Source organism: Armigeres subalbatus, chromosome 1 (assembly GCF_024139115.2).
Source record: "Armigeres subalbatus isolate Guangzhou_Male chromosome 1, GZ_Asu_2, whole genome shotgun sequence".
Taxonomy (NCBI): domain Eukaryota; kingdom Metazoa; phylum Arthropoda; class Insecta; order Diptera; family Culicidae; genus Armigeres; species Armigeres subalbatus.
This window is the reverse complement of record NC_085139.1, coordinates 120,706,273-120,777,959: the sequence shown is the minus strand read 5'-3', so window position 1 is coordinate 120,777,959 and position 71,687 is coordinate 120,706,273. Positions and strand designations below refer to the sequence as shown.

Here is a 71,687-nt window from a genome sequence, read left to right as displayed (position 1 = left end):
AACAAATTGCCGCAAAGCTCGAGAGCCAAAGCATTTTTTGCTGTGTAGTCAACTCAATTTTGACCAAAATGCCATGATAATGTTTTTTTTGACAATGCGGAAGTCAAATTATGCTACATCTGCTATAGTTCGAGCAGAAGATGATTTTTCTGAATACTCATTTCATTTCATTTCATTTATTTAGTTAACATCTAAACAGATAACACTGAATCAACAATTTGACGCCACAATGCACGGTACGAGGCCGCATCTCTCCATCCTCGGATACGCCCCACGCTCGCCAAGTCGTTTTGCACCTGGTCTGCCCATCTCGCTCGCTGCGCTCCACGCCGTCTCGTACCTGCCGGATCGGAAGCGAACACCATCTTTGCAGGGTTGCTGTCCGGCATTCTTGCAACATGTCCTGCCCATCGTACCCTTCGGGCTTTAGCTACCTTCTGGATACTGGGTTCGCCGTAGAGTTGGGCGAGCTCATGGTTCATTCTTCGCCGCCACACACCGTCAAAGATGGTTCTAAGCACCCGTCTCTCGAATACTCCGAGTGCTTGCAAGTCCTCCTCGAGCATTGTCCATGTTTCATGTCCGTAGAGGACAACCGGTCTTATAAGCGTCTTGTACATACACATTTGGTGCGGTGGCGAATCTTTTTCGACCGCAGTTTCTTCTGGAGCCCGTAGTAGGCCCGACTTCCACAGATGATGCGCCTTCGTATTTCACGACTAACGTTGTTGTCAGCCGTTAGCAAAGATCCGAGGTAGACGAATTCCTCGACCACCTCGAAGGTATCCCCGTCTATCGTAACACTGCTTCCCAGGCGGGCCCTGTCGCGCTCGGTTCCGCCCACAAGCATGTACTTTGTCTTATACGCATTCACCACCAGTCCAACTTTTGTTGCTTCACGTTTCAGGCGGGTGTACAGTTCTGCCACCTTTGCAAATGTTCGGCCGACAATGTCCATGTCATCCGCGAAGCAAATAAATTGACTGGATCTGTTGAAAATCGTACCCCGGCTGTTACACCCGACTCTCCGCATGACACCTTCTAGCGCAATGTTGAACAACAGGCACGAAAGTCCATCACCTTGTCTTAGTCCCCGGCGCGATTCGAACGAACTGGTGTGTTCGCCAGAAATCTTCACACAGTTTTGCACACCATCCACCGTTGCTTTGATCAGTCTGGTAAGCTTCCCAGGGAAGCTGTTTCTGAATACTACAACATGCCAATTATCAATTTTGATCAGTCTTTCAAAGCGTTTAAACAAAATATAGCTGACCCTGATTTTTCCCGATTTTTTCTGCTATTTGAATTCAGTTTATAGCTTGATTGGAAAACACGGAAGTAGACCTTTGTTTCGGACGATGATTCGAAAAGGTTGATCAAATCCTAAGCAGCGAGGGAAATACAGAAGCCGCATTCGGAAATAATGGAGATGAGACTACCGAGAGTGATGAATGAATGCAATAGAACGTTTCCGTTTTGAAGATATTGTATTTTACATGTATCGAAACAAATACTTAAAAAGATGTTACATAGATATAACTATATATAACTATATTACAATTTGTGTTATTTCATTCAGTGCCTGTACCGTAGCGAAACAAAAAGTCAATGCTTATCAAAATCCATCGATTGATACCAAAATACTTTTCGTGGTGGTCTCGCTCTTGAATATGCAGAATGACCTCCCCCCATTTTCCCGAAGGACGTAAGCCTACATCACGATGTTGGACGATGAAGAACTGCCTATCAGCTGGTTGGATGGCCTCATATGCCCAATCTATAAGAAAGGGCACAAACTAGATAGTGTACAAAGGGATCATCCTTCTGAACTTGGCGTACTCGTATTCTCTTTAATAGACTAAGACTTCGTCGATGAATACCAGGTACTAGGTTTTCGTGAGGACCGATCACCAACAAATAAGATGTATAGCCTGTTGGTCCTTGGTAAATTCAGGGAGTACAACTTGCAGGCAGACCTCGTCACTAGTACAATATTGTAAAGATAAAATAACGAAAATATGAAAAATCGTGTTATATGGGACATTGGGGCAAAACAAGCCCAACGACTACATACAGAAGTGTCTCACGACCATGAGACAACTAACTAGACCAACATTTGAAAAGTGCGTACCAGCCAAAATTTGATCCTTCTGATTCTTCGTCCACATACAGAGCTATACATTTAGACGAAAATTCAGAAGGAACAAATTTTGGCTGTCACGTCCTTTTCAAATGTCTGTTTAGAACTGAATTCTTTGAAAAAATCCCTTTTGAATGAGCTTTTGTTTTCCTCTGTGAAATGTTCGTTTGGCAATGTATTTCAATTAATGCTTCTCCATCATTTCCTAACTCAGAATAATTTACTTTACTTTCCTTTACTAATAACTTTAATTGGGTTGAATTTTTTTTTTCTCGAATTCAATTTGTGTTCAATTTCTTTTTCTTCCGATAGTGAGTTGACCTATCTTCAAATTTCTTTCCAAAGTACCCTGCACCTACTCTTACCCTTACCCATTTATTAACAAAAAAACAGCCCTCTCTAAACCGCAATCCAGCGTATCACGTAAAGTCCGGCCCTAAAAAGGGTCATTAAACGGTCGCTTGAATACCAGCCGGACCGTGTGACTTCAAGCGAGAAAACAAGCTCAATTCTCTCTGCCTAGTGGTCGTTAAATTTGCAGAAATCCTTGTCCCATGATGGAACGTAATTCCCGGTCCGGTTTTTCTTCTCTTCTCGAAAATGTCTTGCAAAATACTAAAACCTCATAATTAACCCCTCTCTATGGCACGGCAACGGCTGGCTGCTGCCGCACAACGGCACCGGTTGGAAAATGGGGCTCTGCTTCCCTGCGATTCAAGTTTGGCTCTCGAGTGGGCGCCGGCGGAAAAGTCGTTTCCCTTCACGTTAATTGCCAGAGTGGCCAGCACAAATTTGCACCCGCGAGATGTTTACCGGGCAAGTGGTTCTTGTTTGATGTCTTTCTGCGCTGAGAGTGTTTGGAAAGATGGACGAAGAAAGTGGGCAGCTCGGATAATCCATTTGTGCACCGAAATGTTCGCGAAAATTTGAATGATATCGTCAAGTGTAATTTGCGAAATTAAACACCCACCGGCGGACCAGTCGACTCAGCCGTCTTCGTAGCAATTAGAATTCCCATTTCATAATTTACAAGTTCTTCAACCTCGGTGACGAAAGGCGAAGCGTTCACTATGGATTCCATTACGTATAGATGGACAAAATTATGTTTATGCCATGTTTGTTAAACGATTAGTTTTATTTTAACTCGTTTAACAGCTCAATAGGACTGAGATAATTTAATCATCTGCTCCCAGAGTAAAACTGAAATGGCATTATTTGTTAATAGAAATCGTATAAAATAGGTTGGGCTCTATCGAAAACTTTATTCTATATCAGAATGTTTTCTTCCGCACAGTTGATGTTTGGTGATTGGAGATGTACAGACGATTTTTTTTGTACGGCAGAATAAAGGATCTGATTGAATAAATACATTGACCTCCTCCAATCCAAATCCAATCAAAATCCAATCTAAATCCATTCCAAATCCAATCCAAATCCAATCAAAATTCAATCCGAATCAAATTCAAATCCAATCCAATTCCAATCAAAATCCAATCAAAATCCAATCCAAGTCCAATCGAAATCCAATCCAAATCCAATCCAAATCCAATCCAAATCCAATCCAAATCCAATCCAAATCCAATCCAAATCCAATCCAAATCCAATCCAAATCCAATCCAAATCCAATCCAAATGAAATCCAAATCAAATCAAATCCAATCCAAATCCAATACAAATCCAATCCAAACCAAATCCAACACAATACAAACTAATCCAAATCCAATCAAAATCCAATCCAAATCCAATCCAAATCAATCCAAATCAATCCAAATCAATCCAAATCCAATCAAATCAATCCAAAGACAGTCCAAATCCAATCCAAATCCAGTCCAGATCAATCCAGGTCAGTCCAGATCAATCCAAGTCAGTCCAGATCCAGTCCAGATCCAGTCCAGTCAGTCCAGATCCAGTCCAGGTCAGTCCAGGTCAGTCCAGGTCAGTCAGGTCAGTCCAGATCAGTCCAGATCAGTCCAGGTCCAGTCCAGGTCAGTCAGATCAGTCCAGATCCAGTCAGATCCAGTCCAGGTCAGTCCAGATCAGTCCAGATCCAGTCCAGATCCAGTCAGGTCAGTCCAGATCCAGTCCAGATCCAGTCAGATCCAGTCCAGGTCAGTCCAGGTCAGTCCAGATCCAGTCCAGGTCAGTCCAGGTCAGTCCAGATCCAGTCAGAGTCAGTCCAGATCCAGTCAGGTCAGTCCAGGTCAGTCCAGATCCAGTCAGGTTCAGTCCAGGTCAGTCCAGGTTCAGTCCAGGTCAGTCCAAGTCAGTCAGTTCCAGTCCAGATCCAGTCCAGGTCAGTCCAGATCCAGTCCAGATCCAGTCAGGTCCAGTCAGATCAGTCCAGATCAGTCCAGGTCAGTCAGAATGATCAGTCCAGATCCAGTCCAGATCCGGTCAGGTCAGTCAGATCCAGTCCAGATCGATCCAGGTCAGTCCAGTCAGTCCAGTCAAGTCAAGTCAGTCAAATCCAGTCCAGGTCAGTCCAGGTCAGTCCAGATCCGGTCAGTCCAGTCAGTCCAGTCCAGGTCAGTCAGATCCAGTCAGGTCAGTCCAGGTCAGTCCAGGTCAGTCCAGGTCAGTCAAGATCCAGTCCAGGTCCAGTCCAGGTCGGTCAGGTCAGTCCAGATCCAGTCCAGGTCAGTCCAGATCCAGTCAGGTCAGTCCAGATCCAGATCAGTCCAGTCAGTCAGTCAGGTCAGTCCAGTCAGTCCAGGTCAGTCCAGGTCAGTCCAGGTCCAGTCCAGGTCAGTCCAGATCCAGTCAGGTCAGTCCAGAGTCAGTCCAGGTCAGTCCAGATCCAGTCCAGGTCAGTCCAGATCAGTCCAGATCCAGTCCAGGTCCAGTCCAGGTCAGTCCAGATCCAGTCCAGATCCAGTCCAGATCGGTCCAGATCCAGTCCAGATCCAGTCAGGTCAGTCCAGATCCAGTCCAGGTCAGTCCAGATCGGTCAGGTCAGTCCAGGTCAGTCCAGGTCAGTCCAGATCCAGTCAAGATCAGTCCAGGATCGGTCCAGGTCAGTCAGGTCAGTCCAGATCCAGTCCAGGTCCAGTCCAGATCAGTCAAGTCAGTCAGATCCAGTCCAGGTCAGTCCAGATCCAGTCCAGGTCAGTCCAGATCCAGTCCAGGTCAGTCCAGGTCAGTCAGGTTCAGTCCAGGATCCAGTCCAAGGTCAGTCAAGTCAGTCCAGATCCAGTCAGTCCAGATCCGGTCAGATCCAGTCAGGTCAGTCCAGGTCAGTCAGGTCCAGTCCAGATCCAGTCAAGATCCAGTCAAGTCAGTCCAAAGGATCAGTCAGATCCAAGTCCAGGTCAGTCCAGGTCAGTCCAGATCCAGTCCAGGTCAGTCAGATCCAGTCAGGTCAGTCCAGTCAGTCCAGATCAGTCCAGGTCAGTCCAGGTCAGTCCAGATCGGTCAGATCCAGTCAGGTCAGTCCAGATCCAGTCCAGGTCAGTCCAGATCCAGTCCAGGTCCAGTCAGGTCAGTCCAGATCCAGTCCAGATCAGTCAGGTCCAGTCCAGATCGGTCAGATCCAGTCAGGTCAGTCCAGGTCAGTCAGTCCAGTCAGGTCAGTCCAGATCCAGTCCAGGTCAGTCCAGGTCAGTCCAGATCCGGTCAGGTCAGTCCAGGTCCAGTCCAGGTCCAGTCAGGTCGGTCCAGGTCGGTCCAGATCAGTCAGATCCAGTCCAGGTCAGTCCAGTCCAGTCAGGTCAGTCCAGGTCGGTCCAGTCAGATCGGTCCAGTCCAGGTCAGTCAGTCGATTCCAGTCCGATCCAGTCCAGATCAGTCCAGGTCAGTCCAGATCCAGTCAAAGTCCAGGTCCAGTCCAGATCAGGTCAGTCCAGTCAGGTCAGTCCAGATCAGTCCAGATCCAGTCAGGTCAGTCCAGTCCAGTCAGGTCAGTCCAGGTCAGTCCAGGTCAGTCCAGATCCAGTCCAGATCCAGTCCAGTCAGTCAGTCCAGATCCAGTCAGATCCAGTCCAGATCAGTCCAGGTCAGTCCAGGTCAGTCCAGGTCCAGTCAGATCCAGTCCAGGTCAGTCCAGATCCAGTCCAGGTCAGTCCAGATCCAGTCCAGGTCAGTCAGGTCAGTCCAGTCAGTCAGATCCAGTCCAGGTCAGTCAGATCCAGTCCAGATCCAGTCCAGATCCAGTCAGGTCAGTCCAGATCCAGTCCAGATCAGTCCAGATCCGATCCAGTCCAGGTCAGTCCAGGTCGGTCCAGATCAGTCCAGGTCAGTCCAGGTCAGTCAGGTCAATTCCAGGTCCAGGTCAGAGTCCAGTCCAAGTCAGTCCAGGTCGGTCCAGGTCGGTCAGTCAGTCCAGATCCAGGTCCAGGTCAGTCCAGGTCGGTCCAGATCCAGTCCAGGTCAGTCCAAGTCGGTCGATCCAGTCCAGGTCAGTCCAGTCAGTCCAGTCGGTCGATCCAGTCCAGATCCAGTCCAGATCGGTCCAAGATCAGTCCAGGTCAGTCAGTCCAGTCCAGATCGGTCAAGTCGATCCAGTCAGATCAGTCCAGATCCAGTCCAGATCCAGTCCAGGTCAGTCCAGGTCAGTCCAGATCCAGTCCAGGTCGGTCAGATCCAGTCAGTCAGTCCAGTCCAGGTCAGTCCAAGGAGTCAGATCCAGTCAGATCCAGTCCAGAGTCCAGTCCAGGTCAGTCAGGTCAGTCCAGATCCAGTCCAGATCCAGTCCAGGTCAGTCCAGGTCAGTCCAGATCCAGTCCAGAGGTCAGTCCAGGTCAGTCCAGATCAGTCAGGTCAGTCCAGATCCAGTCCAGATCCAGTCAGATCCAGTCAGTCCAGGTCAGTCAGGTCAGTCCAGATCCAGTCCAGATCCAGTCCAGGTCAGTCCAGGTCAGTCAGATCCAGTCCAGGTCAGTCCAGGTCAGTCCAGGTCCAGTCCAGGTCAGTCCAGATCCAGTCCAGGTCAGTCCAAGGTCGGTCCAGATCCAGTCCAGGTCAGTCAGATCGGTCCAGGTCAGTCAGGTCAGTCCAGGTCCAGTCCAGATCGGTCAGGTCAGTCCAGATCCAGTCCAAGTCAGTCCAGGTCGAGTCAGGTCCAGTCAGGTCAGTCCAAGATCGGTCCAGTCCAGTCCAGATCCAGTCCAGGTCCAGTCCAGGTCAGTCAGATCGGTCAGGTCCAGTCAGGTCAGTCCAAGATCGGTCAGGTCGAGTCCAGGTCCAGTCCAGGTCCAGTCCAAGGTCAGTCCAGTCGGTCCAGTCGGTCAGTCAGTCCAGGTCAGTCCAGATCGGTCCAGGTCGGTCCAAGTCCAGTCCATCCAGTCAGGTCGAGTCCAGATCCAGTCAGATCGATCCAGATCGGTCAGTCCAGTCAGTCAGGTCGGTCCAGATCAGTCAGGTCAGTCCAGGTCAGTCAGATCGGTCCAGGTCAGTCCAGGTCAGTCCAGATCCAGTCCAGATCCAGTCCAGTCAGTCCAGGATCAGTCAGGTCAGTCCAGATCGGTCAGATCCAGTCCAGTCAGTCCAGATCGAGTCAGTCCAGGTCAGTCCAGTCCAGTCCAGGTCAGGTCAGTCCAGATCAGTCAGATCAGTCAGTCCAGTCAGATCAGTCCAGGTCAGTCCAGATCCAGTCAAGATCCAGTCCAGGTCAGTCAGTCCAGTCAGTCAGATCCAGTCAGATCAGTCAGTCAGATCCAGTCAAGATCAGTCAGGTCAGTCCAGGTCCAGTCCAGATCAGTCCAGGTCAGTCCAGTCAGTCCAGGTCAGTCAGGTCCAGTCAGATCAGTCCAGATCCAGTCCAGGTCAGTCCAGTCCAGTCCAGATCCAGTCCAGTCCAGTCAGTCCAGGTCGATCAGTCCAAGGTCAGTCCAGATCCAGTCCAGGTCCAGTCCAGGTCAGTCCAGATCCGGTCAGGTCAGTCCAGGTCCAGTCCAGATCCAGTCCAGATCAGTCCAGGTCAGTCCAGGTCAGGTCAGTCCAGGTCAGTCCAGATCCAGTCCAGATCCAGTCCAGATCCAGTCAGGTCAGTCAGATCCAGTCCAGGTCAGTCCAGATCCAGTCCAGGTCCAGTCCAGGTCAGTCCAGTCAGTCAGGTCCAGATCCAGTCCAGGTCCAGTCCAGATCCAGTCCAGGTCAGATCAGTCCAGGTCAGGTCAGTCCAGTCAGTCGGTCCAGGTCCAGTCCAGGTCAGTCCAGATCAGTCCAGGTCAGTCCAGATCCAGTCCAGGTCAGTCCAGGTCCAGTCCAGGTCAGTCCAGATCAGTCCAGATCCAGTCAGATCCAGTCAGGTCAGTCGGATCCAGTCCAGGTCGGTCAGGTCAGTCCAGGTCCAGTCCAGGTCAGTCCAGGTCAGTCCAGGTCAGTCAGGTCAGGTCCAGTCGGTCCAGTCAGTCCAGATCCAGTCAGATCAGTCAAGTCCAGTCAGGTCAGTCCAGGTCAGTCAGATCCAGTCCAGATCAGTCCAGGTCCAGTCCAGATCAGTCCAGGTCAGTCCAGATCCAGTCCAGATCCAGTCCAAGGTCAGTCCAGATCCAGTCCAGATCGGTCCAGGTCAGTCAGGTCCAGTCCAGATCCAGTCCAGATCAGTCAGTCCAGTCCAGGTCGGTCAGATCAGTCCAGGTCAGTCCAGATCCAGTCAGGTCAGTCCAGGTCCAGTCCAGGTCAGTCCAGATCCAGTCCAGATCCAGTCCAGGTCAGTCCAGATCCAGTCAGGTCAGTCAGGTCAGTCCAGATCCGGTCAGGTCAGTCAGGTCAGTCCAGATCCAGTCAGGTCAGTCAGGTCCAGTCCAGGTCAGTCCAGGTCAGTCCAGGTCAGTCCAGATCCAGTCCAGGTCAGGTCCGGTCCAGATCCAGTCCAGGTCAGTCCAGGTCAGTCCAGGTCGGTCCAGATCCAGTCCAGATCCAGTCCAGGTCAGTCCAGATCCAGTCCAGGTCAGTCCAGTCGGTCCAGGTCAGTCAGGTCCGGTCAGATCCGGTCCAGGTCAGTCAGGTCAGATCCAGTCAGGTCAGTCCAGGTCAGTCCAGATCCAGTCCAGGTCAGTCCAGATCCAGTCCAGGTCAGTCCAGGTCCAGTCCAGATCAGTCAGGTCAGTCCAGATCCAGTCCAGGTCCAGTCCAGATCCAGTCCAGGTCCAGTCGGTCAGTCCAGGTCAGTCCAGGTCAGTCCAGATCCAGTCCAGGTCGGTCCAGATCCAGTCCAGGTCAGTCAGATCAGTCCAGGTCAGTCCAGGTCAGTCCAGATCCAGTCCAGGTCAGTCAGGTCGATCAGGTCGGTCAAGGTCAGTCAGTCAGGTCGGTCCAGTCAGTCCAGGTCGGTCAGGTCGGTCCAGTCAGGTCAGTCCAGATCCAGTCCAGGTCAGTCCAGATCCGGTCCAGGTCCAGTCCAGGTCAGTCCAGGTCGGTCCAGGTCCAGTCAGGTCAGTCCAGGTCAGATCCAGTCCAGTCCAGGTCAGTCAGTCCAGGTCAGTCAGGTCAGTCCAGATCGGTCAGATCAGTCCAGGTCAGTCCAGATCCAGGTCAGTCAGGTCAGTCCAGGTCAGTCCAGGTCAGTCCAGATCCAGTCAGATCCAGTCCAGGTCAGTCCAGGTCAGATCCAGTCCAGGTCAGTCCAAGGTCGGTCCAGATCCAGTCCAGGTCAGTCAGGTCAGTCAGGTCCAGTCCAGATCCAGTCCAGATCGGTCAGGTCAGTCCAGGTCAGTCCAGATCCAGTCCAGGTCAGTCCAGTCAGTCCAGTCAGATCCAGTCCAGGTCAGTCAGGTCAGTCCAGGTCGGTCCAGATCCAGTCCAGGTCGGTCCAGATCCAGTCCAGGTCAGTCCAGATCCAGTCCAGGTCCAGTCCAGGTCAGTCCAGGTCAGTCCAGGTCAGTCCAGGTCAGTCCAGGTCAGTCCAGATCCAGTCCAGTCCAGTCCAGGTCAGTCCAGATCCAGTCCAGGTCGGTCCAGGTCAGTCCAGGTCCAGTCAGGTCAGTCCAGGTCAGTCCAGGTCAGTCCAGGTCGGTCAGGTCGGTCAGGTCAGTCCAGGTCGGTCCAGATCCAGTCCAGGTCAGTCCAGGTCGGTCAGGTCAGTCCAGATCCAGTCAGGTCAGTCCAGTCCAGGTCCAGTCCAGGTCAGTCAGGTCAGTCCAGGTCAGTCCAGGTCAGTCCAGATCCAGTCAGGTCAGTCCAGGTCAGTCCAGATCCAGTCCAAGGTCGGTCCAGGTCAGTCCAGGTCAGTCCAGGTCGAGTCCAGGTCAGTCAAGATCCAGTCCAAGTCAGTCAGGTCAGTCAGATCCAGTCAGGTCAGTCCAGGTCAGTCCAGATCGGTCCAGATCCGTCCAGTCCAGGTCGGTCCAGGTCAGTCCAGGTCAGTCCAGGTCAGATCAGTCAGATCCAGTCAGTCCAGGTCAGTCCAGTCAGTCCAGTCAGTCGGTCAGGTCAGTCCAGGTCGGTCCAGGTCAGTCCAGATCCAGTCCAGGTCCAGTCCAGATCCAGTCCAGGTCAGTCCAGGTCAGTCCAGATCCAGTCAGATCCAGTCCAGAGTCAGTCCAGGTCAGTCAGGTCCAGTCAGGTCAGTCCAGATCCAGTCCAGGTCAGTCCAGGTCAGTCCAGGTCGGTCAGTCCAGGTCAGTCGGTCGGTCCAGGTCGGTCAGGTCCAGTCAGGTCGGTCCAGTCAGTCAGATCCAGAGTCAGTCAGGTCAGTCCAGGTCGGTCCAGATCCAGTCCAGGTCAGTCAGGTCAGTCCAGGTCAGTCCAGGTCAGTCCAGATCCAGTCCAGGTCAGTCCAGATCCAGTCCAGGTCCAGTCCAGGTCAGTCCAGGTCAGTCCAGATCAGTCAGGTCAGTCCAGTCGGTCAGATCCAGTCCAGATCCAGTCAGGTCAGTCAGGTCAGTCAGATCCAGTCCAGGTCAGTCCAGGTCCAGTCCAGGTCAGTCCAGGTCAGTCCAGGTCAGTCCAGATCCAGTCCAGATCAGTCCAGGTCAGTCCAGGTCCAGTCAGGTCAGTCCAGGTCGGTCAGGTCAGTCCAGATCCAGTCCAGGTCAGTCCAGGTCAGTCCAGGTCAGTCAGGTCAGTCCAGGTCGGTCAGGTCAGTCCAGTCGGTCGATCAGTCCAGATCCAGTCCAGATCGGTCAGTCAGTCAGTCCAGATCGGTCAGGTCAGTCCAGGTCGGTCAGATCCAGTCCAGTCAGTCAGGTCAGTCCAGGTCGGTCCAGGTCAGTCCAGGTCAGTCAGGTCCAGTCCAGATCCAGTCAGGTCAGTCCAGGTCAGTCCAGATCAGTCCAGGTCAGTCCAGATCCAGTCCAGTCCAGTCCAGGTCAGTCAGGTCCAGGTCAGTCCAGGTCGGAGTCAGTCAGGTCAGTCCAGGTCAGATCCAGTCCAGGTCAGTCCAGGTCAGTCCAGGTCAGATCCAGGTCGGTCAGAGTCAGTCCAGGTCAGTCCAGATCAGGTCCAGGTCAGTCCAGATCAGTCGATCAGTCAGAGTCAGTCCAGGTCAGTCCAGATCCAGTCCAGGTCAGTCCAGGTCAGTCCAGATCCAGTCCAGGTCAGTCCAGATCCAGTCCAGGTCAGTCAGGTCAGTCCAGGTCGGTCAGGTCAGTCCAGGTCAGTCAGGTCAGTCCAGAGTCCAGTCCAGGTCAGTCAGGTCGGTCCAGGTCGGTCAGATCGGTCCAGTCCAGTCAGTCAGTCAGGTCAGTCCAGATCCAGTCCAAGTCAGTCCGGTCCAGGTCAGTCGGTCCAGATCGGTCCAGGTCAGTCCAGATCGGTCAGAGTCCAGTCGGTCCAGGTCGGTCCAGATCCAGTCAGTCAGTCAGGTCGGTCCAGATCAGTCAGTCGGTCCAGGTCCAGTCAGGTCCGGTCAGTCAGTCAGGTCAGTCCAGGTCCAGTCCAGATCCAGTCCAGGTCAGTCCAGATCCAGTCCAGGTCAGTCCAGGTCAGTCCAGGTCAGTCAGTCGGTCAGATCCAGTCCAGATCCAGTCCAGGTCAGTCCAGATCCAGTCAGATCCAGTCCAGGTCAGTCCAGATCCAGTCAGATCCAGTCCAGATCAGTCCAGGTCCAGTCCAGGTCAGTCCAGATCCAGTCAGGTCAGTCCAGATCCAGTCAGTCCAGGTCAGGTCAGTCCAGTCCAGGTCAGTCCAGATCCAGTCGGTCCAGGTCAGGTCAGTCCAGTCCAGGTCAGTCCAGGTCAGTCCAGGTCAGTCCAGATCCAGTCCAGGTCAGTCCAGGTCAGTCCAGGTCAGTCCAGATCCAGTCCAGGTCAGTCAGGTCAGTCCAGATCCAGTCCAGGTCAGTCAGGTCAGTCCAGGTCCAGTCCAAGTCAGTCCAAGTCAGTCCAGATCCAGTCCAGGTCGGTCAGGTCAGTCCAGGTCGGTCCAGGTCAGTCCAGGTCAGTCAGGTCAGTCCAGGTCAGTCAGGTCAGATCCAGTCCAGGTCAGTCCAGGTCCAGTCAGGTCAGTCCAGAGTCAGTCCAGGTCGATCAGTCCAGGTCCAGTCCAGGTCGGTCCAGATCCAGTCCAGGTCAGTCCAGGTCAGTCCAGGTCGGTCCAGATCCAGTCAGGTCAGTCCAGGTCAGTCCAGGTCAGTCAGGTCAGTCCAGATCCAGTCCAGATCCAGTCCAGGTCAGTCCAGATCCAGTCAGGTCAGTCAGATCAGTCAGGTCAGTCCAGGTCCAGTCAGGTCAGTCCAGATCCAGTCCAGGTCAGTCCAGGTCAGTCAGGTCAGTCCAGGTCAGTCCAGATCAGTCAGTCCAGGTCCAGTCCAGGTCAGTCCAGATCCAGTCCAGGTCAGTCCAGATCCAGTCCAGGTCAGTCCAGGTCAGTCCAGATCCAGTCCAGGTCAGTCCAGGTCAGTCCAGATCCAGTCAAGTCCAGGGTCCAGTCCAGGTCAGGTCAGTCCAGATCCAGTCCAGATCCAGTCAGGTCAGTCAGTCGGTCAGTCGGTCCAGGTCAGTCCAGATCCAGTCGGTCAGGTCAGTCCAGGTCAGTCCAGTCCAGATCCAGTCCAGGTCAGTCAGATCGGTCAGTCAGGTCAGTCCAGATCCAGTCCAGGTCAGTCCAGGTCAGTCCAGTCAGTCCAGGTCAGTCCAGGTCGGTCCAGTCCAGTCAGTCCAGTCAGGTCAGTCCAGATCCAGTCCAGGTCAGTCCAGATCCAGTCCAGATCCAGTCAGGTCAGTCCAGATCAGTCCAGGTCGGTCAGATCCGGTCCAGGTCAGTCCAGGTCGGTCAGGTCAGTCCAGGTCGGTCAGTCAGTCAGGTCAGTCCAGTCCAGTCAGGTCGGTCAGAGTCCAGTCCAGGTCGGTCAGGTCCAGTCAGGTCAGTCCAGGTCCAGTCCAGGTCAGTCCAGGTCAGTCCAGATCCAGTCCAGGTCAGTCCAGGTCAGTCAGGTCAGTCCAGATCCAGTCCAGGTCAGTCCAGATCCAGGTCAGGTCCAGATCCGGTCCAGGTCCAGTCCAGAGTCAGTCCAGATCCAGTCCAGGTCAGTCCAGGTCGGTCCAGATCCAGTCCAGGTCAGTCCAGGTCAGTCCAGATCAGTCAGTCAGTCAGATCCAGTCCAGGTCGGTCCAGGTCAGTCCAGGTCAGTCCAGATCCAGTCCAGGTCAGTCAGATCCAGTCCAGATCAGTCCAGGTCAGTCCAGGTCAGTCCAGATCCAGTCCAGGTCAGTCCAGGTCGGTCAGTCCAGTCCAGATCCAGTCAGGTCGGTCCAGTCGGTCAAGTCAGTCCAGGTCAGTCCAGTCGATCGGTCAGTCCAAGGTCAGTCAGATCAGGTCCAGTCAGATCCAGTCAGGTCAGTCCAGGTCAGTCCAGATCCAGTCAGGTCCAGTCCAGATCAGTCCAGGTCAGTCCAGATCCAGTCCAGGTCAGTCCAGGTCAGTCAGTCCAGTCAGATCCAGTCAGGTCAGTCCAGATCCGGTCCAGGTCAGTCCAGGTCAGTCCAGGTCCGGTCCAATTAGGTCAGTCCAGTCGGTCCAGATCAGTCCAGGTCAGTCCAGGTCAGTCCAGGTCAGTCAGGTCAGTCAGGTCAGTCCAGATCCAGTCCAGGTCAGTCCAGGTCAGTCCAGGTCAGTCCAGATCAGTCCAGGTCAGTCCAGATCCAGTCCAGGTCAGTCAGATCCAGTCCAGGTCAGTCAGGTCAGTCCAGATCCAGTCAGTCAGTCCAGATCCGGTCCAAGGTCAGTCAGATCCAGTCCAGGTCAGTCCAGTCGGTCGGTCCAAGTCAGTCCAGGTCAGTCAGGTCAGTCCAGATCCAGTCCAGTCAGGTCAGTCCAGATCCAGTCAGGTCAGTCCAGGTCAGTCCAGGTCAGTCAGATCCGGTCCAGGTCAGTCCAGGTCAGTCAGGTCAGTCCAGGTCAGGTCAGTCCAGATCCAGTCCAGATCGGTCCAGATCCAGTCCAGGTCCAGTCCAGGTCAGTCCAGATCCAGTCCAGGTCAGTCAGGTCAGATCCAGTCTGAGTCCAGTCAGATCCGGTCAGTCCGTCCAGATCCAGTCCAGAGTCAGTCCAGGTCCAGTCCAGGTCAGTCCAGATCAGTCCAGGTCCAGTCCAGATCCAGTCCAGGTCGGTCAGGTCAGTCCAGGTCAGTCAGATCCGGTCAAGTCAGTCCAGATCCAGTCCAGATCCAGTCCAGGTCGGTCCAGATCCAGTCCAGGTCAGTCCAGGTCAGTCCAGGTCAGTCAGTCCAGTCAGGTCAGTCAGGTCGGTCAGGTCCAGTCCAGATCAGTCCAGGTCCAGTCCAGGTCAGTCCAGGTCAGTCAGGTCCAGTCCAGGTCAGTCCAGATCCAGTCCAGGTCCAGTCCAGTCGGTCCAGTCGGTCCAGATCCAGTCCAGGTCAGTCCAGATCAGTCCAGGTCAGTCCAGATCCAGTCCAGGTCAGTCCAGGTCCAGTCCAGATCCAGTCCAGGTCAGTCCAGATCAGTCCAGATCCAGTCCAGGTCCAGTCCAGGTCAGTCCAGGTCAGTCCAGATCCAGTCAGGTCAGTCCAGGTCAGTCCAGATCCAGGTCAGGTCAGTCCAAGATCCAGTCAGTCCAGGTCAGTCCAGGTCAGGTCAGATCCAGTCCAGGTCCAGTCAGGTCAGTCCAGGTCAGTCCAGGTCAGTCCAGGTCCAGTCCAGGTCAGTCAGGTCAGTCCAGATCCAGTCCAGGTCCAGTCCAGGTCCAGTCCAGGTCAGTCCAGATCCAGTCCAGGTCAGTCCAGATCCAGTCCAGGTCAGTCAGGTCAGTCCAGATCGATCAGTCCAGGTCAGTCCAGGTCAGTCCAGATCCCAGTCCAGATCCAGTCCAGGTCAGTCAGATCCAGTCCAGATCAGTCCAGGTCAGTCCAGTCAGTCCAGTCAGATCCAGTCAGGTCAGTCCAGGTCGGTCAGTCCAGGTCCAGGTCAGATCCAGGTCAGTCAAGTCAGTCCAGGTCAGTCCAGGTCAGTCCAGGTCGGTCCAGGTCAGTCCAGATCCAGTCAGTCCAGTCCCAGGTCAGGTCCAGATCAGTCCAGTCGTCCAGTCAGGTCAGTCCAAGGTCGGTCAGTCCAGAGTCCAGGTCAGTCCAGGTCGGTCAAGTCTGATCAAGTCAGTCCAGGTCCAGTCCAGGTCAGTCCAGATCCAGTCCAGATCAGTCCAGGTCAGTCCAGGTCAGTCAGATCAGTCAGTCAGCAGTCCAGTCCAGGTCAGTCCAGGTCAGTCCAGATCCAGTCCAGGTCCAGTCCAGATCAGTCAGGTCCAGTCAGGTCCAGTCCAGATCAGTCCAGATCCAGTCAGGTCAGTCCAGATCCAGTCAGGTCAGTCCAGGTCGGTCGAGTCGGTCAGGTCCAGTCCAGGTCAGTCCAGGTCAGTCAGATCCAGGTCGATCCAGTCCAGATCAGTCCAGATCCAGGTCAGTCCAGGTCAGTCAGGTCAGTCCAGGTCGGTCCAAGATCCGGTCGGGTCAGATCCAGTCGGTCAGGTCAGTCCAGGTCCAGTCCAGGTCGGTCCAGATCCAGTCCAGGTCAGTCAAGTCCAGTCCAGATCGGTCAGTCCAGTCCAGTCAGTCAGTCCAGTCAGTCCAGTCCAGATCAGTCAGTCAGGTCAGTCCAGGTCAGTCCAGGTCAGTCCAGGTCAGTCCAGTCAGTCCAGGTCGGTCCAGGTCAGTCAGGTCAGTCAGGTCGGTCCAGGTCAGTCCAGATCCAGTCCAGGTCAGTCCAGATCAGTCCAGATCCAGTCCAGGTCGGTCAGGTCGGTCCAGATCCAGTCCAGATCCAGTCCAGGTCAGTCCAGGTCAGTCCGATCCAGTCAGATCCAGTCAGTCAGTCCAGTCCAGGTCAGTCCAGGTCAGTCAGGTCAGTCCAGATCCAGTCAGGTCAGTCCAGTCCAGTCAAGTCGGTCCAGATCCAGTCCAGGTCAGTCCAGGTCAGTCCAGGTCAGTCCAGGTCAGTCCAGATCCAGTCAGGTCAGTCCAGATCCAGTCCAGGTCCAGTCCAGGTCAGTCCAGGTCAGTCCAGGTCAGTCCAGATCCAGTCCAGATCCAGTCCAGGTCAGTCCAGGTCCAGTCAGGTCGGTCAGGTCAGTCCAGATCCAGTCCAGGTCAGTCCAGGTCCAAGTCAGTCAGTCAGGTCGATCCAGTCCAGTCAGTCGATCCAGATCCAGGTCGGTCCAGATCAGTCCAGATCAGTCCGTCAGTCCAGATCAGTCCAGGTCAGTCCAGATCCAGTCCAGTCCGGTCAGATCCAGTCCAGGTCAGTCAGATCCAGTCAGTCAGGTCAGTCAGTCAGTCGGTCAGGTCAGTCCAGATCCAGTCCAGGTCAGTCCAGATCAGTCAGGTCAGTCCAGGTCAGGTCAGTCCAGGTCAGTCCAGGTCAGTCCAGGTCGGTCCAGTCAGTCAGGTCGGTCAGGTCAGTCAGATCCAGTCAGTCCAGTCAGGTCAGTCAGGTCGGTCCAGTCAGATCAGTCCAGGTCGGTCAGGTCAGTCCAGATCCAGTCCAGATCCAGTCAGGTCCAGTCTGAGTCAGATCGGTCAGGTCAGTCAGATCAGTCCAGATCAGTCAGGTCAGTCCAGTCAGTCAGTCCAGGTCAGTCCAGATCGGTCAGGTCAGTCCAGGTCAGTCCAGGTCAGTCCAGGTCAGTCAGGTCAGTCCAGGTCCAGTCCAGATCAGTCCAGATCCAGTCAGATCCAGTCCAGGTCAGTCCAGGTCAGTCAGGTCAGTCCAGTCGGTCCAGTCGATCAGGTCGGTCAGGTCAGTCCAGGTCAGTCAGATCCAGTCGGTCCAGTCCAGTCAGATCCAGTCCAGTCAGTCAGGTCAGTCAGTCAGTCGATCCAGTCCAGGTCAGTCAGATCCAGTCCAGATCCAGTCCAGGTCAGTCCAGGTCAGTCCAGGTCAGTCCAGATCCGGTCCAGGTCAGTCCAGATCAGTCCAGGTCCAGTCAAGTCCAGTCCAGGTCCAGTCAGATCAGTCCAGATCGAGTCCAGGTCAGTCAGGTCAGTCCAGATCCAGTCCAGGTCAGTCAGGTCAGTCCAGGTCAGTCAGGTCAGTCCAGGTCCAGTCCAGGTCAGTCCAGGTCGGTCCAGTCAGTCGGTCAGATCGGTCAGGTCCAGTCCAGGTCCAGTCCAGGTCAGTCCAGATCAGTCAGGTCAGTCCAGTCAGTCAGGTCTGGATCCAGATCAGTCCAGGTCGGTCCAGGTCAGTCAGGTCCAGTCCAGATCAGTCAGGATCAGTCAGGTCAGTCCAGTCAGGTCAGGTCAGTCCAGTCCAGTCCAGGTCAGTCCAGTCCAATCCCGAGATCCAGTCCAGGTCAGGTCAGGTCGAGTCCAGATCCAGTCAGGTCGAAGTCAGGTCAGTCCAAGTCAGTCCAGGTCGGTCCAGATCAGTCCAGGTCAGTCCAGATCCAGTCCAGGTCAGTCCAGATCCAGTCCAGATCCAGTCCAGGTCAGTCCAGATCCAGTCCAGGTCCAGTCCAGGTCAGTCCAAGTCGGTCAGATCCAGTCAGTCGGTCCAGGTCAGTCAGGTCAGTCCAGATCCAGTCCAGGTCAGTCCAGGTCGGTCAGGTCAGTCCAGTCCAGATCAGTCCAGGTCAGTCCAGGTCCAGTCCAGATCCAGTCCAGGTCAGTCAGATCAGTCCAGATCCAGTCCAGGTCCAGTCCAGATCCAGTCCAGGTCAGTCCAGGTCCAGTCCTCCAGGTCAGGTCCAGAGTCAGTCCAGATCCAGTCCAGATCCAGTCCAGGTCAGTCAGGTCAGTCCAGGTCAGTCCAGATCCAGTCCAGGTCAGTCCAGGTCAGTCCAGATCCAGTCCAGGTCAGTCCAGATCCAGTCAGGTCCAGTCCAGGTCCAGTCCAGGTCGGTCAGTCAGATCCAGTCCAGGTCAGTCCAGGTCCAGTCCAGTCAGTCCAGTCCAGATCCAGTCCAGGTCGGTCCAGGTCAGTCAGTCCAGTCAGTCCAGTCCGGTCCAGTCCAGTCCAGGTCCAGTCCAGGTCAGTCAGGTCAGTCCAGGTCAGTCAGGTCCAGTCCAGGTCAGTCAGTCAGTCCAGATCCAGTCCAGGTCAGTCCAGGTCAGTCAGGTCAGTCCAGGTCAGTCCAGGTCAGTCAGTCCAGTCAGGTCCAGTCCAGATCCAGTCAGGTCAGTCAGTCGGTCCAGATCCAGGTCCAGTCCGGTCAGTCCGGTCAGTCCAGTCAGTCCAGGTCAGTCCAGTCCAGTCCAGGTCAGTCAGGTCAGTCCAGATCCAGTCAAGGTCAGGTCCAGTCCAGTCAGTCCAGTCCAGTCGGTCAGTCATCCAGTCCAGTCCAGTCAGTCGGTCAGATCCAGTCCAGGTCAGTCAGATCGGTCCAGTCAGTCAGGTCAGTCCAGGTCAGTCCAGATTCGGATCCAGGTCAAGGTCCAGTCAGTCAGGTCAGTCCAGGTCGTCAGTCCAGGTCAGTCCAGGTCAGTCCAGGTCAGTCAGATCAGTCCAGGTCAGTCAAGTCAGTCAGATCCAGTCAAGATCAGTCAGGTCAGTCCAGGTCAGTCAGGTCAGTCCAGGTCCAGTCAGATCCAGTCCAAGTCCAGTCAAGTCCAGTCCAGGTCAGTCCAGTCAGTCAGGTCCAGATCAGTCCAGGTCAGTCCAGTCCAGTCAGGTCAGTCCAGGTCAGTCCAGATCCAGTCCAGATCCAGTCCAGGTCAGTCAGATCCAGTCCAGGTCAGTCAGGTCCAGGTCAGTCCAGATCCAGTCCAGGTCAGTCCAGATCCGGTCAGGTCAGTCCAGGTCCAGTCCAGATCCAGTCCAGGTCAGTCAAGTCGGTCCAGGTCAGTCAGGTCAGTCCAGGTCAGTCCAGGTCAGTCCAGATCCAGTCCAGGTCGGTCAGGTCAGTCCAGGTCAGTCCAGGTCGGTCAGGTCAGTCCAGATCCAGTCAGGTCCAGTCCAGGTCAGTCCAGATCCAGTCCAGGTCAGTCCAGGTCCAGTCCAGGTCAGTCCAGTCGGTCCAGATCCAGGTCAGGATCAGTCAGGTCAGTCAGGTCGGTCAGGTCAGTCCAAGATCCGGTCAAGGTCAGTCCAGATCCAGGTCAGATCCAGTCAGGTCAGTCCAGGTCGGTCCAGGTCAGTCCAGGTCAGTCCAGTCCGAGTCCAGGTCCAGTCAGGTCAGTCCAGGTCCAGTCCAGGTCAGGTCAGGTCAGTCCAGATCCAGGTCCAGGTCAGTCCAGATCAGTCCAGGTCGGAGTCAGGTCCAGTCCAGATCCAGTCAGGTCCAGTCCAGGTCAGTCCAGGTCAGTCCAGATCCAGTCAAGATCCAGTCAGATCAGTCCAGGTCAGTCCAGGTCGGTCCAAAGGTCAGTCCAGATCCAGTCAGGTCAGTCAGATCCAGTCCAGGTCAGTCCAGGTCGGTCCAAGGTCAGTCAGGTCAGTCCAGGTCCAGTCCAGATCCAGTCCAGATCCGGTCCAGGTCGGTCAGGTCAGTCCAGTCAGTCCAGGTCAGTCGGTCAGATTCCAGATCCAGTCGGTCAGTCAGTCAGGTCCAGTCCAGGTCAGTCCAGAGGTCAGTCAAGGTCAGTCCAGTCCAGGTCAGATCGGTCCAGGTCGGTCCAGTCAGTCCAGGTCCAGTCAGGTCCAGTCAAGTCAGTCCAGGTCAGTCCAAGTCGGTCCAGGTCGGTCAGGTCAGTCCAGGTCAGTCAGGTCAGTCCAGATCCAGTCAGATCCAGTCAGGTCAGTCAGGTCAGTCAGGTCCGGTCCAGGTCAGTCCAGGTCAGTCCAGGTCAGTCCAGGTCAGTCCAGATCCAGTCCAGGTCAGTCAGATCCAGTCCAGGTCAGTCCAGGTCAGTCCAGGTCGGTCCAGATCCAGTCCAGGTCAGTCCAGGTCGGTCAGGTCGGTCCAGGTCAGTCCAGATCCAGTCAGTCAGGTCGGTCCAGGTCAGTCAGGTCAGTCCAGGTCAGTCCAGATCAGTCAGGTCCAGTCCAGGTCAGTCCAGATCCAGTCCAGATCCAGTCAGGTCAGTCCAGATCCAGTCAGGTCGGTCAGGTCAGTCCAGGTCAGTCAGATCCAGTCCAGTCAGTCAGTCCAGGTCAGTCCAGATCCAGTCCAGATCCAGTCCAGGTCAGTCCAGGTCAGTCCAGGTCAGTCAGATCCAGTCCAGATCCAGTCCAGGTCAGTCCAGGTCCAGTCCAGATCCAGTCAGGTCAGTCCAGGTCAGTCCAGGTCAGTCCAGATCCAGTCAGATCCAGTCAGTCCAGTCCAGGTCAGTCCAGATCAGTCAGTCCAGTCAGGTCAGTCCAGATCCAGTCCAGATCGGTCAGATCCAGTCCAGGTCAGTCAGTCAGTCAGGTCAGTCCAGGTCAGTCCAGATCAGTCAGGTCAGTCCAGGTCAGTCCAGATCCAGTCAGGTCAGTCCAGATCGGTCAGGTCGATCCAGTCCAGGTCAGTCAGTCCAGGTCAGTCCAGGTCAGTCCAGATCCAGTCAGGTCAGTCCAGGTCAGTCAGGTCAGTCAGATCCAGTCCAGATCCAGTCAGGTCAGTCAGTCGGTCAGGTCAGTCCAGGTCAGTCCAGGTCAGTCCAGGTCCAGTCCAGATCCAGTCCAGATCCAGTCCAGGTCAGTCCAGGTCCAGTCAGGTCAGTCCAGATCCAGTCCAGATCGGTCAGGTCAGTCCAGTCCAGGTCAGTCAGGTCGGTCCAGTCAGTCCAGATCGGTCAGGTCAGTCCAGGTCAGTCAGTCAGTCCAGTCAGGTCAGTCCAGATCCAGTCCAGGTCAGAGTCAGTCCAGAGGTCGGTCAGGTCCAGTCCAGGTCAGTCCAGGTCAGTCCAGATCCAGGTCGGTCAGTCCAGTCAGGTCAGTCCAGGTCAGTCAGTCCGGTCCAGTCCAGGTCAGTCCCGAGTCCAGTCCAGATCCAGTCAGGTCGGTCCAGATCCAGTCCAGGTCAGTCCAGATCCAGTCCAGAGTCCAGTCAGTCCAGGTCGGTCAGGTCAGTCCAGATCCCGGTCAGGTCAGGTCAGTCAAGTCAGTCAGATCCAGTCCAGGTCAGTCAGGTCAGTCCAGATCAGTCCAGTCAGATCCAGTCCAGATCCAGTCAGTCCAGGTCCAGTCCAGGTCAGTCAGGTCAGTCAGATCCAGTCCAGGTCAGTCAGGTCAGTCAGATCCAGTCCAGGTCAGTCCAGATCCAGTCAGATCCAGTCAGGTCAGTCCAGGTCAGTCAGGTCAGTCAGTCCAGTCAGATCCAGTCCAGGTCAGTCCAGATCCAGTCCAGGTCAGTCCAGTCAGATCCAGTCAGTCAGGTCCAGTCCAGATCCAGTCCAGGTCCAGTCAGGTCAGTCCAGGTCAGTCCAGGTCGGTCCAGGTCCAGTCCAGGTCCGGTCAGATCCAGTCCAGATCCAGTCCAGGTCGGTCCAGGTCAGTCCAGTCAGTCAGATCCAGTCAGTCAGTCTCAGTCCAGGTCGTCAGATCCAGTCAGGTCAGTCCAGGTCAGTCAGGTCAGTCCAGATCCAGTCAGATCCAGTCAGTCCAGGTCGGTCCAGATCCAGTCAGGTCAGTCAGGTCAGTCCAGGTCAGTCAGGTCGGTCAGATCCAGTCCAGGTCGGTCAGGTCAGTCCAGGTCAGTCGGTCAGTCAAGGTCAGTCAGGTCCAGTCGGTCAAGTCAGTCCAGGTCAGTCAGGTCCAGTCCAGATCCAGTCCAGGTCAGTCCAGATCAGTCCAGGTCAGTCCAGATCCAGTCCAGGTCAGTCAGGTCAGTCCAGGTCAGATCCAGTCAGGTCAGTCAGATCCAGTCGATCCAGTCAGTCAAGTCAGTCCAGATCGGTCAGATCAGTCCGATCCAGTCAGTCGGTCCAGTCCTGGTCAGTCCAGGTCAGTCCAGATCCAGTCAGGTCAGTCCAGATCCAGTCCAGGTCAGTCAGATCCAGTCCAGGTCAGTCCAGGTCGGTCAGGTCGTTGGTCGAGTCCAGGTCAGTCAGTCCAGATCCAGTCCAGGTCAGTCCGATCCAGTCCAGATCAGTCCAGGTCAGTCAGTCCAGGTCAGTCCAGTCAGTCAGGTCCAGTCCAGGTCAGTCGGTCAGATCCAGTCCAGTCAGTCAGTCCAGTCCAGATCCAGTCCAGGTCAGTCCAGGTCAGTCCAGGTCCAGTCCAGGTCAGTCAGGTCGGTCAGGTCAGTCCAGGTCAGTCCAGTCCAGTCCAGTCCAGGTCAGGTCAGTCCAGGTCGGTCAGGTCCAGTCCAGGTCAGTCCAGGTCAGTCCAGGTCAGTCAGATCCAGTCCAGGTCAGTCAGGTCAGTCCAGGTCAGTCCAGGTCAGTCCAGGTCGGTCAGGTCAGTCCAGATCCAGTCCAGATCCAGTCCAGTCCAGGTCAGTCCAGGTCAGTCCCAGGTCAGTCCAGGTCAGTCCAGGTCAGTCCAGTCAGGTCCAGGTCAGTCCAGGTCCAGGTCAGTCCAGGTCAGTCAAGTCAGTCAGTCAGGTCAGTCAGTCAGTCCAAGGTCAGTCCAGATCCAGTCAGATCAGTCAGGTCAGTCCAGGTCAGTCCAGGTCAGTCAGTCCAGAGTCAGGTCCAGTCCAGAGTCGGTCCAGATCCAGTCCAGATCCAGTCAGTCAGATCCAGTCCAGTCCAGATCCAGTCCAGATCCAATCCAGGTCAGTCAAGATCCAGTCCAGTCAGTCCAGGTCAGTCCAGGTCAGTCCAGGTCAGTCAGGTCAGTCCAGGTCCAGTCCAGATCCAGTCCAGGTCAGTCCAGGTCCAGTCCAGATCAGTCAGTCCAGGTCGGTCAGGTCCAGTCCAGTCGGTCCAGGTCAGTCCAGGTCAGTCAGTCCAGATCCAGTCAGGTCAGTCCAGGTCCAGTCCAGGTCGGTCCAGATCCAGTCCAGGTCAGTCAGGTCCAGTCCAGGTCAGTCAGGTCAGTCCAGTCAGGTCAGTCCAGGTCGGTCAGGTCAATCCAGTCCGGTCAGTCAGTCCAGGTCAGTCCAGTCCAGGTCAGTCCAGGTCCAGTCCAGGTCGGTCCAGGTCCGGTCAGGTCAGTCCAGGTCCGGTCAGGTCAGTCCAGGTCAGTCCAGATCCAGTCCAGGTCAGTCCAGTCAGTCAAGTCAGTCCAGATCAGTCAGGTCCAGATCCGGTCAGATCAGTCAGGTCCAGTCAGTCCAGTCAGGTCAGTCCAGATCCAGGTCAGATCCAGTCCAGATCAGTCAGGTCAGTCCAGATCCAGTCCAGGTCAGTCCAGGTCAGTCCAGGTCAGTCCAGGTCAGTCCAGGTCCAGTCAGATCCAGTCAGGTCAGTCCAGTCCAGTCCAAGTCAGTCAGTCAGATCAGTCCAGATCCAGTCCAGGTCAGTCAGATCAGTCCAGGTCAGTCAGGTCAGTCCAGATCCAGTCCAAGTCAGTCCAGGTCCAGTCCAGGTCGGTCAGGTCAGTCAGTCGGTCCAGTCAGTCAGGTCAGTCCAGATCGGTCAGGTCAGTCCAGGTCAGTCCAGGTCCAGTCCAGATCCAGTCAGGTCAGTCCAGGTCAGTCAGTCAGTCCAGTCAGGATCCAGTCCAGGTCGGTCAAGATCGGTCAGGTCAGTCCAGGTCAGTCCAGGTCGGTCCAGGTCGGTCCAAGTCAGTCCAAGTCAGTCAGGTCGGTCAGGTCGGTCAGGTCCAGTCAGTCAGTCCAGGTCAGTCCAGGTCAGTCCAGGTCAGTCCAGGTCAGTCCAGGTCGAGTCAGATCCAGTCAGATCCAGTCCAGGTCAGTCCAGGTCAGTCAGGTCGGTCAGGTCAGTCAGATCAGTCCAGATCCAGTCCAGGTCAGTCGGATCCAGTCGATCCAGTCCAGGTCAGTCCAGTCAGTCCAGATCCGGATCCAGTCAGTCAGTCCAGATCCAGTCCAGATCCAGTCAGGTCAGTCCAGATCCAGTCCAGATCGGTCAGTCAGTCTGGTCAGATCCAGTCCAGGTCAGTCCAGTCCAGTCAGTCAGTCAGTCCAGTCAGTCCAGATCCAGGTCCAAGTCCAGTCCAGTCAGTCAGTCAGGTCAGTCCAGGTCAGTCCAGGTCCAGTCCAGATCAGTCAGGTCAGTCAGATCCAGTCCAGGTCAGTCCAGGTCAGTCAGGTCAGTCCAGGTCAGTCCAGGTCAGTCCAGATCCAGTCCAGGTCAGTCAAGGTCAGTCCAGGTCAGTCCAGGTCAGTCAGATCAGTCAGTCAGTCAGGTCCAGGTCAGTCCAGATCAATCAGGTCCAGTCCAGGATCAGTCCAGGTCAGTCCAGGTCGGTCCAGTCAGTCCAGGTCAGTCCAGATCCAGTCGGTCAGTCAGTCCAGGTCAGTCAGTCCAGTCAGGTCAGTCCAGGTCGGTCAGGTCGGTCCAGGTCCAGTCCAGATCGGTCAGATCCAGTCCAGGTCAGTCCAGGTCCGGTCAGGTCAGTCCAGGTCAGTCCAGGTCAGTCCAGGTCAGTCCAGGTCAGTCAGGTCGGTCCAGATCCAGTCAGGTCAGTCCAGGTCAGTCCTGGTCCAGTCCAGGTCAGTCCAGGTCAGTCACCAGTCCGATCCCAGTCAGTCCAGATCAGTCTGGTCAGTCCAGTCAGTCCAGTCCAGTCGTCAGGTCCAGTCCAGGTCAGTCCAGTCCAGGTCAGTCCAGGTCCAGTCCAGATCCAGTCCAGGTCCAGTCCAGGTCAGTCCAGATCCAGTCCAGGTCGGTCCAGGTCAGTCCAGGTCAGTCCAGGTCAGTCCAGGTCAGTCCAGGTCAGTCCAGATCGGCCCCAGGTCAGTCCAAATCCAGTCAGGTCCAGTCCAGTCAATCCAAATCATCAAATCAGTCAAATCAATCCAAATCAATTCAATCCAGGTCAATCCAATCCAGTCAAATCCAAGTCCAAGTCCAGTCCAAATCAATCAAATCCAGTCAAATCAATCCAAGTCCAATCAGAGTCCAGTCCAGATCAGTCCAGTCAGGTCAGTCCAGGTCAGTCCAGGTCCAGTCAGGTCAGTCCAGGTCAGTCAGGTCAGTCCAGGTCAGTCGGTCAGGTCCAAGTCCAGGTCCAGTCAGTCAGGTGCAGTCCAAGGTCAGTCCAGAGTGCAGTCCAGTCCAGTCCAGTCAGTCCAGTCCAGTCGGTCCAGGTCAGTCCAAGTCAGTCCGATCCAGTCCAGAGTCAGTCGGTCCAGGTCAGTCCAGGTCCAGTCAGTCCAAGTCCGATCAAAGTCAGGTCCAGGTCAGGTTCAGGCGCCATCGGTGGCGAATGACCAACTACAATAAAAAATCAACCGTTAAAAAGGTGAATGATGGACGTTGAGTGAGATGTCTGTTTCTCTGTGGTTTCAAAGTTTATAAGAGCATTACGCGAAAAAAGAACTCTTCCTTAAAGCTCGTTACGAATTTTGACCACCTGGATCCCCTTAGTGAATTCACAGCGCATTGAGCCCCAGTCATTATCACCCGGTTTTGATTTGTTTTATTTTTGTTCTCATTATTTTTGTACTCCCGAAGGGTAACATGAACGAACATGTCGGTTGAATCGACTTTGGATGGCGAGAAAATGAACAGAAAAAAACATCGAAACAAAGCCCCAGCGAAAGCTTCGTCACGGTGCAATTTCATCCGGTGGAATTTTATTTTGGTTCCTTTGTCAAATCCCGCTCAAGGGGGTATTTTCGGTGCTTTCCTTGCTCTTGGAGAAAAAAAAAACCGTGAAGAAAGTAATTAAAGGAATGGGATGGCGGCGTTCTCTCGGGGGCTACTGCGGATGAGATTTCATACTAGGGTGTATGCCTTCGGAGTTAGCTCTACAGAAATTTATATATTTTTCAATCAATTCAGCTGTTTATGTAGTTTTAGTAGCACTAATTAAAGATTGAAGATTCAGATGTGGGTCAACAGTATACACCAACTAGGGTTTAGTGATGAACTTTATTTTAAAATAAAAAAAACACTTAAATAAAGGAAAAAAATACACCAACTAGGCGTTCGTTGATGAGTATTTGCAGTCCATGCCTAGGAAATTAGCATTAGCCATTAGCATTGAGTAATTCGCACAAATTCATAGGTGGTACAAGCCAAGACTATTGTATGAGAGTAGCATCACTTTCATCCGTTACCACAGATATTGATTTGGGACTAATCACTTATCTCTTAGATGGAAGCAATGCACTCTCCAATAGTCGAGATCTGTCCTGGCCACGTCCTTGCGAATGCTGAGGAAGGGGAAGGATGGTTAGTTAGACACCTACTTAAGAAAGATGCAGAGAACTCTACGACCTCTCATAGGTGCCACGGGAGATTTTGGGATTGTGTGGAAGGTTATAACAGTAGGAATCGTTTTGGTAGAACGTGAAACACAGAAAGAACTAAGATAGAAATACAAAGTAGGAAAGGGACGAGCCTGGAATTGAACCCACGACCTCCTGCTTATAAGGCAGAAGCGGTAGCCACTAGACCACCAAGCTCGTCTGCAGTCCATGCCTAGGAAATCGCTAAAAAATGCGCTGCGGTCCTACATGTTCTTGAAGTTCATGACAAGTAAATGTTCACCACCCTACTGAAAATCCTTTCCCAAAAAATAGAAACAACACACAGGTGGCTGATTTTCAATAGGGCTGCACCAGCGCCAAAAAATAAAAGTTAAAACTTCGACGCCGTCGGATTTTCCCAGCCAGAAGTAATTTCATCCTCTGCCCCGTAATCACCGCCAAAAAACACGTCAATGATGGATATGTTGCTTCCACTCGGCGAGCGTGTTTCCCCTCCTTACTTACGGTTTTGTGTAGCTTTTCGAAGAACTGGTCCTCTCTGAAGTGCCGAGCAGAGGAAGAACACTTGTAGGTACCGAGGCAGGAGCCCGTTCATCGCCCACATTCGAGTCGCTCACGGCTTACAATGTCTGCTAGATTGGAAAGTACCTTCAAGTGCCTCTCGAAAATTGCTAGCGAACAGGTTTTTCGTGGGTCGTTCGCTTCCCCGGACAATTTTTTTCACTGAATTCAGCAGAAATTATTTCGTGATTAAAAATTCTCAACGAAACTCATCACCAAATACATGGGGATGGAAATTTCATTTCTCTTCTTGTACGTACCCCAGCTCTTGCATGCAACTAGAACAAAGCCGGTCGCCTTTTGTGTGACAAGGCGAGTCGAGAGGGAGGAGTTTTCCACTTGAGAAAATTGTCGTTCCGTTGATTTTGCATACATGCATCTGGAAAGTTGGGAAGTGATTTTTTTTGTTAAAATGCAGTTAAAAAGGTGAAACCGCAAAAAAAGGTCATTTACCTCAATTCCTGAAGCAAATCATATTATCGAGAAGCATAATTCAAATATGAGTAATATTTCTGCGGTCATATGATGGATTGGGATTGTAAAACATCATGAGTGTAAGAGTTGAAATATTGAGCACTCATCTTCTACTTCTTATTGGCATTACATCCCCCACTCGGACATTGCCACCTCGCAGCTTTGTTCTTCAAGCACTTCCACAGTTATTAACTGCAAGGTTTCTTTAATGATGATGCTTTTATCCCCAGGGAAGTCGATAAAATTTCCAACCCGAAAATTTCCTAGACCGGAACCGGGAATCGAACCCATCCACCTTCAGCATGGTCTTGCTTTGAAGTCGTGCATCTTACCACACGGGTAGGGAAGGCCCCTATTGAGCACTCAACAAACCCACAAAGGGGCTACAGGACAAGGACAATCATAATGGCAGCCCTTTATTTAAACTCCGTCGTGATTATCGTTAATGCTAAATGTTCTATTTAAAAAAAACCAATATTCAAATGATAACTAATGACCTTGTTGTACACATATCCATAAATAAAGCATAAAGGCAGCCACTTGAGAATAGAACATTCGAGCATAACACAAAATTGCGGTCGAAAACCATTGAAAAGAATGAAATCAAATAAAAATCCACTCATCTGCACCGTAATCGTTGGGCATTCAGACGGATACAAAATCTTATAGAAAGGCGATAGAACACACAGGGCTTCGGTCGTAACAACCATAATCCTTTCGAAATCGAACAAAAAACAACCTGTGTAGTTAACCATTCTCCAGCAGGTGAAAGACTTTCCTGGCCCTGTCTCATCACTGCATACTTGCAGTGACTCGACAAGCAGAACCTTCCCGAAATCCCCATGCATTCCATTACCATACATCTTTCTATTTCTGAGAAGCTGCAAAACGCAAACAAAATCTCAAATTCAAGTGGAAGGATTTTTTCCCAAAGGAATTACACAAAACATAGAGAGTGCATACTTTTGAATCCAATTCAACCGGTTGGGTAGTTTTCGGCAGAACAGAATGCAGAGAAAATAACAACTTGAAGGACATCCATTTGGGGTACAACGACGACGATGGCGCACCACCGCCCGCCCGGAAGGAGGAGGAGGAGGATACTCCATCCGAGAGCAAGATGAGTGGAATCCTTTCAAGAAGCAAAACGATGACGTTTATGAGGGGTTGCTGATGTTGATGACGATGATGAAATGTTGAATCCTTTGGCACAGTGATTTCAAATCAATTCTGTGTTGTTTCGAAAACCCAATTCCATTGGGAATGTTGTAATACCAATATTAACGTTTTCTTTGTAAACTGCTTCTATCATAAAGTATGATTCTCACAATTGTTGTTTCATTATCAACTAACAGACCCGACGAACTTCGTTTCGCCTAAAATTGATTTATTATCTGATTAGTTCTCGAGTTATGGAGAAATTTATGTTTCATCTGCATGGGAGCCCCCCTTTCCAAATAAGGAAGGGGTCTCAAACCATCTTAAGAACCTTCCCCGGCACCGAAAACCTCTGCATACAAATTTTCACGCCGATCGGTTCAGTAGTTTCCGAGTCTATATAGGTCAGACAGACAGAAATTCATTTTTATGTATTCAGATTTCTGAACAAAATGGAAGACGAATAAGTGGCTTTCGACGAGGCAGTTCATTAAAACGGACACGTGGCTATTAAAAGCTGGAAACCACTGTTCTAAAGATATCACTCAAGAAAGGCGCCATAGTTTCGTTTCGTGCTCGTCTGAGTCACCTGACAATGTTTATGGAAATGAAATGGAGAAATGGAGCATCTTTGGATGGATGTTTGACAGATTTGATGGAGTCTTCTTTGGTTAAAGTACCACCTTAGGTAAGACTCAGTAATTACGTAACGAAAAATAATGCCATTATTGACACCTTTTCCTTTATGTCATGTTTTTGCATGATGCATCTGAATTTTTTTTTGCATATATGATCAAACTCTACGCATTTTTTTTTTTTTTTGCATAGGGGGAATGACGGTTTTGGCAGGTTTTGTTCTATTATTGGCAGGGGGGTTTTTTATGACTGACTATGCTCAAATTTGGCCTAAGCATTCTTTGCATATCAAAGAATATTGTGGCCAAATTTCATAAAATTTGGTCGACAAAAACCCCCCTGCCAATAATAGAACAAAACCTGCCAAAGCCGTCTTTCCCCCTATATGATCAAACTGGGCTGCAAAATGGTGGGTTGACATCAAGGAAGGAGCGCCCAACAGAGCTCTGGTCCCCACAAGTCCCTATCTCACGCTTCCACGGGTCGTCCGATGACAAAAGACCGCCAGCTAAGGGTTGTGTACTTAGCTGGTAGTGCAGCCTGGGCACTGTTGTCCTTCTGACATCAGCTAGAGTGAGAAGGTACGCCTCGAGCGTCTGTTCACCAGGAGGTGCGACTCAAACAGCGTCTGCATGGTACCCAGCGGCTGATTAACGAAATGCTGTATCGCGTCAGCTATACCTAAGGTGGCAGCCCCATCATCGCGATGTAGGTAACGCGACCCCGGTAAGGTAGCTCACTGAAGCCTCTCATATACCACGAAAAATGGAGATAGAAGAAAAAGAGAACGTTATTTTTGGCAACCGACCCGGCAACGAAATAAGGACTATGATTGGAAACTCGGTACCTGGAATGTCAGGACCCTAAATGAACCTGGACGAGTGAGCCTACTGGCTCGTGAACTGCAGAATGTTGGAGTGAACGTGGCTGCTATTCAAGAAGTCCGATGGCGTAGATCCGGAGAACGTGAATTCCGAGCCGTGGACCCCACGACCAATACTGCATTCAAGTATAACATCTATCACAGCGGCGGTGAAAAAGCAGAGCATGGAGTTGGTTTCGTAGTGATGGGCAAGCAGATGAAGCGAGTGATGCGGTGGAAACCCATTAGCGAACGAATCTGTGTGTTGAGGATACGGGCTAATTCTTTAATTACAGCCTAATCAACACGCACCGACAAACGATAAATCCGACGACGTGAAGGACACGTTTTATGAATTTCTTGATAAAGCCTATGGAGAGTGCCCAAAGCATGACGTGAAAATTGTTATCGGAGACGCTAACGCTCAGGTCGGTAGAGAGGACTTTTTCCGTCCCATAATCGGTAGGGAGAGCCTTCACTCCGCTACCAATGACAACGGCCTACGGATAGTAAATTTTGCTGCTGCCAGAGGGATGGCCATCAGTAGCACCTACTTTGCACGAAAGAACATCCGAAAGCACACCTGGAGACACCCAAATGGGGAAACTTGCAACCAGATAGACCATGTTCTGGTGGATGGGCGCCATTTCTCGGATGTTATCGATGTGCGGACATTCAGAGGTCCGAACATTGACTCTGATCACTACCTCGTTGTCAGTAAAATTCGATCACGGTTGTCAACTGTATCGAACGAAAGATCACAGCGAACGATGCGTTACAATATCCAGCGATTGTCGGCGGAAGGAGTATCGGCTGAGTACCGCCAGAAGCTCGACGAACGGATAAGTGCAATCAACGTTAGCGACAACATCAACGATCTATGGGAGTCGATCCATGGAGCGGTGAGCACAGCAGCACGAGAAGTGGTAGGCACTGCACAGAGGCGACCCAGGACGGGTTGGTTCGATGTGGAGTGCCAGAGAGTGACAGACGAGAAGAACGTTGCCAGAAGCCGGATGTTGGTGTCAGGTACCCGATCGAATAGAGATCGGTACAAGGAAGCAAGAGCAGCCGAAAAACGAACCCACCGCAGGAAGAAAAAAGAGTACGAAGAACAAGTGATTAGTGAGGCGCTGGAAAAAATGGAGCAGAACGATATGCGGAGGTTTTATGAGTCTATCAATGGCGTGCGGAGAAAGACAGCGCCATCGTCATGTGCAGCGTCATGTGCAACGACCAACAAGGGAATTTGCTGACAGATAAAACTGAAGTGGCTGCCAGGTGGAAGCAACACTTCGAGACTTTGTTGAATGTAGGAAGTGACGGTGCATCAGAGAACAGAATAAATATTAGCGACGATGGACAAGCTGTGGAATCACCTACACTAGATGAGGTTAAAAAAGCTGTCAAAGAGCTGAAAAACAATAAGGCTGCGGGGAAGGACCAGCTCCCGGCTGAACTTCTCAAACATGGCAGTGAGCAGCTTTACGAAGTTCTGCACCATATTATGTCGAAAATATGGGAAGACGAGGAAATGCCTGCTAGCTGGTTGGACGGCCTCATTTGCCCTCTCTTTAAGAAAGGGCACAGACTGGAGTGCGCCAATTACCGAGGAATAACCCTCCTTAATTCGGCGTACAAATTATGTCCCGTATTCTGTTCAACAGATTGAGACCGCTTGAAGAGTCCTTCGTCGGCGAATACCAAGCAGGTTTTCGTGAGGGCCGATCAACGACGGATCGAATGTTTACCCTGAGACAAATCCTTGATAAATTCCGGGAGTACAACTTGCAGACACATCATCTGTTTATTGATTTCAAGGCGGCGTACGATTCAGTGAAACGGAATGAATTATGGCAAATTATGCTTGAACATGGTTTTCCGGCGAAACTGATACGGCTGATTCGTATAACGTTGGACGGATCGAAATCAAGTGTAAGGGTTGCGGATGAAATATCGACGTCATTTGTTACCTTAGATGGATTAAAGCAGGGTGATGTTAACTACTTTTCACCGCGAGGTGAAAAGGCGTATTGCAGCTGCAAATAGGGCTTATTACGGACTTCGTAACCAGCTTAAGTCCCGTAATCTGCAAACGAAAACAAAACTCGCGCTGTATACTACTTTGATTCTTCCGGTGGCTTTATACGGCCATGAGACATGGACGTTAAAGGAGGCTGATCGGAGAGCTCTCGGAGTGTTTGAGCGTAAGGTGCTGCGGACAATACTCGGCGGTAAACAGGAGAACGGTATTTGGCGGCGCCGCATGAATCACGAATTGTACCAGGTGTATAAAGGGCTGGATATTATTAAGCTTATACAACACGGCAGACTACGGTGGGCTGGTCACGTTGTTTGTATGCCGGAAGAACGACAAGCGAAGATAATATTTAATAGAGAACCCGGAAGAGGCCGCAGGCTTCGTGGAAGGCCGCGTACACGATGGCTTTTTGCAGTTGAAGAGGACCTGAGGGCGCTCAATGTTCAGGGCGACTGGAAGCGATTGGCCCAGGATCGAGTCCAGTGGAGAAGGATACTCCATTCGGCGTAGGTTCATCGAAGAGCTGTAGCCCATCAAGTATCAAGTATCAAGTATATGATCAAACTTCTCAAACCCCATCGCCTATAAGCGTTTATGGACGGTTCGTTTATAAATTTTATCATTTCTTCAAAAAAATATTGGTGTTGTTAACTACTTCTTAGAAATTTTAGTTGATGGCTCCTCCGAGGGTTGGTTCTTTCATCGTGAGATGCGAAAACAACAGATTTTTTTTTTTTAACCTTCCTACAGTGTTCGGGTCAATATGACCCGAATCGCACTTTCAAATTGCAATAACTTTTTAACGCAACAATGTGGAGGTTTAAAACTTCTTGACTTTTCCAATTTGTGGAAAACTATGTTCGTAAACGTTGGCCTACTTTGTATGACGTTCCTTAAGGGCTAAACAAACTCATACCCACGGTGTTCGCGGGTTATATCGACCCGGATTTAACTTTAAAATATCTCCGGCATTTCTCAGCGAAATTTACATGTTTATATATGCTCGAAATTGCCAGTTTGGTTCGCAGTTTTTTTTCACAATCGGAAAATGATAAAACCAATTGGTCAAAAGCGTAATTGTGTTCACTTATTGATACTTTGGAAACATTGACTGATGTTGAAGAAGGGATCAAACCCATAATCGCCTTATTCCGGGCAAACGTCTATTTCTAAAGAAGGAAAAACATCCACCGATGACTTATTCCGGACAAACTCATATTTTAAAAGAAGGGATCACACCCACCATTACCTTATTCCGGGCAAATGCCTACTTTTAAAAAAAGCAATCAAATCCACCATCCAGAAGGAAGCTCATTAATCATTGCTTTTTACTGGGCAAACTATGATTCCGATGAAGGGTAACAATTATCATTGATTATTTTATACCCAGCAAATGCATGCATTCTTTAAAAGTTTTTTCTGATGCAGTTTATAATTATCCCAAAAGCCCTTTCACGTCGAATGACCTTAGGCCAAATAGTGTTATGCTAATGGCCTGCTTCATTCAGGGATATGTCATTTTAAGGGAAACGTCATGTTCTGGGATATGTGTATTGCACAGCAAAAATTATTGTAAAACTCATCGACGTAATTGGCACGATGTAGTAAAAAAGCTAATGTAACTGCAAAAAATAGATACAAAATTACATCTATTTTATGTGTGTTTACATCGCGTAGAAATTACACAGGAAGAAAAGATCCATTATGACATCACATTACCTTACTGTAATATAAACATAAAAAAAATGGTATTATTACATAGAAACATGTGCAACCAATTGATTCAAAATAGCACGTGTATTATTACACACATTTTATGCAATATTGCGTTGAATGATAATGCAATATTAAATCTGGCTGCACTTCTCAATCTTTGCTGCAGCGGCTGCAGCAGTATCCGACAGACTGTGGAGGTGCCATTTTGAAACCCTCTGCATTGAATTCGGAAAAATATTTTCTTGCTTTGTTGCTGATCGAGCCTTGCTCGCGCATTAATTGCGATTAAAACCGAGATTAAAACATGGAATGTGAGGTCCTGTGAAACCGCATAAAAGGTAAGTTAATTTCTCTTGGATTAGTGCATGATTAATTTGTTCTATTTCTATTCCTTTCCTCAGGATTGTGCATTTTCATGTGACGGACCGGCATAGGAAAAAGAACTTGCTCAAGCTACAGTCGAATCAACTGGTTCGCGGTAGGATATAAGGAAGGTTACCGGAGAATCCCAGTCTGTTCCGATATGCCGTGGTTTTTTTAGTCGTGGAATAGTCGTGAGGAGAGAGCGATTATCGGTGGAAGTGTCCGGCCTCGACGGTGCGTGCCCATTGATAGACCTTCACCCATTCATCGTTTATGTGGCCAGGAAGTATGTAAAGACAAGTTTCCTTAATCAAAATCCAAAATAATTATATGAAACAAACAGGCTTTATCAAGTGTTGTTCTATTATAGAAAAGGGTCTTTTTGTATAGTTTATTATGACCCTATTCATTCATTATACATTTGAGCAGACTTGTGACCAAATCCTTTTCAGAAATTTCTTGCCAATAATAGAGCAGCTTCTGCTATTTGTATTCATACATGGTTGCTAGTTGTAAGATTTATTTATGGTCATTTCCGGATATTTACTGTTTTTTTCCTCTGTTTCAGGCTACACCGTTTGTTCAGCAGTCCTGTCAACTGTCGGAAGTTCTTAGCGATTCCAAGTGGCGATATGCGATATGTGAGTAATGGCTACCAGATTACTGCAACTGTTGCCGATGGTATGATGCTTCGGGAATGTTTTATGTCTGGGAGATATCGAAGGTTCTGCATCGAGAAGCAATTAATTACGGTAAGAACTCAAACCTTGATTTGATTAGTATGAATCAATGAATTCGCAAGAAGATTGGGTGTTTGGGAGAATATATTGCTCAACAGAATAGTTTTTTGACGTAGGATTACGTCCTTTTTTTAATTGTTTGCGTAGGATTGTCGCGCATCACTTCTTATCTCCATTCACAACGTTTATAGCTTGAGTGCATTCAAACCAAAGCATGATTTTGTACCGATACCAACAAAGTACTTTTAATCTAGTTTATTGGGTTGCAATATATAAATGTTGGAGACAATGGTCCTTTTATCTACATCTAGACTAACTGTTAGGAGAATTGAAAATGGTCATTGTCAACCACAATGAAAGACGGAAAAATGATTGTTTAGGCATAGAGTTAAGTTCATAACTATAGAGTGGGCGCATAGGGAACGTGACTTGGTATTTCTAGTAAGACCACGTGAAATCATTTCACCTGATCTTACATCACACAAAATCATTGACATGAACAAAAGATATTTTAGTCCGGAACATCTTTTGCTGGCGAGGATAGGGGAGCTAAATGTCAAAGAAGGAAAATCCATACGATTTGACAGCTTGATACCCAACATGTTCCGGACAGCAGAACAAAGGGAACCGAAGCGACAATCTTTATCTAGTAACTAAAATATCTTTTACATGAACTGATATATAACAAGAGACTGATATTAGAAAACTTACGAAGCCATACCAGAAATAAATACTGTCAGTGTGGTATCAAATAAAAATTCGGAAGTAGGGACTTCCGCACCGAACCTGCTTCCGAAGTTTTTTTCCGCCAAACTAAATAATACGTTGTTAAGCGCATCTTTTTGAAAATCCATCGCACTACTTTCAAAGTTAGGTGCCATGCCTGCATCTCGAAAATTCCATATTCGGTAGAAATGTTACTTTCTAGCGGGATAGACAATACATGACCCATCGACTGACGGGACGGCAAGTTTGTACACCAGGCCATCATGCCATACATGGACAAACGGTTTCTCGACATCGTAAGTCCATGGCGGATATTTTGGAGACAAACTGGTTCCGTCTTAGGACGATGGTAACTCGGATAAGTTGGCGGGTGGTTGATTGACCGCGTCGGAAACTAAACTGTTTCTCGGGAAAAATGTTGTGGTGTTCGGCAGACTCGAGTAACCGGCTACGAGTCGCCTTTCCAAACAGCTTGGATAACCCTGAGAGAAGGCTGATGGTGCGATCACTTTTCAGAGAGGAAGGATCCTTCCCAGCCTTCCAGATGGGAAAGACTCCTAGTGAAGTGAAGTAGCTGAGACGGAGACACTGATTAAAAATCAGCGAGGAGAACAACGAAACACTCATATGTTTGATTTCGAGATTCAGGATGCTGTCGAAGCCTTCATGGGAGCTCTCATATTTTCAATGATTTGATTATTATTTATTACTAGAAGAACCTGCCCGATCTCGCTCGGATTTTTTTTTCGGTCAAACTGTCAATTGTTTAGTTAAATGCAGCGTCGCACTTTTAGATCAATTACAATTTCCAGAACTCATGAAAACGTAGCATTTTAGCTATTTTATAAATTCCCTCGTCAAATTGGCCAACGCTTAGGGTTTTTTCTAAAATTACGTAACGCTAAATTTGGTAATTTTGCCCACCCTCTCCCTCGTATCACTTTTTGTATGGAAGGTTTAATTTTTTTTGTATGGATCGTAACGCTCGGCTTGATCCCCTCCCTTCCTATTCAGCGTTACGTAAGGACCCTTAGTATATATATATATATATATATATATATATATATATATATATATATAAATATAAACACAGCAGAGAAAATCTTGCAAATCGGTCCATTCCATGGTCCATGGAGTTATATTGCCTCAAAGAAAATGCAAGCTCATTTTTGTATATAGAGAAGATTATTCAGACTAAGGCCAAAGTGGCCAGTGCAGTACATAAGATAAGAGGCTCCATTCGGCTCGGTCCATGGCTACACGTCGCCAACCACGCAGTCTACGGAGGGTTCGTAAGTCTTCTTCCACCTGATCGATCCACCTTGCTCGCTGCGCACCTCGCCTTCTTGTGCCCGTCGGATCGTTGTCGAGAACCATTTTCACCGGGTTACTGTCCGACATTCTGGCTACGTGCCCGGCCCACCGCAGTCGTCCGAATTTCGTGGTGTGAACGATGGATCATGCAACTCGTAATTCATTCGCCTCCTCCACGTACCGTCCGTCAGCTGCACCGAACAATAGATGGTACGAAGCACTTTCCTTTCGAAAACTCCAAGTGTGCGTTGGTTCTCCACGAGCATCGTCCAGGTCTCGTATCCGTAGAGGACTACCGGTCTAATGAGCGTTTTGTAGATTGTCAGTTTGGTATGACGCCGAACTCTATTCGATCGGAGCGTCTTGCGGAGTCCAAAGTACATACGATTTCCAGCCACTGCGCGTCTCCGAATTTCTCTGCTGGTATCATTTTCGGCAGTCACCAGTGAGCTCAAGTACACCAATTGTTCTACCACCTCGATTTTGTCACCACCGATGCAAACCCGCGGTGGGTGGCTCACATTGTCTTCTCTTGAACCTCTTCCTATCATGTACTTCGTCTTCGACGTGTTGATGACTAGTCCGATCAGCTTAGCTTTCCTCTTCAGTCTGATGTAGGCTTCCTCCATCTTCTCAAAGTTGCGTGCCATAATATCTATGTCGTCGGCGAAGCCAAATAGCTGGACGGACTTATTGAAAATTGTACCACTCGTGTTAATCCCTGCTCTTCGTATTACCCCCAAGTAACACCAAGCGTTACAATATTGCACATATATCAATCACAAATCGGCATGCTTAATGCTCATAGCATTAGATAAGTTTTAATGATGTGAAGTTGAATTTATCATCAACTGTCAGAAAACGATGCTCTAAATTAGCATAACGAATGCAGCGATGCATTACTGATGCTTTATTTCAACATGTCAAAGTAATGAACCATTAATTCGGTCTTAAAATTGCCCTTTTCCACTTTAAGTAAACTTTTAGGACTGTGTTTTTATAAGCATACGCAACAATAGATCTAATAATTGGTCGCAGTGGCACACCCGAACAGGAAAAAAAAGCATATATATATAGCTTCATGGTTACTTGGCCCCTTCTAAAGCAATGTTGAATAGCAGACACGAAAGATGCCGTAACCCTCTGCGCGTTTCGAAGGGACTCGATAATGCCCCTGAAACTCGAACTACCTACGCACATCACCCGATCCATCGTCGCTTTGATCAACCTTGTCAGTTTATCCGGAAATCCGTGTTCGTGCATTAGCTGCCATAGCTGGTCCCGATCGATTGTATCATATGCGGCTTTGAAGTCGATGAATAGATGATGCGTGGGCACGTTGTATTGGCGGCATTTCTGCAGTACTTGGCTAATGGCGAACACCTGCGTGATCCGTGGTGGAGCGTTCGCCCATAAAACCCACGTGGTACTGCCCCACGAACTCTCTTGCCATTGGTGCTAGTCGACGCCATAAAATCTGGGAGAATACCTTATAGGCAGCGTTCAGCAATGTGATTGCGCGGTAGTTGCTACAATCTAGTTTATCGCCCTTTTTGTAGATGGGACACACAACAACTTCCATCCACTCCTGTGGCAGAACCTTATCCTCCCAAACCTTGGTAATTACCCAGTGCAGCGCTCAAGCCAGTGCCTCACCACCGTGTTTAATTAGCTCTCCTGGTAGTTGGTCAGCCCCAGGTGCTTTGTTGTTCTTCAGCCGGCCAATCTCCTCCTGGATTTCCTAAAGATTCGTAGCTGGTTAAATTATGTCCTGCTCGCGTTCTCCCAGGTTCATTACCATACCGCCATCTTCGTCTGCCACATCGCCATTCAGGTGTTCTTCGTAGTGCTGCCGCCACATTTGGATCATCTCACGCTCGTTCGTAAGAAGGTTTCAGTTTATGTCCTTACACATGTCAGGCTGTGGCACGTGGCCCTTACGTGAACGGTTCAACTTCTTATAGAACTTTTGTGTGTTATTAGCGCGGTACAGTTTCTCAGTCACTTCACAGTCTCGATCTTCCGGCTGGCGCTTTTTCCTCCGAAAAATCGAGTTTTGTCTGTTCCGCGCCCGTTTCTTTTACACTAACTGCTCACATTTGCCGTCATACCAGTCGTTCCTCTGATCCGGGGGCAACGTGCTAAGTGCAGCAGTCGTGGAAAAACCTTCACACTAGAAGTTCACCATACCATATTTTAAAATTTAGCCTCTGGAGTGAGTTATTGACATGATCGAACCCAAATTACTAAATGATCGATAACATACTTGCCCAGAACGATTCCCTCATGAATCCCAGAAAGATTTCTTTACGAATATCAGAAGGATTTGTTCAGGAATCCTAGAGGACTTTCCTTCAGAAACTCCAGAAGAACTCCCTCAGGAATTTTTGTGCCTAACACGCCCAGAAGGATTCGTTCAAGAATTCAAGAAGAATTCCCTCAGGAATCCCAGAAGGATTTTCTCAGGAATCCCATAAGAATATTCTCAGGTCCCGAAGGATTCGCTCGAGAATTCCAAATAAATTCAATAGGAAACCCAAATTCCATCAGTAATCCCAGAAGCATTTCTTCAGGAGTCTTAGAAGGACTCCCTCAGGAATCCCAGACACTTTCCTTCAGGAAAACCAGAAACATTTCCTCAGGAATCCCAGAAGGATTCCCTCAGGAATCCCGGAAGAATTCCCTCATGAGTCCTAGAAGACTTTCCTATGAAATCGCAGAAGGTTTCCTTTAGAAACTAAGAAGGACTCCCACAGCAATTCTAGAAGGATTCGCCCAGGAATTCTTCCGTAATCCCCGAAGGATTTTATCAGTACTCTCAAGAATTCCAATTCTCAAGAAAATTTAAGAATCTCACAAAGATTACCCAGGAAACCATTAAGCACTGCAATAAACCTTATTTATACCATATAACCAAGCATATAACAGCTTTTCAGTGCTTGTAAGTTCTATATATGTTTTTCAAGTGCTTATTGGCAGTATAAACCTCAAGCAGAAAAAGAAGCCGTATATCGGTATATAACGCTTGGATGTAAAGCTGATCAGCTCTGTGGATACAAGCCGAATAAGCAAACCTTCATTGTCAATTTAGAGCTATCAGTTATGGCATTTGCGTGAAATCATAAACAATAACGCTCATAATTTTGTAAGCTATCTCTTTCACTCGTATTTGAAACAGATATTTTTGAAACCTGCAGTAATAATATTATGGATAATGTTGAACATTGTATATAAAATGCATGATTCATGCCTCATGAGCTGTGAATTTATTCTATATATAACGATATTAACCGTCACTTGAAAGACTCGCTGAAAGGTACATTTGAAAGGCTTTCTAAAAGTGTCGTGTGGATAATTATGACTAATAATAAATGATTCATATACGGTTTATATTATTTGTAAATTTCCCTCGCCATTGACATGGAAGAAGACAGAATCTTTCTGTTCATTAACCCCTTCCAGCAATACATTTACTCCGATCGGAGATGGCAAACTCAGCGACCAACTAAAAGCAAATCCATCGTAATGAACACAGTTCAAGACCATAGTTTAATAAAATCAACAAAAAATCATCGAGCACCCAACTGGATAAAAAGGATAGAACGCTTCAGAATGTAAATAAATATTTTTCGTTTCATTTTTTTTCTCGATTTCAACTCAACAACATTTTCGCATAGGCGTTTAAAAAATAGTAGGGGCATGCACTATATCAGCCGAATAATTCGCCAAAAGCGGCTTTTGAGCAGCACTCAAGTGCAGTTTAGATCTTATCAGCACTGTTACCATACCGTTCATGCGACTATAGAATCGAATTAATGCCATTTTTAACTGCTTAGTGGTTACTTGGATCTCAGTTATTCCAGAAAAAAAATACTCAGAAATCCTAGAAAGATTTGCACATAAATCCCAAAAGGATTCCATCAGTAATTCAAGAAGGATTCCCTCAGTTATTCCAGAAATAAAACTCCTCATGAATTCTAGAAGGATTTACTCATTAATCCTGGGATCTGGAATTCTTCCGAAATCCCAGAAGGGTTACTGATTCCGAAGCATTGCCTCAGGAATCTTAGAAAAGAATTCTTTCAGGAATTCTTCTGTAGAAAAAGGATTCCATCGGTGCTTCCAGAAGGATTCGCTCAGAAATCCCAAAAGGATTCCGTCAGGGATTCCAGAATGATTCCCTCAATTACTCCTGAAAAAAATCCCTCGGGAATCCTAGAAGGATTCCGGCAGGAATCCCAGAAAGATTCCCTCATGAATTCCAAAAGCATTACCCTCAGAACCCCAGAAGACTTTCCTCAAGGAATACCAAAACGATTCTCTCATGAAGTTCCTCCGGAAGTTCTTCCAGGAATTCCTCCGGAGAACTTCAGGACTTCTTGCAGAAGTTTCTCTAGGGATTCCTGTGAAGAATTTCAGGAATTTGTCCGGAAGTTCCTGAAGAAATTTGTTCGGATATCACTTAAAGAAGTTCTTCAGAAGTTCCTCCAGAAATTCCTCCGGAGGTTCCTCCATGAATTCCTCCGGTCGCTCCTTAATAAATTTATATACGAAGAATATACGAGGGAATTCTTGGAGGAACTTCTGAAGGAATTCCTGGAGAACTTTCGGAGAAATTCCTGAAGGAACTTACGGGGGAATTCCTGGAGGATCTTTCGGAGGAATTTCTGGAAGAAATCCTGAAGGAACATCCGGAGGAATTCTTAGAGGATCTTCTGGAGAATTTTTTACAGGACCTTCTTGTGGAATGGCTAGAGAAACTTCCGGAGTAATTCCTGAAGGAACTTCCGGAGTAATTCCTGGAGGAACTTCCGGAAGAGTTCCTAGAGGAACTTCCGGAGGAATTTCTAGAAGAACATCTGGAGGAACATCTGGAGAAGAATTCTGGAAGGAATTCCTAGAGGAACTTTCGGAGGAATTTCTGGAGGACCTTACAGAGGAATTCCTCGAGGATCTTCTAGAAGAATTTTTGCAAGAAATTTTGAAGGAATTCCTTAAGAACTTTCGGAGGAATCTCTAGAGGAACTTTTAGAGAATCTCATGGAAGAACCTCCGAAGGAACTCCTTGAAGAACTTCCGGAGGAATTTTAGAAGGAACTCCATGAGGAACTTCCGGAGGAGCTTCTGGGGGAACTTTTTGAGGGATTCCTGGAGGAGCTTTTGGATGAATTTCTGGAGGAACTTCCCGAGGAATTCCTGGAGGAACTGCCAGAGTAATTCCTGGAGGAACTGCCAGAGGAATTTTTGAAGGAACTTCTTGCGGACTTCCTGGAAAAATTTCTAGAGGAATTCTTAGAGGAACATCCGGAGGAATTCCTAAAGAACTTTCGGAGGAATTCCTGGAGAAACTTTAGGGGAATTTGTGGAGGATCTTTCGGAGGAATTTCTGAAGGAACTCTTAAACGCATTTTGGATGAACTTTCGGAAGAAATCCTAGAGGAACATCCGGAGGAATTCCTGAAGAAACTTCCGGAGAAATTCCTAGCGAAACTTTCGGAGGCTAGAAATCCCTTCGGAAGTTTCGCTAGGAATTTCTCCGGAAATTTCTTCAGGAATTCCTCCTTGAGGAGGAATTTTTAGAGGAACTTCCGAAGAAATCCCTAGACAAATTTCCGAAGAAATTCCAGAAGGAACTTTCAGAGGAATTCCTGGAGGAACTTTCGGGGAAATTTCTGGAGGATCTTTCGGAGGAATTTCTGAAGGAACTTTCAAAATAATCTTTAAGGAAATTTCGGAAGAAATCCTAGACGAACTTCCGAAGGAACTTCCAGAAGAAATCCTGGAGGAACATTCGGAGGAATTCTTAGAGGACCTTCCGGAGAATTTCCTAGAGTACCTTCCGGAGGAATTCCTAGAAGAACTTTCGGAGGAATTCCTAGAGGAACTTTCGGAAAAATTCCTAGAGGCACTTCCGGAGGAGTTCCTAGAGGAACTTTCGGAGGATTTCCTAGATGAACTTCCGGAATTCGTAAAGGAACTTTCGGAGGAATTCCGAGAAGAATTTCCGGAGGAATTCCTAGATGAACTTCCAGATGAATTCCTAGACGAACTTCCGGAGGACTTCCTAGAGGAACTTCCGGAGGATTTCCTGGAGGAACTTCCGGAGGAACTTCTGGAAGAATTCCTGGAGAAGCTTCGGGTAAAATTCTTGGAGTAACTTCCGGAGGAATTCCTAGAGGAACTTCTGGAGGAACTTCCAGAGGAATTCCTGAAGGAACTACTTAAGGAATCCCTGGATAAATTCCTGGAGGAACTATCGGAGGAATTCTTGGAAGAACTTCTGCAGGAATTTCTAGAGGAACTTTTAGAGAAACTCCTAGAATAACCTCCGAAGGAACTCCTGGAAGAACTTCTGGAGGAATTCCTAGAACAACTTCCGAAGGAATTCCTGGAGGAACTTCCGGAGGAATTCCTAGAGAAACTTCCCGAAGAATTCCTGGAGGAACTACCGGAAGAGTTCCTAGAGGAACTTCCGGAGGAATTCCTAGAAGAACATCTGGAGAAGAATTCCGGAAGGAATTCTTAGAGGAACTTTCGGAGGAATTTCTGGAGGACCTCCCAGAGGAATTCCTCGAGGATCTTCCAGAAGAATTTTTGCAAGAAATTTTGAAGGAATTCCTTAAGAACTTTCGGAGGAATCTCTAGAGGAACTTTTAGAGGATCTCATGGAAGAACCTCCGAAGGAACTCCTTGAAGAACTTCCGGAGGAATTTTCGAAGGAACTCCAGGAGGAACTTCCGGAGGAGCTCCTGGGGGAACTTTTTGATGGATTCCTGGAGGAGCTTTTGGATGAATTTCTGGAGGAACTTCCGGAGGAATTCCTGGAGGAACTGCCAGAGTAATTCCTGGAGGAACTGCCAGAGGAATTCCTGGAAAATCTTCCAGAAGAATTTTTGAAGGAACTTCTTGCGGACTTCCTGGAAAAATTTCTAGAGGAATTCTTAGAGGAACACCCGGAGGAATTCCTAAAGAACTTTCGGAGGAATTCCTGGAGAAACTTTAGGGGAATTTGTGGAGGATCTTTCGGAGGAATTTCTGAAGGAACTCCTAAAGGAATTTTGGAGGAACTTCCGGAAGAAATCCTAGAGGAACATCCGGAGGAATTCCTGAAGAAACTTCCGGAGAAATTCCTAGCGAAACTGTAAAAGAGGAATTTCTGAAGGAACTACTTAATGAATCCTTTGATAAATTCCTGGAGGAACTATCGGAGGAATTCTTGGAAGAACTTCTGCAGGAATTTCTAGAGGAACTTTTAGAGAAACTCCTAGAATAACCTCCGAAGGAACTCCTGGAAGAACTTCTGGAGGAATTCCTAGAACAACTTCCGAAGGAATTCCTGGAGGAACTTCCGGAGGAATTCCTAGAGAAACTTCCCGAAGAATTCCTGGAGGTACTTCCCGAGGAATTCCTGGAGGAACTTTCCGAAGAATTTCTGGAGGAACTTCCCGAGGAATTCCTGGAGAAAATTTCGGAGGAATTCCTGGAACAACTTCCGGAGGTATTCATGGAGCAACTTCCGAAGGAATTTCTGGAGAACTTTCGGAGGAATTCCTAGAGAAACTTTCGGGGGAATTTCTGTAGGAACTTCCGAAGGAATCTTGGAGGAACTTCCGGAAGAAATTCTAGAGGAACATCCGAAGGAAATCCTAGAGAAACTTTCGTAGACATTACTAGATAAACTTTTGAAGAAATTCCTAGCGAAAATTTTGAAGGAATTCCTAGAAAAACTTCCCGAGAAATTCCTGGAGCAATTTCCGGATGAATTCTTGGAGCAACTTCCGAAGGAATTTCTGGAGCAATTTCCGGAGGAATTCCTGGAGGAACTTCCGGAGGATTTCATGCAGCAACTTCCGGACGAATTTCTGTAGCAATTTCCGGTGGAATTCCTGGAGGAACTTCCGGAGGAATTTCTGGAGGAACTTCCAGGGGGAATTCCTGAAGAAACTTCCGGAGGAATTCCTAGAGGAACTTCCGGAGGAATTCCTAGAGGAACTTCCGAAGGAATTCTTGGAGTAACTTCCGGAGGAATTCCTAGAGGAACTTCCAGAGGAATTCCTGAAGGAACTATTTAAGGAATCCCAGGATAACTTCCTGGAAGAACTTTCGGAGGAAGTCTTGGAAGAACTTCTGCAGGAATTTCTAGAGAAACTTTTAGAGAAACTCCTAGAAAAACCTCTGAAAAACCTCTCCTGGAAGAACTTCTGGAGTAATTTCCGGATGAACTCCAGGAGGAATTCCTGGAGGAACTTTGAACTTTGTAGGAATTTTCGGAAAAAGCTCTGAAGGAACTTCCGGAGGGATTCCTGGAGGAACTTTTGGAGGAATTCCTGGAGTAACTTCCGGAGGAATTCCTGGAGAAACTTCCGGAGGGATTCCTAAAGAAACATCCGGAGGCATTCCTGGAGGATCTTTGGTTTATAATCCCTGGAGCCTTCCATCTGGAAATCCATGAGGATTCTATTTTAAATCTAGGAAGGATACCATCCGGAATTCTAGTATGATTCCATTTAGAATCCCAGGAACCTTACATTTAAAATCCTAGAAAAATTTAAAGCTCCAGCAGGATTTCATTTGGAATCTCAAAAGCCTTCCATTTGAAATCTGAGGTGAAAGAATCCAGGATTCTACATAGAATCCCAGAAACCATCTTTCATATCACATAATAATCCGACTTTCATTTGAAATTTGAAAAGGATTTTATTTGGAATCTCAGGAGGATTCGATTTAGGATTCTAAGAAGATTCTATTTGGAATTCAAGATGGATTCCCTTTAATGTCTCAGGAGCCATTTGAAATCCCGAAAAGAATCCCCAGGGGCCTTCAATTTAAAATCGCAGGATTAGATTTAGAATTTAAGGAAAACTCCATTTTAAATCCCAGAATGATTCCATCAAGCATTCTAGAAGGTTTCCTGTTAGATACGGCGGAACCTTCCAATTTGGAATCCCATGATGTTTAGATTTGGAATCTCAGGAGTTTTTTTTTCGTTATTTGCATCTGGAATTTCTGCCAAAACCAGATAAAAACAACGTGAACGCCGTTACTGATTCCTGCTACATTGTTCATCCATTTTTTCAGCGGTTTCGAAGTTCCCCGAATGCTGAAACCTTCCGGAACGCTCTGTTTAACATCACTCCAGCGAAGGTAATCCGGAAGCGAGCCCTGCAAGGAAATTGCCCAATATCGACTCGCCAAATCTGCGGAAAGTTCTGCCGTGAGCCAAGGATGACTCAGCACCTGCCGTCGATGACTAAAACGTGGAGAAACTTATCAACACCAGCTTGTGGGACTCGGCTGATTTAGAACTGAAGAAGTTGACCGGTTCAAGGTGTATCGCAATTGCATGAGTCCCGCCTTCATGACAGATCAGCATAGTGAGCAAAAAATTGATTATATTTATTCTGCCGACATGATGTATTAAATAAACAAATCATCTAAAAAACTAGGCTAAAAACTTATTGAAGCAAGAAAACAAGAAACAACTCAATGAAACAAATGTCATGTAGATCGCACTATTTTACGTAGCTTTATTTCACATCGCTTCCATTACGTCGAAAAAATTTTACATCGGGAAATAATCACATCGCTTCTGTTTATTACACAGCATGCTGTCGAGTACATCGCGCAGTGTAATATTCACCAAGCGATGGAACCGACGGGTTGCATCGATTTCGATGTAATATTCAACAACTTTTTTTGCTGTGTGGGAAGTATCATTTTTGGGAAATATCATTCTCGTTAAAGTCATTTGTACACAGAGAAAAAAAAAGTTGGAATTCCAACATTTTCTAATTTCATTTCAAAAGGAAGGAAAAATTGGTGTTTTTGAGTGCTAAACCTTTTTATTCAAATATTAAATTGATTCAAATGAAAGTTTTTTCTTAAATTAAAGTTGTCGTTTTTACAGTGAGAACTCTCAGAATAAAAATTGTAAAATTATTAAACGGAATTCAAAATTTACCATTTTCGGCAACACTGACAAAAATAAATATTGAAACTGGAAGCCCGCGACCTCCGCGACTATCTGTCAGTAACAGTAAATAAAGAAAAAAGGAAAAAATCGAAAATACTCTCATCGTCATTCGATGACCGCCTTTCCGGTGGCGTTTCGCGATTCCCGTGAATTGTGAGGAATCAACCAACCCTTTTTTCCGGGGGAGGTGATGAAGTGCTCGTTCCGCGCTTGTGTGCCATCTCTATCCAAAAAGGAAATCACCAGGAGCACCTGTTTCAGAGCCGTTTTGTGTTCGAGTTCGTGTTTTGTGTTTTCTCCGGACCATGGATTTTCATGCGATCCATGCGATGCTACCCGAAACTGCCATTAGGATTCATCGCTTAACAACATCAAATCATACGAATCGATACTCAAGCAGCCTCCGAAAGCCTCCTTCCGCCGCCGTCCAGACGATTAGTTAATGGGATTTCCAACTACAGTTCAATAAATGGCGGTTCTGTTGTTGTTCTGTTGTCTGTTTCGGAGTACATAAGTGTGATAACGAAACTCTAGGGATTACAATTATTTTTCAGTATCAAGACGGATCAAAAGTGCATAATTCGGCCTCCACGAATCGAGGCGGTGACGGCGGTATGATGAAAGATTTGGCCCTGCTGTTTAAACGCAACATTATGACACCCCGGAACGGAACCCAGTGAGGAATCTACAAATGCTACCGGCTAGCCGACGTAGTCGACTTCGTGTCCCGATGGTGACGGTAATCAGCATTGAGTGTGTGTGCCGATTGTGGTCGATTGAGATAAATATCATCGACATAAAAAAAAATCTGGTAAGTTAGCAAAACTTTGTGTTTGTGATGAACTGTTCGAATGACGTACATTTCCTTTCTATCAGGTGCGTCAATCGAAATGATAAAAATCGAGATCCAGAAGAGTTTTTCGTGGAGCAGACATTTTACTCAGATTCCGGAACATTCATAACAACTTGCTGCCTTCATCAACCCAAAGAGCAGCAATTCAAACGATTCTGGAATAAGACGCCAAAATCAATACATAACCGTAGAAACATCCGTTAATTTGATATGTAAGGAATAAAACTTTGAAAAAAATAAAACAATAACTAAGCAAAATAATCAATTTCGACAATTTTAAATTTTATTTTGACAATTTTAACTGGAATTGAAAACCCATACATCTTGTTATTTTGAAAGAATCACTAGTTGATTCGAATGACAAAAATACATTTCTTTTTGAGAGGAAAATGTTATGTTGAGAATGTTAGCTCTTGTTAAAGTTCTCCAAGAAACAACATTTTGAAAATTGTAGATTTAACAATTCTATACTTTCTACTGAAAATCACTAACTAATTTTCTTAATTTTACCAACGTTTCTTTTACTTTTACCAACGATTTTTTTTGTGTGTAGGGAAATTTTATTTCTGGGAAAATGTTTTTCTCGAGGATTTGCTATTTTTGAAGAATTCGGTTTTCGGAGCATTGTATAATGTCAAATAACCTCGGATGAACTAAACAATAGGGAATTTAAATTATGTCTAAAGGATTCAGAAGTCGTTTTCTAAACAATACCCAGCCCCAATAATCTCCCGCATTCAAAAAGTTCCTCCCAGCCGCTCTATAATGATGGATAACTTAGCAATACACCTCCCCCACACTCTCCCCTTTTTCAAAGAGCATCACTAACCCTCCCATCTTCGTCTCCTTAAGATAAACAATGTTTGTTCCAAATTTGGGTGAAATCGGCCCAGGGGTTCAGAAGGTGCTCTGATGACTTATTCCGGACTCCCTCCACATCTCCCTCTTTTCCAAAGAGAATCGTCTCCTTAAGATAAAGAATGTGTGTTCCAAATTTGGGTGAAATCGGCCAAGGGGTTCAGAAGGTACACTGAGTTGATCAATAGCTAAGAAATTCCCCTCCCCCTTTTCCAAAGAGCATCCTTAACGACGATAAAGTCGTCTCCTTAAGATAAAGAATGTGTGTTCCAAATTTGTTTGGCCAAGGGGTTCAGAAAGTACACTTAGTTGATCAATAATTCAGTAATAAACCTCCCCCCACACCCTCCCCTCACACCCTTTTTTTAAAGAGCATCCCTAACCCTCCTATCGTCGTCTCCTTAAGATAAAGAATGTGTGTTCCAACTTTGGGTGAAATCGGCCCAGGGGTTCAGAAGGTACACTGAGTTGATCGATAACTTAGCAATACCCCTCCCCCACACCCTCCCCCTTTTTCGAAGAGCATCCATAACGTAGTCTTAGTAGTCTTCTTTAGATAAAGAATGTGTGTTCCAAATTTGGTTGAAATCGGCCAAGGGGTTCAGAAGTTACACTGAGTTTAACGATAACTAAGCAACGCCCCTCCCCCCACATCTGCCCGCTTTTTTCAAAGAGCATCCCTAACTCTCCTATCTTCGTCTCCTTGAGATAAAGAATGTGTGTTCCAAATTTGATTCCAAGTTTCGTTGGAAAAGGGGTTCAGAAGTTACACTTAGTTTAACGATAACTTAGCAATAACCCTCCCCCACACCCTCCCCCTTTCCCAAAGAGCATCTCTTATGACGGTACAATCGCCTCCTTAAAATAAAGAATATGTGTTCCAAATTTGGTTGAAATCGGCCAAGGGGTTCAGAAGGTACACTGAGTTGATCAATAACTAAGAAATGCCCCTTCCCCTTTTACAAAGAGCATCCCTAAAGATGATAGAGTCGTCTCCTTAAGATAAAGAATGTGTGTTCCAAATTTGGTTGAAATCGGCCAAGAGGTTCAGAAGGAACACTGAGTTTAACGATAACTTAGCAATACCCCTCATCCACACCCTCCCCCTTTTCCAAAGAGCATCTCTTACGACGGTAGAGTCGGCTCCTTAAGATAAAGAATGTGTGTTCCAAATTTGGTTGAAATCGGCCAAGGGGTTCAGAAGGTACACTGAGTTGATCAATAACTAAGAAATGCCCCTCCCCCTTTTCCAAAGAGCATCCCTAACGACGATAAAGTCGTCTCCTTAAGATAAAGAATGTGTGTTCCAAATTTGGTTGGCCAAGGGGTTCAGAAAGTACACTTAGTTGATCAATAATTCAGCAATACACCTCCCCCCACACCCTCCCCCTTTTTTTAAAGAGCATCCCTAACCCTCCTATCGTCGTCTCCTTGAGATAAAGAATGTGTGTTCCAACTTTGGGTGAAAACGGCCCAGGGGTTCAGAAGGTACACTGAGTTGATCGATAACTTAGCAATACCCCTCCTCCACACTCTCCCCCTTTTTCAAAGAGCATCCATAACGACGATAAAGTAGTCTTCTTTAGATAAAGAATGTGTGTTCCAAATTTGGTTGAAATCGGCCAAGGGGTTCAGAAGTTACACTAAGTTTAACGATAACTAAGCAACCCCCCTCCCCCCACATCTGCCTCCCTTTTTTCAAAGAGCATCCCTAACCCTCCTATCTTCGTCTCCTTGAGATAAAGAATGTGTGTTCCAAATTTGGTTCCAAGTTTGGTTGGAAAAGGGGTTCAGAAGTTACACTTAGTTTAACGTTAACTTAGCAATACACCTACCCCTTACCCTCCCCCTTTCCCAAAGAGCATCTCTTATGACGGTACAATCGTCTCCTTAAAATAAAGAATGTGTGTTCCAAATTTGGTTGAAATCGGCCAAGAGGTTCAGAAGGAACACTGAGTTTAACGATAACTTAGCAATACCCCTCATCCACACCCTCCCCCTTTTCCAAAGAGCATCTCTTACGACGGTAGAGTCGGCTCCTTAAGATAAAGAATGTGTGTTCTAAATTTGGTTGAAATCGGCCAAGGGGTTCAGAAGTTACACTGAGTTGTTCGATCGCCAACTTATAAATTTTCGGAAGTGGAAGGAACGACAGTTGGCCACTTTTGTATGGACGAAAATTTCATAATAATACCGCGCAACATCGATTTTATTATTGTTTTTATGCAAAAATGTCCTAAAAATTATATCAAATATGGGGAATGTGATGTTGTCAATAGTCCTGCAGATGTTCTAGGTTCCCCAAACCATTCTGGAGTTCAGATCTAAAGGTTCTACCACGTAGGTACAATACCAGCAGCACTCACATTTTCAATAGTACCCCATTTACTCCATTGACTCCGTTCCCTTTTGATGACCCCCAAGGAATCCTGCTTGGTCAAATGTACATCTTCGAGATTTACGCCACCGTCGCTTCAAGTTCATGCAACTATATTGTCGACAAAGATGCCATTTATAAAAGCAGAAATTTGACGAAGCTAGTCGCATATATCGTGAATATAACATCAAATAGAAACAAGAAGATCTTCGGCGAAATTTGAAGAGATTTTGACATCAATGCAATGCATGTTCTCTGTTTGATTCAAACCTCGCACAGCAGCTGCATGGGATTCATAATTCGGATAGAATGATTTACGGAACGGACACCTGATTACATAGTACCGGAAAGAACAATTGCAAATAACTCTAACTGGATAGCTTAGGCTGTCTTTTAATTGTTTCGTAGCATTTAATTAATTAGACCTGTGAACCGATTGAAACTTTATCGGCGGTAGTGTGATAGACCATTTTTACCCAGCGGCGGCGTGGATCGGCGCGAACTAATTTCAAGCAATAGAAATTTTCTGAAACTCTTCCACAAATTCCTCCGTAAATTTCAACAGGAATTGCTTTGAAAACAGCTCCAGGAGTTCCTCCGGAAGTTCCTCCAATAGTTCCTCCGGATGTTCATCCAGAAATTCCTCCGTAAGTTCCTTTAGGAATTGTGGGCTTCGTTGCCGTGCGGTTAGCGACGTCAATCGTTTAGACGCAAGGGCTATGGAGCGTGGGTTCGATTCCCGCCCCGGTAAGAAGAAAATCATTGTGATTAAAAAATTCTCCACTGGGTGTTATGTGTCTTGTCCGTTGTGTAGGTGTTAAATGATCAGTCTGTACGACCTCTGGTCGAAGACGGTGTGTCTGTCTTTTTTTAGGATTCCTTCGAAAGTTCCTCCAAAAACTCCTTCGGAAGTTCCTACACAAGTTTCTCCGGAAGTTCCTCCAGAATTCCTTCGGAAATTCCTCCAAAAAATCCTTCAGAAGATCCTCCACGAATTTCTCCTGAAGTTCCTCCAGGAATTCGTCCGTAAGTTCTTCCAGTAGTTTCTCCAGGAATTCCTCTGGAAGTTCCTCCAGGATTCCTCCGGAAGTTCCTCCAGGATTCCTCCGGAAGCTCCTTCAGGAACTCATCGGGAAGTTCCTCCAGTAACTTCTCTGGAAGTTTCTCCAGGAAGTTCCTCCGGGAACTCCTCCGGAAGTTCCTTCAGGAACTCCTCCGGAAGGCATACTGCAAAGAGGTAGTGGTCGGATTTACACTGCGGTAAGTGCGGACGTTCGTGACGTTAGAACGTGGTCGATCTGTTTTTTCCGCTGCTTGGCTATGTGATCTCCATGTGGCCTTGTGGATATTTCTGCGGGAAAAGAAGGTACTTCGGACTACCATTCCGCGGGAGGTTGCGAAGTTTATACATCGTTGGCCGTTATTATTCGATACTGTGTGCAGATTAATCGGTCCGACGACCGGTCAATACATTTCCTTCCTTACTACCTGAGTGTTCATGTCACCGATGATGATTTTGACGTCCCTCAGTGGGCATCCGTCGTATGTCTGCTCCAGCTGTGCATAGAACGCTTCTTCCTGGTCGTCAGGTCTCTCTTCGTGTGGGTAGTGCACGTTGATGATGCTATAGTTGAAGAAACGGCCTTCTATCCTCAGCTTGCAGATCCTTGCGTTGATTGGCTGCCACCCAATCACACGTTGGCGTATCTTGCCCAGCACTATGTTACCGGTTCCCAGCTCGTTGGTGGTGCCAAAGCTTTGGTAGAAGGTAGCCGCTCGATGCCCGCTTTTCTACACTTTCTGTCCTGTCCAGCAAATCTCCTGCAGCGCCACGAAGTCGAGGGTGTGGGGATGTAATTCATCGTAGATCATCCTGTCGCAAACTGCGAAACCTAACGACCAAGAATGTTATCTATCATTTAATAATCTGCTTTTTATCATTGAATAATCAGCTTTTTATCATTTAGTAGATTGTCAATAACACATTCCAGAGGCCAAATTTTAAAATGTGTTGAATTGTGAACTTCTTGTGCGAAGGTTTTTCTACAATTCTGTCTTACAGTTCGATCTTTGAATTTCACCAATAACGGAGCTATAACGCTAATAGCAGTAACTTATACTAAATGATTGAAATTTTGTTATCATTTAGTATGAGTTACTGCAACTAGCGCCACAACTAAGTTAATATTCGAATTCAAACATCGACCTGTAAGACAGAGTTGTAGAAAAACCCTCGCACTAGAAGTTCACAATTCAACACATTTTAAAATTTGACCTCTGGAATGTGTTATTTACAAACTACTAATTGATCGAACGCAGATTATTAAATGATCGATAACATCCTTGCTAACGACTTGCAGTTCCATGTTCCAAGCTTCCTATCGTGATCCTTTATTCATCGCATAGGTCTTTGCCGATTATATCGAGTCGTATTATCTTTTATATTACGTGTAATTATTGGTTTTACAGGCAATGTGGTCTTTTATTGATTTCAAGCGCATTATCATCTATTTTGTGGAAAATCATGACGACAGAGCCGCCGCACGGTATATTTTGGTGCTAAAACGGAAATGTCCCCTCCTGCGGGTTCCCCGGGGGCACCTTGCATGTACCAGGAGTGGCCACTTTCGTCGGAAGCCCTCTCATGGACCATACATTACCGTTTTAAGAGAATCTATGAAGAATTAGCGATCGAATGGCATATATGGAGCGATTTTTATGTTCCCCTTATATGACCGACAAGGTCCCCGTGGAAGTTGTTTCCCGGTGGCCATTGTCTCCAGAACCAGCATATCACCCCATAGCCACAAAATTGATGAGTTTATCTTTAGAACGGTATATAAACTTTGTAATTCGGTTATAATTTGACTGTTTTATAAGCATTTACATTTCTGGGTCAATATGACCCTAACATCTTATTCGTAACTTTTTTTGTGAGGTCGTTCCTGTTGCACCTTAAAATACTTTTTTCATGTCAGATGCTTCATCTTGTAATCTTGTAATCTTGTAATATCAACGCACCCTCTGACCATAGCCTATCTGCGTTGTATTTAAATACCGCTGAGCGATACGTCTACTGGGCAACACGTCCGGTGTGCACTGCACTAAGATCTCCTTAGATGCAACCGGACCGAGATCTTACTTAAGGCTCCCAAGGGTCCGTTTCGTTGTGATATGTTGCCATAAAATAGAAATATATGCACTTGCTTTTCTAATCTACGGGAATATTTAAATTTACTAATGATATTGATTAGTGACATGTAGATTCATTCATCGATCAGATTAGAACGAGCTCAGTGCAATTAAAATATAAACGCAATACTTATCTGCAATTCACAGAAGATGTTGGGATTGTCCTTGAAGTAATCACGTTGTGAACACAGACTTCCTGTATTGACGGTGGTTGTTATGAATATGAATACCACTGCTGATACCGGAACATTAAGATTTTCTTCATCACTGGTCGCCTGGAAAGAGGTAGATAAAAGAATTGGGCCGCTTTCACTCGCCGGCCCGCAAAACATTAGTAAGTAATTAATCTTACTGCAAAGACAAAAATACAGTTCTAATAATTCTGTCTTATTAATGGATATCACACATGCCCATCTGATACTCAACTTGACCAAAAACATATCCTCAATACTTAATAAAATGATAACTGTATATAGTTTCTATTATTGTCCATATATACCTACTATTCAATCTAGGATTCCAAATCGGATAAATTAATTCAGTTGCTAACTAAAAGCTTATCCTCAACGCTTTGGCTGTCAATAGTCTCCACAATATGAACCTTAAAGGTTATAACTTTGTTCAATCCTACATCTGTTTATATTAAAACTCAATCCTAACTGCCCCGAAACCGCTTTCAACACATAACTGCCCCGAGCACAGCCACTACATGCGACCCACAGGACCCCAATCGAGGACGACCTACACTATACCGTTGTGAGCTTACACCCTCTCTTGGGCTGTGCAACGCTGAAAACATGCTCCTAACGTTTGATGCCTAAAAATAAAAATAATTAAACTAATTACACTAAATCTTACACTTTTGATCGAACCCGGCTGACATTCGCGTTAAACAATGTGTTCCATGAGTGCTGATCACTCATGATAACGCCCCGAATCGGCGAATAAAATTCAGTTTAACGCAGAGTTTAAACCCTCTCTTGCGCTAAGTAATGCTGAAAACCTAACTTCTAGGAATTTGATTCGTAGAAACAAATTATACTGAAATTGGTGCGTGGCAAAATAAGTTATACTATTAGCTAATTTAGTTAAACCCTGACTACCCCACATTATACTGGCCCGTTTGGAGTCATCCAGTGGCACTTGGTCTTAGCATTCGTTTTCTTTTTAAATTCTATAACAATTCACCACCCCATATTAGCAATATGTAGAACGAATGCTTGACTATTACTATACTAAGTATAGTAAAAGACCGGAAGTAATAATTGGGCCAGCCACCACCAAAAAAAAAATACTTTTTTCATGTCAGATGCTTCATTTCCACAAAATATTAAAAGTCAAGAAATTTCAGAACGATCGGATTATCAGGAAAAAATTATTCTACTTTGAAGTTTCGTTTTGGGTCATATTGACCCCAACATCTTACTAAGGTGTTGTAGCGTATGAGAAATAATGAAGCGGGCAGATAGGTTTTCACAATAAATGTTGGTCCCGATTGAGTTAAATGAGTTGAGTGTTTTTCATGTCACACTTGTCCCGTTTGTGTACGGGTCGGTTCGATTAGGAATTTCGGGATGCTTGCCGGTGATGATAAAACCCCCTTTATATAATTTATCACTTGCCGATAATTATAATCTTGTTCTACACACTTAACTCATTTCACCGTATTCGGTAAATTTTACCGAAATCTCAACAGCAGAACTGTTCGGTAATTTATTTTACAGATTTTTTGAAATTTTTTCCATTGCTCAACTGTCAAAATCACCGAAAATCAGTTAAATTATTTACCAAACAGTTCTGCTGTTGAGATTTCGGTAAAATTTTACCGAATTCGGCGATTTATTTTAAGTGTGTAGATAATTATATTTCTGGTAGGGATTCTCATCGATTTGTTTTCGGCGAAACATGACAAAACAAAACTTTGCCAGACTGTCCGGACGTTTCGGTCGATTTACTGGCCTTCGACCATCTTCTGCGGACACTAAAAAACACATATATTATTTAAAAACACATAGAATTTTACAAAATAATAACATACAATCTTCCAGTCACTTATTTTCTAACAGACAGCCATTACTACTAACTATTGACACACACAAACATAGTACAATCTTCACATTTTAACTGCTATTGGTATTAGTTCTAAGTTTGCTAATAATAGAGTTATACGCATTTTTAAAATTTGCTGAGTCTTTATGCTTAATTACTACATTTTCGTCTCCTTTAATCTTAATGTAAAATGTTTCTGCTGTCAGTCTTGTGTGGTTTTTGCTTATTTTGTCAGGTATTCTGGTTTTTTCAAAGTCAAAAATGTGTCCCTCTTTGTATAGTGTGCTGTGATAAACCTGTACCGGAAATGTTTTTTGTTTTTACATTGTATTTATGCTGGTCCAGACGTTTATATAAGAACTGGCTAGTTTCACCGATGTACGATTTTTCACATGCACCGCACGGTATGTCATACACTAAATTTGTATTTTTGTTTTTTGGTATTACGTCTTTGGTTTTCGTAAATAACACATCTTTAATTTTGTCAACCGGTTTGTAAGCTACTTTATAGGCATGTTGTCTCAAATATCTCGAAAGTTTTTCTACTAGTCCTCTCATGTACGGAATAGTTACAAAATTGTTTGTTGAGCTCTCTCTGTTTTGATTTTGTAATGAGTTATACATTATGAACATCGATAATTATATTCGTAATTCGTATTAGTAGCGTTTCTCTTTGTGGACAATTTCAGTCAGCCATCTTACTTCTCGGACCAAATTTAAAAACTGAGCCTTCTTCCTCTGAAAGGTCTCAACGCTCGGGCAACCCAAATATTGGTGGATGGTCTCCCTCGGAAGTGGTGCTTAAACCATCTCACTTGTAAGCCGAGAAGGTCAGTAGACTGACGGTTATAAACTAAAATATGTCTATGTTCTTCTGGAAATTCGATTACTAATTATTGGAACGATTAATTAGGATCCGGTTTTCGCTGAGTGAAAGCTCGTGAGTATTTCTTTTAGCTATGTAGGTTTTCTTTTAACCTGCGCTTAATGAGGAAGCGTCAATCACAGTATAATGGAAAATTAAATTTCCCCATACTAATTTGCATTCAAACTTGAAACGGATTGTGCTAAATCAGTTTTAATCCAAATGAGCTCAAATTTTCAGAGGACACTCAGAACATGATAAAGAATCAGATGAGCGCTGTGGAGCAAAATCGATTTTGCCCAGGGGGTACCTCGGACAAAAATGAATAATGGCGGATATATTACAATTTTAATCAAAACTTATTGATAACATTTTGATATATGTATATTTTTTTTTTTATTTCAAGATGTTCGGAAACCTCTTTTCAAGTGATTTGGAAGCCTCCATTCAAGAAGCCCGGAAAGCTCCTTTCAAGAGGCCCGGTAGCCTTTTTTCAAAAGGCCCGGAAGCCTCTTTTCAAGATGCTCGGAAGCCTCCTTTCAAAAGGCCTGGAAGCCTCCTTTCAAGGGGCCCGGAAGCCTCCTTTCAAGACCCTGGAAGCCTCCTTAGTTCCAAGAAAAAACGAAAATTTAAGACAACTTTTTGGAGAGCCATTTATCTCGTTAGTTTCCAGGTCCATTTTTTATCCATCTTATGAGTTACGCTTATTTTCATATACAGCGGAAAATGGGAGTACCTCAATGAATGCAAACGTTCGAAGGGGTGCCTCTCAGGAAAATGGTTGAGTACCGCTGATCTAGTGGATCCCCTGAAGTGGATTTAGCTGAAAAGGCAACTTTTCAATGAAATAAGCCCTTTATCAGCTTTCAATTTTGTTGCGTTTAGACTTTTTTGGAAATAAGAATGAATGCTGCATAATTGTAAAGAAGATAGTTATTGTCATATGAACTTATATGAATATGTATTTTTATGCCCAAGGATGTGGAAAAAATTTCCAATCCGAAAATTTTCTAGACCGGACAAGGAATCGAACCCAGTCACCTGTAGCATGGTCTTGCTTTGTAACCACGCATCTAACCGCACGGTCAAGGAAAGTCCCTCTACAGATCTTTACTGAACGTCTATTCATCCTAAAACGCCGTGAATATCAGATCACAACGCACCATCTTTTTATCGATTCCAATGCAGCATACGACAGCAATGACCGTGTAGAGCCATATAAATTTCTACAAATCATTCTGGAGTTAAGACCTAAAGTTTCTACTACACTCGGTACAAAATCAATAACAAATTGAGTGACACCTTCATGCATTGGCGGGCATAGAAAGCTTTTAATTAATAACTGTGGAAATGCTAATAGAAAAACTAGATGTTAATAAATTCAATAAGATCTACAAATTCCAGTTGAAATACCATCCAGTAAACAAATGAACACTAAGTTGAAAAGCAGGACCAGTTCAGTTTGAAATGTAGAGCCATTGAAAGAGAAGTAAATCGTTAACCATACTTATGGCCTCAAAAAATATGTATCAATTTTGTATCGAGCGTAGTTGGACTAAAAGATCAATTGTTTCAATTAAAGTTCAGAATGATTTGGGGAGCTAAGATCGTCTTATGTAGACTTATCTAAATTGTAAATCATACGCACGGTCTCTCTTGACTTAAGAGTTCGTCATTATTTGCATGGTTTTCCAGAACGATTTGTAGAATTTATTAAATCTTTTTCGAACATATATTAATCGTTAATCATATGAACGGCCTCTAAGGACTAGGGCTTCCATTCCCGGAAACGATTTCCCGGGAAATCATATTTCCCGGGATTCCCGATTCCCGGGATTTGTGTATCAGTTTCCCGAATTTCCCGGGAAATGAACATACTAAAATATTTTGTAATAATTGTCTTATTTTTTTAAATTTGATGATAACGGATTTTGGGGTATCAATTACATTTTTTTACTAGCATCATCTCACTATTTGTTTTCCTTTTGAAGTTTATGAATTTAAGTCATACTGAAAATGCTACAGAATCATGCGGTGTATTCCAACACGTGTTGAAGAGAGGCGAGACAAAGAACCAGTTTATATCTATCGTTCGTTAATTTAGTAGGTACAAACGTCGATTAGCGTTGTGAAGTCGAATTTAAAATGTAGTGTCTGTGGTGAAACAGCAGAGCTACTAATGTTCGCAGATATTCAGGCAATAGCAGTGACCGCTTTGGCAGGTTTGTCCCATAATTGTCAATGGTATTTTAAGATCTTCAATCCTTGTTGATTCAATTCCCGAACAGACTCATATTCCGAAGACTCGTTTGTATTTTGAGATATTTCTGAAATATTTCATTTGAATATTTTATAATATCTTGATGGAGAAACAGATTTTAGGTCCTTAGTATGCGATCATTACAACTGTCTTACAACAAATACTCGCAAAACTTTTGCAATTTGATGCGTTTCGGTTGCTGTTCGGCATTTCAAGCAAAGGAAGAATTCTCAATTCAAATATTTCATTCATCTGTTTTACATACATTCAAAGTCGAAAACGTGTTCAAGTGGACGACATGAATAAAAATGGCTTATCGTTCAAAGTTGACCAGATTCTATGCACTAAAAAAAGTCGTCGAGTATAAGAATAGTTCATGTTAGGAATATTTTGGCGATAATAGAAGAGAATCTCTCGAAGCCGTCGTTGTCCAAAAACTGAAAAAAAAAAATGCGGATACAACCCGAAAAAGTTTTAAAAAATTATGGAAAAATAGCACATAGCGGAGGACACTGCAGATCTTACTTTTGAGCCAGAGCAGATGATGATACCTATGACATGGCGAACGTTTTGTAGAAGGAGTTAACGTTTTTCAAACTGAACAAAAACTTTCTCAGGCTTTCAACAACTTTTTCATCATTTGAGGACAAAATAGCAAGAATCACTGATGTAGAATGTATATTTTCGAAATCATATTTTTCGACAAAATTTAAACTACGATTTTGAATTCAGTTTTGAGATTTTTTTTTTTATTTCCCGGGATCCCGGGAAATCCCGGGAAATAATTATTTCATTTCCCGTTTCCCGGGAAGTTGATTCCCGGGAAAAATGGAAGCCCTACTAAGGACTAGTATGTACACAATGGGTTACTATTGCTATAGTACTGAGAGTAAGCATATGCGGTATTTCGAAAAATTTCGTTTCAGGTGGTTCGAAACGAAATTCCGCGGAATTTCGCGGAATTTGAGCATGGCGAAATCTGATTTCTTGATTTCGTTTCGTTTTGTAAAATTATAAAAATTTCGCTTGAAAAAACTAGCTTCTAACGAAATTTTACGGAATTCCGCGGAATTTCGAAACAAATTTAAACTTAAACCATACTTTATATTATCGAAAATTTAGGCTGCGCCGCTGTACAAAACCGTAAGGTTGTTTTCAAAACTTTATGTTATACAATTAATTCTATTAATGCTTATTATATAACCTCATTCTTAGTCGACAAATATGCATGTAGTTTTCAGTGTTTCTATGATTAAAATTTAAATTTTGTGATATTTTTTTACTATATACTCATATTATGCATATGAATGCGGAATTGATCGTGTTGCTGCTAGTCATGGGACGGCAGCAAGTCGGGGAGAATGTAATACTAGGGGCAGACATACCGTTGTAAATGCGCTGTAAGCGTACAGCGCTGTAAGTGTACAGAGCATGGTGACAGGCATACATTTTGTTCTTACCTGAGAGAATAGGAAGAAAAACGAAGAGAGAACTACCTTCAGAACGGGTACATTTCGGCTGATGCGAGTATGGTTATTGGAATTGAATTGTGTTGTTTTTTTATTGCTCTCCTGTTAGCTCACATAGGTTTTGTTTCTGATTGGAAACTCTCCCGCTATTGAATAAGAAACAGTCAAACACCACCATGTTCTCGTTTCGGCCACAGAGAATAGAGAGAAATACACAAGAGTGAACCATATATCGCTGCGAGAAGTACGCATTTATACTGAAAATTCCTGCTCTGAAAATTAAGATTTTGCAAATTATGTGAAAATCATATATAAAAAAGTTATAAAAAATGCTGGGTACCACAAATATAATTCACTGTTGGAAAAAATCGAAGCATGGTATGAATTATGGCTGTACCGAACTTCGATAGGGGCAGCGAAGAAAAAAAATGGTTTCGCATTTTGATCAGCTGATGGAAATATCATTGATGGAATATAATCCTTTTTTAAACAAAATTACTTTCTATTTGTCAAATGAGAGACAGTTGCGGAAATGTGAAAACAAAAGACTTAGGCGTCCTATCAGTTAATAATACAATTTCGATCAGCTAACAAAATTTGTTTCCTAAAATAGCCTATTGCTTGATTATTTATTATTATTAACCAATCATCGTCAAACTCTTTCAGAATTATTTATGCAAAACGAAATAATTTAATCGATATTCATTTACACTAAATCATTTCTGAAAATTAATAATGATATGAATCACCAAGAATCTTTGATATACGTTTCAAAGACGAACGCAGCTACAACTAACTGCAATAACGATATTAATACATTCATGAACCGTCTCTGATTTATGATGAAGTTAGATCTCAAAGTAATGTATTTTGTAGAAGAATATAAAATAAAGAATATTTGATTTATATATTCTCGGGATAATTGTTCAAGTTGCTAGTTCGTGAATTTGTTAGTGGACTTCTTCCAAAAAAATCTCCAGCAATTCTTCTGTTAATAACTCCGAAACTTCTTCCAAAACTAATGTAGGAATTTATCCGGAAATCTCTAAGAATTCTTTTGGAATTTGCTTCAAGAATTCCTCCGGCAATACATTCAGAAATACCTTCTTAATGAAACCTTTCAGACAACGGTATAGGATCCTTCAAGCGTTTTAGCTTAATGAACATCATAAAATCTTTGGATTGAAGTTATTAAAAAGTAGTCCCATGTAAAATTGTGAAACAAATTAAAATAAAGTTATATGCAGTCTAATCCTATGACACTGAAATGAAATTTCTAAACAGTAGGCTAAATAATCTCAATAGTGTTTGGGAAGGTTCATAAAGTACTTTACGCAAAAATAGCGGTTTCCAAGCCCCCCCCCCCCTCTCGTCACACGTTTTTGCATTAAATCTCTTATTTAGATCGGATCCCCAGAAGCATGACATACATTGTGGATAGTCCCTTTTTAAGTTTTAGATTTGAAAGGCTGTAAATTAACCACGTCACTGCTTATGTGTTCGGCATGAGAGGGGTTATCATTTTCCAACGATCCAAATGAAATAAAACACATGATTTTTTTTCCAAAGGGAATACTGTAAAAAGCTAAATCGCTTACGTAAAAAAGTAAATCGCTTACGTTTATTACCCCTCCAAGTTATTCAAAAGATATTTGATTTCGGTTTGATGTTCTATTATTATTTTAGTGAATGTTCGAACAAAAGTTTAATAAAGCCGAATGCAATTCAGGGTAAAATTAAATTCAATTATTGATCAAGCGAAGCAGGAAGTATTGAAACCTAGCTTAATTTTAAGAAAAATGCGGAGAAAATTTAGTTTACGAATTCCAGCATCACCAAGACGCAGAGTTTGGTCCAATGTATTTTTATTCTTTTTAAAGCATTGCGCAATTATAATTATACGTATTCTAGTTCAAGAACTCCAAGTACTGGAAAAACAAATCAGCTGAAAAATTCTAAAATATTTTCCACGTAGATTGTTATAATTTCGTTGTCTTGCTTACAAAGTTACAGAACTTGTATTACTTAGATAAGTAACATATAAATCGAGAATTTAATCTAGGAAAACATAATAATCTCTCATTTATCATCTTTCTATATACCCACAAAATATAATACATAATATGTAATACGCATTGTGGGGACATTCTTGCAAACTATAACGAGAACGCAATGAATCGCGAGGATATATACTCTATGATAAATTCGTTTTGGGGCCTCTTCTCCTACCTATGCTGAAGATGTATTTTAAATCATTTCGCACACAGTTGTGCGAAAATAAACCTGTACACTCTTATTACAAATGAGCAAAAACGAAATCTGTTATCATAGCATATGGGTGAGGTCTGCTTCCCGATTCTGCATATATTTCGAGAAAATTTTAATTTGGATTTGTGAAGTCAGGGAAAGTTATGGAATTTCATTGAGGTCAGGAGAAAATCACAAAACCCAGAATTGAAAATTTATTGCTTTTTTGAACAGTTTGTTCACAGTTGTAATGTTCCAAAAAAAATTGGGTTTGCATCCCTAGCAGCACAATCCAGACCGATTTGGTTGCAGCAACTCAAATGTGACTAAATCTGGTTGCATATGGGTCACAGATACTTTACTGCAACATGTGTGATGTGTGTTGCTCGGGATATAAGTACAAAATATGCACTACAGAATTGAAGTTTATATTAGATTTTAAAGTAAATTAGAAATATCTCAAAGTGCATGTAAAAGCTTATTGGAGATGTTTCTAGGGTTAGAAAGTCTAAATAATATTTATTATATTATAGTTCAGGTGTTGGCAGAATTTATTTCAATTTACAATTTTTTACTATAATGATTTTTACATAATCTTCACGCAATATTTGTGGAGTTTATTCAAAAGTTTCTTATTCAATGTCTTCAACGATCCCATAAAACTTTCTGGTGAATATAAACAATCCTTCTCAAAAACAATCATCCTAATCCACAAGAAATTTTCAATTGCACTCTCGATAGTTTTTTCCTGAAGTTCTCAATGAATTTGTCTAGTAGATTGTTTTCTGAAACTCCAGTAAATTCTTTGAAAATATGTTTATCTTCCTGTTTCTCAAATTCCAATATTAGATAATAATTCTAGAAAGTCCATAACAGTATAGGAAGACACTGTTTAAAACATGTGATTTTTTTTTTAAACTTTATTAACGTCCTTATTAATTGTTGTGTTTAATATACATAAACCTCCAAGAGAAGGTCAGAATTGCTTCCGGTATTCTACAAATCCTTCTTGCTATATAGCTTACAGTAACTCAGGATAAGTACGAGGATTCAAACTTGCAAGTATCGTTATATCAGGCTATACATATTTTTTATTGACTTTCAGTCCAAATTACATTATGGACGCTTGAGAGTAATAACTGGGATTTTGTTCGTGTCTCGTTCCAGTTATTTTAACATTTCTTTTTCCCTTTTGCAAAGAATTATTTTGAAAATTCAGGAATTCCATGTGTTCCAAAAGTGGTGTTCATGAGTACTAAAAGTACATGCTAGAGTTAAAAAAATAAATAAAAAATTTGAATTTCTGTAAGCAATGTTACTTTCTATATTATGGAATCATCATATTTTCATGTCTGGAATTTTTCTAGGAATGATCTAAAAAGTCAAAAAAAAATCAGGCTATTTAAATCGTCCATTTTTTTCTCTACTTGAAAGTACATAGCCATTAATTTGGATTATAGATAAACAATCTTCCACTTGTAATATGGTATATCATAATTTTAGTTTTTGTTTATCTTTGAAACGAGTACAAAGCTCCCTATTAACACAAATGTATATGAATACATATATCCCAGTTCGTTTGAAATATAAATAAATATATGCGCGATGCGAACATTTTCAAAATAAACTTATATATTTTTAAATCCAATGAATCAAATTTGTATCTGTAATCCAACCAACAGTAATCAATAATGAGAAAGAAAGCTTGTTTTCTTCTGAAAATGCGATGTTCTATCAGAACAACGCTGGTACAACGCACATCGAGGTTGGTACGGGTACAACGGTTTTATTTTATTTTATTTTTTATTATTTTGTCGTTGTAGATGGTGAGAGGCATACAAAGCTGTACGATGATGGTACAGAAACCACGCGAGAATCGCGTTGCTTCCGTGGTTCTAGCGTTGTAAATGGTGACAGACATACAATTTGAGGCGTACAACGCATTTACAACGGTATGTCTGCCCACAGTATAAAGTGATGAAAATCTAGCTCGCGTAGCAGAAATTTGTTTAACCAGTGTGCAATCGATAGTGTTGATGCTGATCACGCCAGCTAGTGTGTGAGAACGCGAAGTGATAAAACTAATGTCTGCACCGAAGAGCACAAAATTATTTAGTGCGGAATCGATCGTGTTGTAGAAGATTATTAAACGAAGCACATTGGTCTTGCGTTGGATAGATTTGAAACACAGCTTTCGTCTTCTTGTTTTCAAAATAACTTCGTTCACAATAAATATGTTGTTGCTTACCAAGGGGTTTCACATGAATTACCTTCTCAACTAACCAACGATTCCTTTTCCTTAGCGCTCACGGAGATGCAGAGCATTCTTCGATCTCTCATAACAATGAGTGTTAAACTAATTTTCCTCTCTTAAACATAAATTGACTACAAGCACGTGACTAGCATTTTTATTGGTCATGAATTGGAAACTCCGAAGCAAGTATACAATAAGAGTAACTTTTTTTGTATCCCAAGAATATCATTTAATTTGTGAGCTGTGCATATTTGCTGTTTCTCGGCCAATCATGATTAGCAACTACGATGTGTACTGTAACAGTTAATCAAGCTGATAAGCTCTTCTTTGACTATTTGCACAATATGTAAGGAACATTGCAGATTTGTGGGCATCTCTAGATCTTCGCATAGAATTTGCAAAATAAAATCCGGGTTGAACGGGTTGAAAGATCATTAAAATTGCTGAAAGTTCTTTACTTATGATTCCTTTCAGCTTATACTGACCATAACAGCTGTTCTCATATGCCAAGGACACACAGACAATAACTCAGTTTGTCGAGCTGATTGTATATAAGATTATGGGTCAGTGACATTCAATCTGAACTACATATCTTTGTGCATTTTATCAATATGCACAGGATTCTTCTAGTGAGCAAATGTATGCTATATATGTAGACGAAGAATAAGAAGGAATACATTTTTGCTGATACGTCCTTTTCAAATATTGTAATATCAGTTCTCTATCTACTAGTTCTCTATCTACGCCTGGTAGATGTGGATACATAATAGAGTATCTAAATAAGAAAATCAATTTAAGCATTCTTTTCCTAATTTTGACTTAGTCAAAACTGTAAAACTACGCTGACAAGACAATATGAAGTATGCTTCAGCACAATTACATAATTCTTAAGTGAACGAAGGTTTTAAGCGAAATATGAATCCGTATATGAAAAATCCCACAATTTCTTTATTTTCATATTAAGTAAAACTGATATAAAATTGAACTGATATGAAAATGATCAGATACGGGAACACGCGCTCCACGATGAATTCCTTTGAAAGCGGCACAAATGCTGGGGTATTCCCTTATCTCCAATGGTAAATGCGGCGAGAATGTGACGATTTATCACATATTGCTTCTTCTGTTATTATAACTCTTTTGGTCGTAAAACAGTTATTCGACTTCGAAAAAGTGAAATCAGAATTGCGTACATAATGTAAAACCAATTTAATAAAAATTCCGCGGAAAAAAAAATAAAATTTCGTTTCGTTTCGAAAAATTTCGAATTAAATGAACCTTGATTTCGTTTCGTTTCGATCCGAATCAACATAGACATTTTAAATTTCGTTTCGTTTCGTTTCGTTAGAAAAAAGTGTGTTATCGCATACCCTTAACTGAGAGTAGCTGACGTGGTCGATTGTTCAGATCTGAACTTCAGAATGAATTGGAAAATTTAGAACATCCGATTAGAACATATCTAAATCGTAAAACATACGCATGGCCATTAAGGACCAATAGGGACAAAGTGATTGTAAATTTGGCTCAGAAATGCCGGAGATATTGCAAAGTCTAATCCAAGTCAATATGACCCGCGAAAACCGTTAGTGTGAGTTTTTCCGCACTTCAGTTCCTACAGTAGGAAAGTTAACAAAGCTTGCAGTTACATTTTCTGGCCATATTTTCAAAACATTATAGAACACATAGCATGGGTTGAGGCACAAAGGACACACAAAAGCGATAACAGCAGTTAACCATAATGCATCATCTTATTTCCGCTCCTATCTCAAGGTATCAAGAATTTATTCTCTACGCGTCCTAATTATGCTTGCGTTTAAACTGCAGTCTGCCCGCAGGCGCGTAGTTGAAGTGCAAAGATGAAAGATATAACGATTCTACTCGAATCGGCCCGACAAAGCAAAAGGTTAAGATCCTGTCAAACCAATTATCAACGCCAACATCTGATGTACCTTGTCACGACCCGTTTTATCCTTGTTCAGTGTACAAGACCGTTTTGGTGCAGATGCATATCACAACATAGTGGCAATCTGACATATCAATTTGTGTTCGGAGTCTTGTACGCGGAATCCGAGTCAACACGGTACGAATGGCAGCGAAAAACTGATGTAAATTCATGTCAAAATTGAGATTTTCCGCTAGCTAAGGGATAAAGTTTTTGCATGCATACCGTAAACCTCCCTGATGACAACGTTGTGGTTTAGAAAAGGCATTTTTAATTTTTTCGCCTCCAGCGCCGAAAAAATTGCACTTTTATGCTGGACGTTTGATCTCCGGAAACGACCAAGGGCGTGGATAAATGACAAACCATGATGAGTTTTTATAAGATCCGAGAATGAACATCAAATAGATTCTGTGTGTTGTTCGCTGGTAAAAGTGCTTGACATTTTTCAATGGTATTCGAGCTGTTATACATTGCAACTTTCCATGGATGTGACTGGATAAACGAATTCCTTTGACTCAAGTGTTTGCGATTTTCGATCTTTCTGAGTTACCTTTAACAATTTCAGTGGCTTTGATCCAAATATTTAGAATACATACCGAAAGAAACAAATTACTGTAAATGTAAGAAGTCGCTTATTCTTTATTACGTTGCAGAGATATAAGATATTTAAGGTTCAAATACAATACCACACATGGGCAAGCCATTGACTTTCTGACTACTATATCAACATTCAATCAACTATGCCATTACCGTGTCTATTTTCCCTTCATGTCGGACACCAACGCCAAAGTAACTAACTTATTCCGCCATATGCTCCCATATGAAGCCGAATGAATGAAAACATAAATTTTAATGCCTGCCACCACGAATTAGTCCACTTTCATAAACAAGCCACTTCATCCTAAAGGACGCAGCACAATGTCCTACGCTGGCTGGCCCAACTAGCTCAAATGCGTCTAAAGCTGTTGGTGCTAATCACTCTCTCGCCAGCAAAACAGGGCACGCTAAACAAGGATGCAACAATGGTGGGTGAGAAAAGCGGAAGCACTGGACGCAAAGTCGACAAGTGCGCTGTTGTTGCAAGCGTCAAACACTACACAGACAGAGTGCACTAATTTGCGAATGTAGAACAGTGTAATTAAATTGTTTTATACCTATGGTGAGTGTACTCACATGCCGCAAAGTTTAAGCGACAAAGCGTCCCAGGAATATCTTCTCCGCTAGCGGTAGCTGGCAGAGGTCCGCTGGAACGACTGGAACGCGACATCATTTTGCGGTGTTTGATGGCGGATAGTCAGTACAGTAGCGAACGATGCAGTAAACTTTTGAATATGTGTCATTATCAAGGTTTAGTTGTGCTCACGTGCCCGGGCGGCTGCGACATGAGGGAACCAAACACTGGCACTGCAAGCATCTCTCATTTATGCAGCACTGATGATAAGTTGGACTGCTCACGTCCGTAGATGTACTCATTGTGTACCAACAAACAAACTCACTCACAATAACATGGACCGATAAATTGTGACGCATGGGTGTCATTTACATAATTGGATCCTCTCTGACCATGTTTGTTAGCCGCATTTTGCCGCTTGGTCGCCTCCGAATAACCAGCGATTTGAATGCTACGCGTTGATTTTATTGTTACTATTTGAGAGCACGTTGGATTGGGCAATAAAAAGTATAAAGTTTCAGACCTGTTTAGAAAATCTAAAAAAAATCAGTTCTGCATTAAAACCTACAGTTGGAATGGGAACGTAGAACTAAGAACTGTTTAAATAGTTTGTTGGTTAGAGTGAAACTCAACATTTAAGGTAGTACATTGGCATTGGCAAATAATATAGGTAAAAATAACCCTCAGTCGGGTCGGATGTCTTCATCGAGTTCAATTAATATAAATCCAACGCAGGTGAATGTACTCGTTGGTAAAAACCTACTGCCTTGTAAAACAATGATAAAAATCATGAAGTAATGCAACTTGAGCGTTGAGTACCTTTACTGGTTACTTTGAGATGATATACGCGCGAGTAACAGAGCTCCGCTTGGGGCTATTCTTTCTATACTTTTAGAAGATTCTTACCCCAGACGACGACGACGAGCAGAACGATGCCCGACTAACTACCGGTGTCAAATAGTTGAGCATTTTTGTACGGCGCGTCGGTGGATTAAAATGCATAACAGCCGCCCCAACACACGTTGCTAACGAGCGGCGACGATACTTCTGCATCTCAAAGGGCAATGACTTCAGCTTCCTTTGCAAATGAGTTTCCTGTTCTGGTACCAACCTGCTACGGTCAAATGAAGATGACGGGAAGCTAGTGGACGAGGAAAAAATGAATAGCCGTGTAAAAAATCGTCAAATGAGACACCCTTCGAAACCTCGACAGCAAGATGAGAAGCTACGTACTCATGCTTTCATGCTGCACAGGAAACACTTTCACTTTCGGTGAAAATGGGAGCATGGGAAGGAAATGAAGGAAAGCCCTTGTGCAGAAGCCTAACCATTGGCATAATAAGTCGTCTTCGTATGTCTGTCTCGGCAGTCGTCTCGACGTTGTCGTCGTCGTCGCCATTAGTAGGCATATGTGTGACTGTTTACTGCAGTAGCTTGAGCACTGCCGTATACCGGATAGAGCAGGGGCAGTAATTATGAGACAGTGAAATTGTCTGGAAAATCTTCCATGGAGACATCTGAGACTGAGATATAATTATTTTCGGTATGCGTCGTTGTGAGATTTGGAGGGGATTTAGTATTTTAATGTTGTGTATTATAATTTTATTTTTACTCATAGAGTCATTATCTAGGAAGCCTTCTTCTTCCTCTTATTGGCATAACATCCCCACACTGAGACAGAGCCGTCTCGCAGCTTAGCGTTCATTAAGCACTTTCACAGTTATTAACTGCGAGGTTTCTAAGCCAAGTTACCATTTTTGCATTCGTATATCATTAGGCTAACACGATGATACTTTTATGCCCAGGGAAGTCGAGACAATTTCCATTCCGAAAATTGCCTAGACCGGCACCGGGAATCAAACCCTGCCACCCTCAGCATGGTCTTGCTTTGTAGCCACGCATCTTACTGCACGGCTAAGGAGGGCCCCTATGAAGCTTTATGGTCATGTAATATAGTAATAACAAAAGTCATTACAACTAATTTACAATAAGCTTTTGGATTAGACAACAAACTATCATTTCCTCATTTCCTTAATTGATGGCTTTCTGTGTCTGAGAACTGGAAATAAAAAAGCGGTCGATCTTTCCAATTTAGAGACCGTTCGTATCTCTGTATTTCTACAAGAAGATACATTTGTAAATGGCAAGGCATTTCTGAATAAAACAAAGCTCTTTCGCATATCGCGATTCTTCTGGGAAATCCACCTTAGCGGTTGTTTCGTAGTGTTGGGCTGCAAAATAGAGTACGTTTGAGCGTCCTCCTGGTATCTATCGGCTGAATATCGAAGCGCTGTATCTCGTCAGCTATGCCAAAGGTGACAGCCCAGCGCGATGAAGGTAACGCAATCTCGTTTAGGTAGCTTACTGAAGCCTTTCAAATACCACGACAATTAAGAAAGACGAAAAGGAGAAAGTTATTTTTGGCAACCAACCTCTCTCCATAAGTGCTTACGTAACTAGTGCACGACCCCTGAGTATTAAGGTGGAGACCCATTAGCGTGGGTCATTAGGCCGAACATCTGGCTGAATGAGACGTAAGAAGTGAGTAGGCAGACGTGACAAGTGACAGGTGACAAATGGCAGGTGAGAAGTAGGAAGTAGAAAGTGCGAAGTGAGGAAATTAAAGTGAGAAAAGAGATGTGAGAAGTGAGAATTGAGAAGTAAAAAGGGGAGAGTGAGATGTGTGTAGTAGAATTAAGAAGTGAGAACAGAAAAGTGTATTGTGATAAGTGAAAAAGGGGGAAGTGAAGTGAGAAGTGAGAGGTAGAAAAACGGAATAAAAATAAGATGAAGAAAGAAAGATGAGAAAAGGAAGAAAACAAAGTAGGAAACAATAAAGAAGAAACAGCAAAAAAACAAAAAAAAAACAGATTAATCCACCTAGCGGTGATAGAGCCTTTCTCGTGAGTT

General features: G+C 45.4%; 1 long non-coding RNA gene across 1 annotated transcript; it reads left to right on the top strand.

Moving 5' to 3' along the window:
• The first annotated feature begins 34,117 nt into the window (after nucleotides 1-34,117).
• On the top strand, nucleotides 34,118-46,750 carry LOC134205864 (uncharacterized). The gene is made up of 4 exons (XR_009978219.1): nucleotides 34,118-34,462; nucleotides 34,526-34,773; nucleotides 35,056-35,239; nucleotides 46,346-46,750. It is a non-coding gene; the product is annotated as an uncharacterized LOC134205864 (long non-coding RNA).
• Nucleotides 46,751-71,687: the final 24,937 nt, after the last annotated feature.